This window comes from Bos javanicus, chromosome 11, assembly GCF_032452875.1.
Source record: "Bos javanicus breed banteng chromosome 11, ARS-OSU_banteng_1.0, whole genome shotgun sequence".
Taxonomy (NCBI): Eukaryota; Metazoa; Chordata; class Mammalia; order Artiodactyla; family Bovidae; genus Bos; species Bos javanicus.
The window spans coordinates 44,876,977-44,949,065 of record NC_083878.1 but is presented as its reverse complement, the minus strand read 5'-3'; the positions used below and the strand labels follow the sequence as shown (position 1 = coordinate 44,949,065).

The following is a 72,089-nucleotide window of genomic DNA, read 5'->3' as shown; positions in this document are numbered from 1 at the left end:
GAGAGCACAGAAAAACAAGTGTCTTAATTTACTTCATCATTAAATTTGGCATTTGATGCCAAGTTGTTTTTAGAAAGCTGTAGAACGCTGGCCTATGAGATACTGGGTTTTCTGTGATTTCTGGCTCAGCTTCTCTGAAACCTTTTCCGCTGTCTCCCTCTAGTGAGCCAACAGCAACAAAACAGAAAAAATACAAGTTACTGGTAAAACTTTAAATTGAGTGGAAAAAATGAAAACCAAGAGCCCCCTGGACTTGTATGCCAGAGGTCAAAGTATCTTGCAATTGAAGCTCGTATTTGTTTCAGTTTGGGCATTAACTGTATTTTTGTGGAGATTGTTTCAGAATACAAATAATCAGATCTTTAAAGAAATTAGAAATATTTATTACCAGGTCCGAATGTGCTGGTATGAACATCTCTGACCCAGAAAGTCAGGACTGGAAAGCTTTATAGGCAGAACCAGGTGAGTCACACAAAGAAAACACATGTTTCAAGGACCTGGGTGGATGTGTCAGAAGGGAGACAGGCTGTGGTCTAAATGATCTAAATGACAGCTACATAATCACAGCCCCCACTTTTTACCAAGCTCCTCGGAACCTAAGGGAACCTCTGAAAAAAAACCCACAGGAGGAGAGGAAGATGAATTTTGTGTCAATTAAGTTCAAGGAGCTCTTAGGAAGTGTTGTGCTTCCAGTTGAAAGAAAGGAAAAACAGAAGGAAAAAGCACTCGTGTTATGCACTTGTATCATACCTGTTGTTACTGAGATGTGTGAGTTGGGGAGGGAGTGAAAACTTACCTCTACTTTACCAAGTTTTTGAGGGCTTTACTAAATAATTTAACACACACTCAATAATAAGCACCTTAAGAGAGTGAATTTTTAAACACAGAATCATAGGGTACCAGAGTGACCTCTCAGAGATGAAGTTAGAAATACACAGCAATTTGGCAAAATTAATACAATTTGTAAAGTTTAAAAAAAAAAAAAAAAGAAATACACAGCAAAGTAAGATGCAAAGTCTAGCTCCAGAAAGAGCTGGTGGTGGCAGCAAATGCTAGTTCAGTATTAATTGTCAACTATCATATTGGGTTATTTTACACATTAGCTTTGTATATGAGTTTTAATGGCCCTTGAATTAAGAGGAAAACCCATGTTACATGTCTTGTCATACTATCATTGATAAAAACCATGGTTATGATTTGCAGTGAACTCTTCACTTTTACTTATACACCATTTATCTATCATACATATCATACTAGACACTTTTATAAGCTTTCAAAAACAAATAAGAAGTGACCTTTACACTCAAGAAATTCAGTATGGTACAGAAACCACAAATACAAGTCAGCAGTAGCAATGCCTTATAATGAGAGCAATATTAAGAAGTAAACAGTGGTTTTGACAAAACACAAACAGGACAGTGGAATTCATCCAATGTGAGGCACAAAAAGAAAGAATGAATTTTTTAAAAGAGCAGATAGCTTAAGGGACTTATGGGACAACATTAAGAATACCAAAATTCATGTTACAGGGATCCAGAGGGAGAAGAGAGAGAGCAAGGAACAATAAGCTTATTCAAAAAAATAATGGCTAAAAACATCCTTAATCTGGAGAAATAAACAGACATCCACATCCAGGAAGCTCAAGAAGTACCGGGAAAGATGAATCCAAAAAGACTTGTACCTCACACAGTATGGCTGAAGTAGCAAAAGTTAAAGACAAAGAAAGAATCTTAAAAGCAGCAAGAGAAATTCACCTTGTTACATACAAGGGAACCCCAGTGAGACAGTGAGAGAACATTTCAGCATAAGCCTTGTGAGCAGAAGTAGAATGACACGTTCACAGTGTTAAAAAGAAAAAACTGCCAACCAAGAATGCCCTATGCAGCAGAGCTGTCATTTAAAATTGAAGGAGAGAGAGAGAGTTTCCCAAAGAGAAACTGAAGGAGTTCACCACTATCCCAGCCTAGACATTAGAGAGTTCTTCAAGCTGAAACAAAAGGATACTTATTAGTAACCAGTAAACATATAAAATATAAAACTCATTATTAATGGTAAATATATAACTAAATTCAAAATATTCTAATACTGTAATGATGGGTAAATCACTTGTAAAGCTAGTATAAAATTTTAAAATACAAAAATATTAAAAATAACTAGAATAATTTTTAATGGATACATAATATAAAAAGATGTAAACTGTCGCATAAAAAACATAAAATGGAGGGAAGGATAAAAATGTAGAGATTTTGTTGCCTTTGAAATTAAGACAAGCTTAAAACAGACTATTATAAATATAAATTATTTTATGTAAGCTTCCTAATAACTACAAAGCAAAAACTTACAGTAGATAGACAAAAAGAAAGAGATCAAAGAGTACAACTGTAAGGCTTTCCAATCACAAATCATCAAATCACAAATTATAAAACAGTCAGAAAACAATTAACAAAATGGCAACAGTAAGTTCATATCCATCAATAATTACTTTAAATATAAATAAATCAAATTCTTCAAACAAAAGACATAAAATGGTTGAAGGGATAAAAAACAGGATTCAACTCTTTGCTGCCACAAGAGACTCACTTAAACTTTAAGGACACAAGTAGATTGAAAGGGAAGAAATGGAAAAAAAATGTCACACAAAGAGAAAACAAAACAAAGCAGTAGTAGCTGTACTTATACCATATAAAATATAAATTTAACGTAAAACCTGTAACAAGAGACAAAAAAGGTCATTATATAAGTATAAAGGGCTCAGTTCACCAAGAGGATATAATAATTACAAATATTCACACATCCAACAGTGGAGCACCTATATATATAAACTACATATAAACAGAACTGATTGATTAAGAAGCAATCCCATCTACAGTAGCACCTAAAATAACAAATTACTTAGAAATAAAGAGATGAAATATCTGTACACTGTAAACTATGATACATTGATGAAAGAAATTGAAGAAGACACCAAAAAATGGATTTTGTTCATACATTTGAAGAGCTAACATTGTTAAAATGCCCGCACTACCACTGGTGATCTACAGGTTCAATGCATTCTCTATCACAATTCCAATGGTATTTTTCACAGAAATAAAAATAATAAGCCTAAAATTCATATGGAACTACAAAAGACCGCAAATAGCTAAAGCAACCTTGAGGAAGAAGAGCAAAGATGGAATCATCACATGTCTTGATATAAAGCTATATTACAAAGTTATACAAAGTTACAGCTATCAAAACAATACCATACTCACATAAAAACAGACACAAAGATTAATGAGACAGAACAGAGAGCCCTGAAATTATCTCATGCTTATATGATCAATTATTTTTTCAAGCAAAGAGCCAAGATATACAAAATGGAAAGGATAATTTCTTTAATAAATGGTGTTGAGAAAACTGGATGCTGGGAAAGATTGAGGGCAGGAGGAGAAGGAGACGACAGAGGATGACATGGTTGGATGGCATCACTGACTCAGTGGACATGGGTTTGGGTGGATCCCAGGAATTGGTGATGGACAGGGAGGCCTGGCGTGCTGCGATTCATGGGGTCGCAAAGAGTCAGACACGACTGAGCGACTGAACTGGGCTGAATTGAAACAGGATGGGCTTCCTTGGTGGCTCAGAAAGTAAAGAATCTGCCTGCAATGCAAGAGACCCACGTTCAACCCCTGGGTTGGGAAGATTCCTTGGAGAAGGAAATGGCAACCCACTCCAGTATTCTTGCTTGGAGAATTTCATGGACAGAGGAGCCTGGTGGGCTATAGTCCCTGGGATCGCAAAGAGGTCAGACATGACTGAGCAACTAACACACACACACACACAAACTGGATAGACATGCAAAAGAATGAAACTGGATCACAGGACTATATTGTACCATACACAAAAATCAACTCAAAAGGATTAACGATTTGATAGTAATCCCTGAAATCATAAAACTCCTAGAAGAAAACATAGGGGCTCACCTCCCTGACATTGGTTGAAATTTAGAAGAGAAAAAGAAAACTCATAGAAACAGTTAAATGGTGCTTGCAGGGGGCTTGGAGTAGGGAAATAGAAGGAGACTAGTGAAAGCACAGAGGCTTTCAGTTATAAGATGAAAAAGGTGTGAGAATCTGATGTATAACATGGTTACCATAGCTGATAACACTGTTGTGTAATTGAAATTTGCCAAGAGAACAAAACTCGTGTTCTCACAAATGAAAAAAAAAGGTAAGTATATGAGGTGATAGATGTGTTAACAACTCTCTGGTAGAAATCATTCCACAATGTATAACTATATTAAATAATCATGTTGTGCCTTGGACAGCAAGGAGATCAAACCAGTCAGTTCTAAAGAAAATCAGCCCTGAATATTCATTGGAAGGACTGATGCTGAGGGTGAAGCTCCAGCACTTTGGCCAACTGATGTGAAGAGCCGACTCACTGGAAAAGACCTTGATGCTGGAAAAGATTGAGGGCAGGAGGAGAAGGGGACGACAGAGGATGAGACGGTTGGATGGCATCACCGATTCGATGGACATGAACTTGGTCAAACTCCGGGAGATGGTGAAGGACAGGGAGGCCTGGCGTGCTGCAGTCCATGTGGTCACAGAGTCGGACATGACTTGGTGACTGAACAACAACAACCATAAACACATTATAATTTTCTCTTATACCTCAATAAAGCTGAAAAAAGTCCCAGCTGTCAACCTCACTGTTTTAACAGCTGTGCCCTCCCACCCGAGTCTGTGTTCTACCTTTCAGACCCAAAGAACAATCCCTAGTGCCTCTGAGTTCCCATCCTGTAACTCTTTAAAGCACTGAGTGTGGAGAGCCCCAAACCTGCCATTACATGGGCTCACCGGCAGAGGGCCTCCAATACCTTTTCTCTTCTCCCCCAACAAAACCGTTTAAACAGTGGCCAGAAAGATCAGAATCCACTTGATTACATCATATTGATCATTTATCATCCTTAAAAGCAGTCAGAGGTGCTCTTAAGGTCACAGAGTACATGTGTGTATCCTTCTGGGTAAAGGAGACAGGCTGTGTGTTGTGTGGGACACAGAGGTGAAACGTATTACTACTTTGTAGGTGTTCCAAGGAATGCCAAAGTCTGACTTGAACAAGTATGTTAAAGTCACATTATTTATTATGAAAATTCTTGCAGAAGATGTTTCAGAATTAACATCAAAACGCTTTTTTTTTCTCTTTTCTATTGTTTAAATTATGAAAGTATGATGACACATTTACAGGAGACTTGGAAAAACAGAACCAAGTTACATATAGTTCCACTATATATCACAATTATTTTTTAAGTAGATAAATTAACGGAGTTTCAATATCAAACTGACAAAAATTAATACAATGAATATACAGAAAAGTAGAAGGATAGAATACACCTTGAAAGCAGTATGAATCAATTCAATATAATTAAGAAAATACTTGTTTTTTTTACAAAGGATCTGATTTCTTTGCAGGCTAAGTTAGCTGAGAATTTAGTTTTCAATCAAGTTGTAGAACCTAAGACCATTACTTTGTTTGACTTGTAGTCGAAGTTAATCAGTTAAATCATGTTATTTGCTTCCAGCCTACTTTTAATTAGTCAATTTGAACTTTATTAATGCAGAGTGTTTTCGTAGTGTCTCTTTTGGTAGTAAACTGTTTTAAATGGTTTTTGTTTCTCAAAGCATTTAATGGTGATTAAGGACTTTACTTGCCTAACTCTTTTTCTCTCGAAACCCTCGTGATCTGTAAATATTTATTTACTTAAAGTGAAGTCTTATGCTCTGTTTGGTATGTGACAGTGAATCAAAGGGTACATGACACTGTGGATTTGCCAAAACCCATGGAATAGTGCAACAGGTGGAGTGAGCCTTAGTGTGAATCATGAAACTCAGTTAACGTAGGTTTATTAGTTCTAATAAATATACTAAAATAAGGGAAGTGACAGTCACTCCGTGGTGTTCAACTCTGAAGCCCCATGGACTGTAGCTCTCCAGGACCCTCTGTCCATGGGATTTCCCAGGAAAGAATACTGAAGTGGGTTGCCATTTCCTTCTCCAGGGGATCTTCCCCACCCAGAGATCGAAGCCAGGTCTCCTGCATTGCAGGCAGATTCTTTACCATTTGAGCCACCAGGGAAGCCCAAAGTAAGGGAAGATAATAGGAAACTGAGTGATGGGAAGAGGCTATGTGGGAACTCTGTCGTCGCTGTTCATTTTTTCTATAAATCTACTCTGCTCTAAAAAAACGGAGTCTACTGATGGTGTGAGAGAAGAGAGAGAGGAGGAAGCATTGGTAGAATAAGATTCTAGCACACTGCCCTGCTCCAGGGGAAGGAAAGAGGATGCTTTGTTAATGCCTGCCCTTGTTCCATCCTGGGCAGAGCCTTGGAGAGAGGTGCCTCGAGAATACGTGGTCTGCTGCTGCTGCTAAGTCACTTCAGTCGTATCTGACTCTCTGCGACCCCATGGACTGCAGCCTACCAGGCTTCTCCGTCCATGGAATTCTCCAGGCAAGAACACTGGAGCAGGTTGCCATTTCTTTCTCCAATGCATGAAAGTGGAAAGTGAAAATGAAGTCGCTCAGTCATGTCTGACTCTTAGCGACCTCATGGACTGCAGCCTACCATGGTCCTCCATCCATGGGATTTTCTGGGCAACAGTACTGGAGTGGGGTGCCATTGCCTTCAGAGTTTCTGATGCAGAAATTAGGGCGGGGGAGAATTTGCATTTCTAAAGTGCTTTCTTGAGTTGATCATTAACTTCCAGGGGTTTCCCATCTTTTTATCTTTATTTGCCTAGTGGGATTAACTAATCACCTGCTTTGTCCCTTTACTCTATCACAAACACCTAGGTCAGGACCTGTGGGTATCAGGAGCCCATGAGTGTGTGCCCATCTTTGTCTCACTCTCCTTCTTTTCCTCTCTGCTGAATATCCTAGATAGTTCATCATCAAGGGTGTAAACTCTAGCATACCTTCCTCTGTTCTGACTCTGTGGTCTCCAGGGCTGATCCCTGTTGTTCTGACAACACTTGACTGCTGAGCAGGAGCAGAGAAGGTCAGGGACCTGGAGGCTGAGCCGCTTTCTGGGCATTTCCCAAACTCAGATGATGAATGAGTTTCCTTTCCCAGTGAGTGTTAGGGGAAGCACACTGATTGAAACCGCCCACCCTGGCCAGGCACCATAGCAACCATTTGCATAAGTTGTTTTATGACAGGAGATCCTGATAAGGAATAGGGAACTAATAAGCCACCACAAACCAGAAGAGTTCGGGAAAGGTCGGAAGGAGACACCGCGTGTCCGTCCACTTCCCAGAATCCCTCTCACTAGCATCCATCTTGGCTGAGCGATGCATACGCCACCAGGAAAGACTGAATTAGAATGATTGGCCAAAGACCGCCCAGAAACTAATCCCATCACCATAAAACCTGAGACCGCGAGCTACGCGGCAGAGCAGTTCTCCTGGGTTCCCTTACCCTACAGCTCTCCACCCGGGTGCTCTTTCCCAATAAAGTATCTTGCTTTGTCAGCACATGTGTCTCCTTGGACAATTCATTTCCGAGTGTTAGACAAGAGCCCAGTTTCGGGCCCTGGAAGGGGTCCGCTTTCCTGCAACATGAGGACATGAGAGGAAACAGTTGAAGGTAAGGAGTAGCATTTCATGGTATCACAATTCTATTATTTCTTATCCTTCTCTGCATCTCAATTATCACATACATTCTATTCTCCCCCATTTTTATTGAGTCTGGAAAATTGAAAACAAAAGCACTATATCAATTTCCTCTGATAATATTTCCATACTTCATTGAAATCAGATCTCTTCTCAGAAAAGATGGTTTCTGACTTGTGCTCAGGTTAATTTTGAAAAAAAAAAAAAAGAAAAATCCAATAATCATTATCTGTTTTCTTTTTTACTGTGTTTTCAACCTTCCAGCCATTCACTCAGTTGAGATTTTAGATGATATAAATTTCGTTGGCTTCCAACTGTAAGCTTTTCTTCTCAAAAAAATGAGTTGTAAGAAAACAAATTTAAAGTGATATTTGAAGAGGTCTCTAAAGCTTTGTGGTTTCTATAACAATAAACATTATTTCCCATTATGTATAAAACTCTATACTAAGAGCAATGCATTTAGCATCTCACTGAATCCTTAAAATATTATTTTGATGCAAGATGAAGAAAACGGGGCTCAAAGCAGTCACATAATTTATCCTAAGTCAAGGGATTAGTATGAGAAGTCCTGTGAAAGAATAGGATCTTTGCATTACATGTTAAATATCATTGATGCTGAAAAAATAATTAAGACCTGTCTTTTTTTTTTTTTTACTAAAAACAAGCTCACTTTCAGTCCAAGAGTTATTTTGTCTATTATACAATTAAACGTGAATATGGAAATGTTTAGCTGCAGCTTGGGAATCAATCAAAAAACCTCAGCTGCAGGTACAGATACAAAGCTCTTGTGACATTTCCCACTTAATGTAGAACCGGGGAGACCACAGACCAGGAGATATTGGTATAGTCTGACTGGTCTCTTAGTGGTTCTGCCCAAGCAGGCTTTCAGGGCCACTGATAATTCTGCCTGTTTGAGAATTACCTCCTACCTTGCAAATGAACCTCCTTCATAAGCTAATGATTTTTAACAGGAGAGGCTTGCAAAATCTTTAATCACCAAACAATGAAAACCTTCAAATGAATAAGCTAAAAGTTTTCCATAAGGCCCTAAAAACCAAAATTCACAATCTAAACACAAAATTATAAATCTCTTCTTCCCATTTTTTTCATTCACCACAGACATTGGGAGGAGAAGGAGATATGAGTTCTTCACTCTCTGCTCCTCTTTTAACCTCAATAAATTCTACAGAATGAAGTGTTCTAAGAACAGAAAGCAAAGTACCCAGGAACTAAAACATTGTAAATATAATACAAGTGAAGACTTTAAAAAGAAACAGGAAATACCCTAGAAGTGAGTGATAGCAATGTACATGGAGGTGGGGAACTCATCTGACATGTACTGTGTATGTTGTTTAAGACTTTAAGACATTCTGTTTCTTGGCTTTTCTATCTTAAAATAAGAAGCCATATCTACATATTTTTATATTTATTGAACAAATGTGTGTGTGTGTGTGTGTGTGTGTAAGAGATGTGCTTGGTGTGGTGAAGACCCAAAACTTAATAAATGCATGAGGTAATACTTACCTATATATCTATAATATATCTATAATAAGAGGTCTAAGGTAATTAAGTACAAAAGTTCAGTGACTGTCTTATGTTTTCTTCAATCCAGTATTCCTTCTCTTTTATTTCGTTAACTGAACACCCCATTTTCCACAGGAGAACTATGGGACTCCTTGTTATGCAGGCCACCCATCCTCAACACCCAAGGTGAGGGGCTTGATTTCAGCCATTTCAATCACACACTGTCTCCGGAGGTTTTAAGTTTTAATGGAGTGACACAAATTTGGGAAACGATCAGCCTTGAGTATTTCCAAGGAGGAACAACCCTGCAGACACTCCCACTATATCCTTATTCCCTGGGTATCCAGTCCACCTCTTCCTCTCTACTGACTATCAGTTCAGTTCAGTTCAGTCACTCAGTCATACCTGACTCTTTGCAACCCTGAGGACTGCAGCATACCAGGCTTCCCTGTCCATCACCAACTCCTTGAAATGGCCCAAACTCATGTCTATCAAGTTGGTGATGCCATCCAACCACCTCATCCTCTGGCATCCCCTTTATCCCCTGTCTTCAATCTTTCCCAGCATCAGAGCTTTTGCCAATGAGTCAGTTCTTTGCATCAGGTGGCCAAAGTATTGGAGTTTTAGCTTCAACATCAGTCCTTCTAGTGAATATTCAGGACTGATTTCCTTTAGGATTGACTGATTTGATCTCCTTGCTATCCAAGGGACTCTCAAGAGTCTTTTCCAACACCACAGTTCAAAAGCATCAATTCTTCGGCACCCAGCTTTCTTTATGGTCCAACTCTCGCATCCATACACGATTACTGGGAAAACCATAGCTTTGACTATATGGACTTCTGTAGGCCAAGTAATGTCTCTGCTTTTCAATATGCTTATCTATGTTGGTCATAGTTTTTCTTCCAAGGAGTAAGCATCTTTTAATTTCATGACTTCAGTCACCATCTGCAGTGATTTTAGAACCCAAGAAAATAAAGTCTGTCAGTATTTCCATTGTTTCCCCACCTATTTGCCATGAAGTGATGGGACGGGATGCCAGTTTTTTGAATGTTGAGTTTTAAGCCAGGTTTTTCACTCTCCTCTTTCACTTTCATCAAGAGGCTCTTTAGTTCCTCTTCACTTTCTGCCATAAGGGTGGTGTCATCTGCATTTCTGAGATTACTGATATTTCTCTCTGCAGTCTTGATTCTGGCTTGTGCTTCATCCAGCCCGGCACTTTGCATGATATACTCTGCATATAAGTTAAATAAACAGGGGGACAATACACAGCCTTGACATACTCCTTTCCCAGTTTGAAACCAGTCCATTGTCTTGTTCTAACTGTTGCTTCTTGATCTAAGAAATACAGATTTCTCAAGAAGCAGGTAAGGTGGTCTGGTATTCCCATCTCTTTAAGAGTTTTCCACAGTTTGTTGTGATCCACACAGTCAAAGGCTTTAGTGCGCTTAATGAAGCAGAAGTAGATGTTTGTCTGGAATTCTCTTACTTTTTCTATGATCCAACAGTTGTTGGCAATTTGATCTCTGATTCCTCTACCTAAATCTAGCTTGAACATCTGGAAGTTCTCAGTTCACATACTGTTGAAGATTAGCTTGGAGAATTTTGAGCATTGCTTCGCTAGTGTGTAAGAGGAATGCAATTAATCTTTCCTTTTTGACCTAATTGAGAAGCAGAATCTGTTGCCCATGACCAAAACATCCTACATGACATGATTAAAGAAGTGAGATTAAATGGTCTAAGAACACTGAAGAGAGTTATTTGTGGTTAAAAGGATTAGAAAAGACTCCATGGATAAGTTGGCATTTTAGTTAATCCCTGAAAAATAGCTAGGATTTGGATATGAAAAAAATAGAAGGAAAATGGTGTCTTAAGTAGAATAATCGTGTGACCAAAGATATGGAGGCAGGAAATTTTAAAGGATGGTAAAGGATATTTCAAAGAGTTTCTATGACAGATACAGAAACTATGTAAGAGGAATAAATAACAAGTCTGAAAGACAGAAAACCACATTGGGAAATGCCAGATTCTTAAAATATTCTAAAAAAAAGTAAAACCTAACATTACATTACAAGTTTAGAAGGTGACTTTTCACCATCATATTAGCATATCAAGAGCTCTCAGATGTCCTTCCTTAAAGAAACCACTTCAGATGTCTTGGACAAGCAATTCCCAAACTTACATGGCCACGGGACTATTTTTTCTCAGGGTGGTGACGCTCAGTCACTAAGTCATGTCCAGCTCTTTGCAACCCCATGGACTGTAGCCCGCAAGGCTACTCTGTCCATGTTATTTCCCAGGCAAAAATACTGGAGTGGATTGCCATTCCTTTCTCCAGGGCATCTTCTTGACCCAGGGATCAAACCAGCATCTCCTGCATTGGCAGGTGAGTTGTTTACCACTAAGCCACCTAGGAAGCCTGTTTTTTTCTCATAATACATAGCAATTTGAGGAAAACTGGCATAAGGTTTCACTTTCCTTCCATTCTTAAGTTTCATCAAATGGACATCCACTGAACTCTATTTTTACTGTACGTATATTTACTATTATTATTAATTAAATATTGGCCTGTCTGAGTCCTTGATGTAATTACATTCTACATCGTGTTCTTAACCTAAGTGACCTTGTGTTCCCCTGTGAGGCTGTCTGGAAAGTTCCATCTCTGTGATGTGACAATGAGATGAACGTGATGTCCACCTGGTGGTCAGTCAGCTAGAGAAGAAGCTGCTTGGATGTCAGACACCTTGCTGTTGGCACAGAGAGAGAAGAAGAAAGGATCCATCCTGGATATTCAGAGACTCTTCAGGGACAGAGAGAGTGTGGACTCTCCACAGAGTTGTGGAGGATCTGGTTCCACCAGTCACTTTACCAGCTCTGTGATCTCAGGCAAATTACCCTGGGGAGGCCTTCTCCTCTACAGAATGGGAGCAATGTTATGCCCCCATGGTGCTTTGCTGTTGTTGTTGTTCAGTCACTAACTTGTGTCCAACTCTGTGACCCCATGCATTTCTGCACACCAGGCTCTCCTGTCCTTCACCATCTCCCAGAGCTTGTTCAAACTCATGTCCATTGAGTCAGTGATGCCATCCAACCATCTCATCCTCTCCCCCTCCCTTCTCCTCCTTCCATCAATCTTTCCCAGCTTAAGGATCTTTTCCAATGAATTGGCTTTGCATCCAGTGGCCAAAGTGCTTTGGAAAGGTTAAAAGAATTCATGAACATAAAGCTACTGATACATACTAAGTTCTCATTTCTTTTGTCCTAGGGATGTGGAACAATGAGCAAGGATCAGAAAGTTCAATACATGGGCTAGTTTCTATCATTTGGGAGTCAGGCCACCACCCAATTCAGTATCAGTGATTACAGAATGATATACTTGGTTATTCAAGAAGATTCTGAGCCTTTAATAGGTTTTGTAATGTTACTCAGGGAGGAAAGAATGAATTTATTAAGGAATATTGTCTTTGAGCACTGGTTAAGCACTCAGCCTTTTCCATAGTATTTTACTCAGGTGAGACTTTTAGCTCATTGCCCAGACATCTAATAATAACTTAATTAATGCTACTATGAAATGAAAATAATTTATAGATGAAACTGAGTATAAAAGAAAATAACTTGCAAAGATCATTTTCTTGAAGAATAGAATCAAGAAACCAATTCCCAGTGTGGTTAGAGGCAGTTCGGGCAAAAGATTTTATACAATAAATTAAGAAATCTCTTCAAGATTTTTAATATTTGCCAATTTCAGACATGAGAAATGATATTTCAGTCATATTACTTTAGGAATTATTGGCGTGATCTGCATTCTAAGAAGGAAAAGGCCGTCGGTGGTAAAAACTAATCAAATTACAGTTCCTTCCAGAGGCACAAAGGACATCAGATTAAATGTTTGCTTTTCTTGCATGGTCCTAAATTATTACAACCATTTTGCTTTAGTCATTTTCCAACAGGAATGGGTTTTTTGTTTTTTACTTTTTTGTTGAAGTATAATTGATTTACAATGTTGTTTTAGTTTAAAGCGTACAGCACAAGTGATTTGGTTATACATACATATGCGTCTTTTCTTTTTCAGATTCTTTTCCCTTTTAGATTATTATGAAATATCTAGCTCCCTGTGCTATACAGTATGTCCTTATTGATTATCTGCTTTATATATAGTAGGTGCATATGTTTATCACAGAGTCCTAATCACTTATGAACTTATATACAAAGCAGAAACAGAGCCATAGACATAGGAAACAAATATATGATCACCAAAGGAGAAGGCTGTACTGTTCTGTGCTGCGCTTAGATGCTCAGTCATGTCCAACTCTTTCTGACGCCATGGACTGCAGCCCTCCAGGTTCCTCTCTCCATGGGGATTCTCCAGGCAAGATAACTGGAGTGGGTTGCCATGCTCTCCTCCAGGGGATCTTCCCAGGATCAAACCCAGTTCTTCCACATTGCAGGCAGATTCTTCACCATCTAAGCCACCAGGGAAGTGGGGAGAGATAAATTACAAGCAGGAATGGTGTTTTTTAAAATATTTACTTATTTGGCTGTCCCAGGTTTTAGTTGCAGCATATAGGGTATAGTTCCCTGATCAGAGATGGAACTCGTAGCCCCCTACATTCCAAACACAGATTTTTAACCACTAGACCACCAGGAAGTCCTAAATAGGAATAGTTTAAAAGGAAGAAAAAAAACAAGGCCACAGTTGTGTTGTAGGGAAGGTACATTTCTGAGAAATCCCTTGACGCTTTATTTGTCTAACTTCCCCCATTGTTACCTAACAGTGAGTCTCAGAGCTAAGCTGTGGGATTTCTCTTGATCCCCACTCTGTCTCTTGATCCCAGAGCACCTCTAGCCTCATCCTCAGTCCCCTCAACCTCAGTCTTGAGGATGCCCAAGCTCCCAATGGAGCAATTGCTCTTTTAGGGTTTGAATTATAAGAGCACCAGCCGAAGCTCCTGCCACTGTGACTTATGAACTGACGTCTCTCCTGTGAGATCTTCCAGGTGAGAGATTAAGAAAGAGAAACCGTCTTTCTGTGAATCCCCAGGGTGGATAATGAAACTGTTGAAAGTTGGTGATGGTAAAGCCTGCCTGGAATTATAGGTGTTTAACATTTTTCACTTTCTTTCCCAAACAATGTTATAAATTCATTCATGGATTTGACTGATGTTCAGGTAATGACAGATGAATTGATCATTTTTTCCTCTGATGAAATTTTTCCTTTTCTTTCAGTATTATCTTATAATTCTTGCCAGGGATTATGTTTTTCTCAATAGAAATAATCTCCTCCTCCTCAATAAAACAGTTTTTAAGTTTTTTTCACAGATATTATCAGTAAGTCCCAGAAAATTTGTTTGCCAACTTAAATGAAGAATATCTTTGAATGAGTTTAGATTTTTCCATCATCTAAAAATTAGTACATATTTGTGCTAACAGTTAATGACATTAATAACATTTAAAGAAGAACTCAGCTCCAGTTCAGGGGATTCTCATGCAACCAGAATAAAAAGAGGTACAAAATTAAAAAGAGGATGAAAAATGAATGAGGCAATAATTATGAAGGATTTCCAACAGAGTTGCCTGGACCACAAACTCCTTTATAATAATACCTATCATGTCTCATTCATTTCTGGGTCCTCAGTTCCTAAGAATGGGTAAACTCTAATTAATTCAAAGCCATTGCACTGAATTTAGCTAATAGAACCCACAACACACATATGCAAGTGCATATTTATTCAAAATAATGTTTGGATACACTGGAAGTCACCAGTGAAATATGCATAAAGTAGAATGAGTGAACAGGAAATAGTGAAACAATTGACCTCTGTCTATCTTCTGTTTTCCCACTTTTGATAGAGATTTTTTCAATACATAGAGCATTTTTCTCTTAACCATTACTCTAAAATGCAAAGTAAAGATGCAGAATTCAATGCAAAGTGACCCTTACCCTCGGTCTCAGGAAAGCAAGAGCTGTCAGTGAGCCCTAAAAGCCAACAGAGACCATTTAACCTGGCCTGTCATTTCCTGTGGAAAACTTACAACAGCCAGGCGAGCCTGTCAGCTCTTGGAGAAGGCTGAATGTTTTGCAGAATCTGATTTTAAGGTGTTTAGAGATGCCAAAATTCTGTGACTCAAACACAAGTGACCTGCAGGCTGACCCAGCTTATGAATCATCTCTCTGTTCCTGGGAGGGCTCTATCTAACTGGATGATGCTGGAGAGCTGAGTAAGGAGGGGCTGAAGGCTCACTGAAGATACATCACCAAACCAACCACTGTGTCTCTATTAGTGATGCAGACTTAGATGCACATGACTAGTATAAATTATTGCCTGGAAAGCAAAAAAAAAAAAAACGCAAAAAACACCCACATCCATCTGACCAGGATTTTATTCCCCAGGTAGAACAACCTACCTTGATGAGATAGAGAAAATAAAAGGCAAATGAGTAAAATGTCAGGACTGTCTCAGCCACAGCCCAATAGCCTCTAATAAGCAAAAGAATCAAGTTATTGAAATGTTTAGTCTTTTAAATAAAACACCATTCTTTCTGTAATAATGCTACATTTATTTTTATTTGAAATACCTATGAAGAAAAATGCTTTGCATTTTACCTTATTTATTGTATTGCATATAGCTCCAATACGCTGGTCACCTGATGCAAAGAGCCAACACATTGGAAAAGACCTTGATGCTGGGAAAGATTGGGGGCAGGAGGAGAAGGGGGAAACAGAGAATGAGATGGTTGGATGGCAACACGGACTCAATGGACATGGGTTTGAGCAAACTCTGGGAGATAGAGGAGAACAGGGATGCCTGGTGTGCTGCAGTTCATGGAGTCACAGAGAGTCAGACACAACTTAGCAACTGAACAACAACAACAAATGTAGAGAAACAAGAAGAAGAGTGCATTGCAAGTATTAGGCCAGGAATTAGGAATGCATGGCTACATATTACTTCTGTAATCTATATGTTACAATACCTAAAAGAGTAAGAAAATAGAAGACTTCTCCAATGGTCCAGTGGTTAAGACCTTACCTTCCAAAGCAGGGTGTATGGGTTTTATCCCCAGTTGGAGCTAAGATCCCACATGTTTCATGGCCAGAAAACCAAAACATAAAACAGAAACAATATTGCAACAAATTCATAAAGACTTTAAAAATGGTTCACATCAAAAACAATCTTAAAAAAAATAAATATAATAAAAAGAGTAAGGAGCTCTGGATCTGCAAGGAAAGAGAGAGATGAACAATAACACACATCTTGTTTTGCTCACAAACCAGCATAGTGTGAAAAAGTGCTTATTTCCAGAGGATCACAATTGTGTAATTACATGTATCTTTAAATAAAATTTGACTTTTCTTACTCAACTTTTATAACATGCAAAATAAAAATTGAAAAGCTATTACACACATAGGCCTGGCATATGGTGGGTAATCAATAATCATTGTTAAAAGAATGGATTATTTTCTTACCATGTTCAGCAAGAGAGCATATATGAGCCTTAGACATTTATAACTGAAATGAACAGAAACATATCATTGAGTCGTCTAATGTGTGTGGCTGGGTGTTTGTGTGTGTGTGCGTGTTTAGTCATGTCTGACTCTTTGTAACTCCGTGGGCTCTAGCCCACCAGGCTCCTCTGTTCATGGAATTTTCCAGACAAGAATGCTAGAATGGGTTACCATTCCCTTCTCCAGGATATATTCCTGACCCAGGGATTGAAACTGCATCTCTTGTGTCTTCTACAAGGGCAGGCAAATTCTTTACCACTGGACCACCTGGGAAGTCATTCATAAGGATCTTCTTATGTAGCAATCTAAAAGCCAGAGAAGAACTGACTCATTGGAAAAGGCCCTGATGCTGGGAAAGATTGAAGGCAGGAGGAAAAGGGCACAACAGAGGATAAGATAGTTGAATGACATCACCAACTCAATGGACATGAGCTTGTGCAAGTTCCAGGAGTTGGTGATGGACAGGGAAGCCTAGCATGCTGCAGTCCACGGGGTCACAAAGAGTCAGACCTGACTGAGCAACTGAACTGATATTGAAATCCATTAATTCTAGACCATTGCAGTTAATAAAACTTAATCTGAATAAAAACATAAAAATATCTACAATAAAGAAATGTATAGAAACTATGGGTTAGATTGCTTTACCATTATTTGGACCAAAGGTGAAATCTTTGCATATAGATTTCGTAGAAAAATCTTCTTTTAATAATACAGGATGTCTCTAAAACTATTCTGCATTAAGAGTATAGGTAGAATCTTTATCCTTAATAAAATTTGGAAATCTATTTGCTTATTTATTTTAAGGAGTTAATTGTAACATAAATAATTTCAGCATTAATTTCTGTTAACTTTTACATGAGCTATCTTCTGAACATCTACATCTATTAAGTTGTTGAGTCATGGGTTGAATAGTGGTAAATAGTGTTCGTTTTTATTTTCATCCAGTCAAGTCAGAAACAATACAACAGAATGTGTTTATATTCAGTCAAGTCAGAAACAACACAACAGAATGTGTTTATATCCAACAGGAACCGAATAAATAAATCACAACCATCAGGTACAATATACCAATCCAGAGGATGCTCCCTGTGACTAAGGGATGATTAACGTTTCACCTCTGTGAATTAGAACAGACCCACCAAATGGCCCATTACACAGGCTTACTGCAAAATCAAATTCAGTGCTTACAGTTACTCATCTTTAAAATAGCAAGATAATTATCAGAGAAAATTAGCAAGGAGACCTACCTATAGTTTCCAGTTTTTATGATATTTATACCCTAAAAACCTAAGATTCCACAATTTTAAGCATGCGTGCATGCATGCTAAGTCACTTTAGTTGTGTCAGACTCTTTGCGAACCTAAGAACTATAGCTCTCCAGGTTCCTTTCTCCATGGAATTCTCTAGGCAGGAATACTGGAATGGGTTGACATTTCTTCCTCCAGGGGATCTTCCTGACCCAGGGATTGAACCCACTCCTGTGTCTCCTGAATTGGCAGGCAGATTCTTCACCACTGCTCTAACTGAGAAGCCTTGTATGAATGCTGATCAGTTTTATGAACATATCTATAAATAGTCTACATGTGTCCCTCTGTTTTGATCCATGCATCTGCACCTGAACTGAAACACAAGTCCACACGGATGCCCCCATTCTAGTCCAGTTCCCAGCGACCATCCAAGCCTCCTCCCCTGCTTCTCTGCAACCTCCCCCTCCGACAGTGAGATGCCTGGTCTCCATCATTTCCAATCACTTGCTTAATTGTTCTATTCCAGCATTTGTGTAGTGGTTTCAGATTTTAACATTATATTTTAAGACAAAACAAAACTGTGGTAGCCAAGGCCATTCTTGAAGTCTGTTTATCTTTCCTTCTTAGGATAAAGGATTCTGTCCTAACTACTTATAAGAAATATTTTATGCACTTAAGGAAATTAAAATCCTGTTAAGAGGAGTAACTGGGAATGGACTTTAGTTTTCCCTTCTGTTCACATGAATTATTATTAATATTGCTACACAGAAGTGAAGAGGAAAATAGATAAGCCAACTTCTCATCCATGATTTTTGTGCCCAGAGAGAAATTATGCTCCCAGTTTACCTTAAGAGAAATTTAGTATTGAATGAAGAGTCCAGCCTTAATCCAGCAGACATGAAGACTCCTTAACTGCAGAAGACAGTTTATTTTTTTCTAATTTATTAAAATATAATTGATTTATAATATTTTGTAAGGCAGTTTCTTTTATTCCCAGCATCACTGAGCAGTCCTGATGTCATTTAATATATGTATGCTCTCTTCTGGGGACTGTTATGCATAAAATTGGCCTTTTGGCATTTAGGCCTTTAATCCATTTTTAATTCATCTTTGTGTATGGTGTTAAAAGTGTTCTAATTTCAATTTGTTACATGTAGCTGTCTAGCTTTCCCAGCACCATTTATTGAAGAGACTATCTTTCTTCCATTGTGTAGTCTTAACTCCTTTGTTGCAGATTAATTGACCACAGGTGTGTGGGTTTATTTCTGGGCTTTCTATCCTGTTCCATTGAGCTACATTTCTGTTTTTGTGCCTGTACCATACTGTGGTACATATATACAATGGAATACTACTCAACCATTAAAAAGAATTAAGTAATGCCATTTGCAGCGACACAGTTGGACATGGAGATTATCATATTGAGTGAAGTAAGACAAAGATAAACATTATATGACATCACTTATATGTGAACTCCAGGAGTTGGTAATGGACAGGGAGGCCTGGGGTGCTGCGATTCATGGGGTCGCAAAGAGTTGGACACAACTGAGCAACTGAACTGAACTGATATGTGGAATCTGAAAAAAATGATACAAATGAACTTATTAATAAACAGAAATAGACTCATTAACTTAGAGAATGAACTTATGGTTACCAGAGGGGAACAGTGGGGGGATGGATACATTGGGAATTTGGGATGGATATGTACACACTGCTATATTTAAAATAAATAACCAACAAGGACCTACTGTATAGCACAGGGATCTCTACTCATTATTCTGTGATGACCTAAATGGGGAGGAAATCCATAAAGGGAGAATATATGTACACATATAGCTGATTCACCTTTCTGTACAGCAAAAACTAACACAACATTGTAAAGCAACCATACTCCAATAAAATTAATTTAAAAATAAATAAAAAGCAAAAACTGGCTTGTGCTTCCAACCATTTCCCAGATCCTTACTGACGATACTTGAGATAAAATGAATCTCTATTCGGTTGTAAATGATACTTACAATGATAAGAAATGTGTTGGTTATCAATGTCAGCATCCAGTACAGACACATCTCAGAGTCCAGACCACTGTGATAAAGCAATATTGCAGTGAAACCAGTCACACACATCTTTGGTTTCCGAGTACGTACAAAAGTTATATTTACACTATACAGTAGCTACCAGGTGTTCAAAAAGTCAGCTAAGCATCTAAAAAACAATGTAGGTATCTTCATTAAAAACATTTTATTGCTGAAACATGCTAACCATCATCTGAGCCTTCAGTGAGTGAAGATGGTAACATCAAAGATCACCGATTACAGACCTCCACAGCATGTATAACAATAATTTTAAAATTTGAGATACTGTAAGAATTACCAAAATGTGACTCAAAGACATGAAATGAGCAAATGCCATTGGAAAAATTGGCCCAGTAGACTTATTTGATGCAGAGTTGTCAGAAACCTTTAATTTATTTAAAGAAAAAAAAAAGGAATATCTCCAAAGCCCAATAAAATGAAGTGCATCTGTGTTCCTACTGCCATCACAAACTGGTCAAGCCCAGATGTTCCCAAGCAGTCCATCCATTACATATCATATTCCTGTGTTCTCTGCAAATGGAAGCTTTTGCAATAAATAGAAATGCACATGTCAAACTATTCTCTCCAAAGAGTATAATTTAAATTTCATGAAGAAAGTTCTCAAAAGGATGAAAGAAAAATGTTACTCTAGTTTTGAAAAATAAAGCCTTTCTACCTTTAAAGTAACATATGGTACAATCAGAGAGCTTCACTTTTACACAGAGGACAAGAAAATCAATATTATTATTAAGTATAACAAGTGCTTATTTTCTGTTTGATAGTTTAACTGAAAAAGAAAAAAAGCCTACCCTTTCATAGCAAAGAACCAAGCAACTATAAAGTGAAGAAATGAAATGTAATTATAATTTGCTAACAGTGAGTAGCATTGAAACTCATTAAAATTACCTTTCTGGAAGACTAGAAAAGGTCAATGAAAGAAAAGTCAGGTATTTAGCTAAGCATTATGAAATGCAAGCATACAATTTTGGCTAACTCTCATGTTTTTCTCTATATTACAACCAATTACCTTAATAGATCTTTTTGTACTGGGCTATGATTTTTAAAGGAAATTAAAGCATTAAACAATTGTCCCCAAAACTGTTTATTCCAGATATCACACTTGTCTTCAATTCAATTCTATAAACCAGGGTCCCTGATGCAGAAAACTAGGATCAACGAGAAGACTTTGAAATTTTATCTGCAGACCTCTTGGCCACTTGCTGATACCACAGCCATCTTTGCTTCCGTGGTTTATTTGGAATCCCAACTGGAAGTATCAATAAAGATGGGAAGAAGCAATGTTGATCCTTCTTACAGACTGAAGCACCAGCAGTGCACAGACCTCTGAGTGTTAACAAGGATTCTGTAGATATACAAAGTGGTTATTTCTCAATAAAAATGGGAGGATTTCTACACTGGCCAAATACAACATGGAATGAGTTGGTCTTATATATAACTGGCTTTAAAACTTTACCAAATTGTACTATTGGAAGCAATACCTGTTGAGCAATTTTCCCCCAGCATTTTATTATAAGAGTGTTCAAATTTACTGATAAATTTAAAAAATACCATAGAGCTTTTTGTCTGTTTCTGTTGCTTGTGGCTGGCCAGTTGTTTCAGAAATCCATTGAAAAGGCTATTCTTCCTCCTTTGAACTGCTTCTACAACTTTATCAAAGAATCAGTTGGACAAATTTGTGTGGATCTGTTTCTGGGTTCTGTGTTCTGAGCCACTGATCTGTGTCTGTCCTTCCACAATCCCACATATTCTTGACTACAGTAGCTCTACAGTTAAGTCTTAATATCAAGTAAAGTGATTTAACCCACCTTATTTTTATAAAGGTTGTTTTAAATATTCTAAGGCTTTTGTTTTTCATATAAATTTAAGAATAAGCTTGCATAAATTTCAAAAAAGAGTTTTCTGTGATTTTTTAAAAGAATTGTTCTATAACTTTGGGGAGAGTGTACATATTTATTCTGTTGCGTCTTCCAGTCTGTAAATATGACATGTCTCTCCATCAGGTCTTTGATTCTTTTCATTAGTATTTTGCAATTTATCTTATATCCTGTTACCTTGCTGAATTCATTTATTTGTTCTTATAGTGTTTTGATAAAATCCTTGCAGTTATCATTTCTATTAAATTTTATTGACGAATAGTTGCTTTACAATGTTGTATTAGTTTCTGCTGTACAGCAAAGTGAATCAGCTATAGGTAGTATACATATATTTCCTTACTTTTGGATTTCTTTCCCATTTTGGTCACTAAAGAACATTGACTCAAGCTTACTGTGTTGTACAGTAGGTTCTCATTAGTTATCTATTTTATACACAGTATCAATAGTGCATATGTGTCAACCCCAATCTCCCCCTTCATCCCACCCCGCTCCCATCCCCCTTGACACCTTTGTTCTCTACATTTGTGCTCTATTTCTGCTTTGCAAATAAGATCATCTATACCACTTTTCTAGATTCCACATATAGGCGTTAAGGAACATTTCATGCAAAGATGGGCTCGATAAAGGACAGAAATGGTATGGACCTAACAGAAGCAGAAGATATTAAGAAGAGATGGCAAGAATACACAGAAGAACTGTACAAAAAAGATCTTCACGACCCAGATAATCATGATGGTGTGATCACTGACCTAGAGCCAGACATCCTGAAATGTGAAGTAAAGTGAGCCTTAGAAAGCATCACTACAAACAAAGCTAGTGGAGGTGATAGAATTCCAGTTGAGCTATTCCAAATCCTGAAAGGTGATGCTGTGAAAGTGCTGCACTCAATATGCCAGCAAATTTGGAAAACTCAGCAGTGGCCACAGGACTGGAAAAGGTCAGTTTTCATTCCAATCCCAAAGAAAGGCAATGCCAAACAATGCTCAAACTACCACACAATTGCACTCATCTCACATGCTAGTAAAGTAATGCTCAAAATTCTCCAAGCCAGGCTTCAGCAATATGTGAACCGTGAACTTCCTGATGTTCAAGCTGGTTTTGGAAAAGGCAGAGGAACCAGAGATCAAATTGCCAACATCCGCTGGATCATGGAAAAAGCAAGAGAGTTCCAGAAAAACATCTACTTCTGCTTTACTGACTATGCCAAAGCCTTTGACTGTGTGGATCACAATAAACTGTGGAAAATTCTGAAAGAGATGGGAATACCAGACCACCTGATCTGCCTCTTGAGAAATTTGTATGCAGATCAGGAAGCAACAGTTAGAACTGGACATGGAACAACAGACTGGTTCCAAATAAGAAAAGGAGTTCGTCAAGGCTGTATATTGTCACCCTGCTTATTTAACTTACATGCAGAGTACATCATGAGAAACACTGGACTAGAAGAAACACAAGCTGGAATCAAGACTGCCGGGAGAAATATCAATAACCTCAGATATGCAGACGACACCAGCCTTATGGCAGAAAGTGAAGAGGAACTAAAAAGCCTCTTGATGAAGGTGAAAGAGGAGAGTGAAAAAGTTGGCTTAAAGCTCAACATTCAGAAAATGAAGATAATGGCATCCGGTCCCATCACTTCATGGGAAAGACGGGGAAACAGTGGAAACAGTGTCAGACTTGATTTTTGGGGGCTCCAAAATCACTGCAGATGGTGACTGCAGCCATGAAATTAAAAGACGCTTACTCCTTGGAAGGAAAGTTATGACCAACCTAGATAGCATATTCAAAAGCAGAAACATTACTTTGCCAACAAAGGTTCGTCTAGTCAAGGCTATGGTTTTTCCTGTGGTCATGTATGGATGTGAGAGTTGGACTATGAAGAAGGCTGAGCGCTGAAGAATTGATGCTTTTTTTTTTTTTTCCATTTCTGTACAGCTGTTAGACAGAGGAGCCAACTACACTTCATCCCACACAACTTTCATTTGTACAAGAAAGAGCCTTGAAACATAGTGATAGTGCTCTGGCCTTCTCTCCACCTCACTAAACTCCACCCACATCAGCTGACTTGCTGGCCCTTAAATATTACATGAATACTCGTACTTCCTTGACCAGCATTTTCTGTTCCAGAGAATTGATGCTTTTGAAGTGTGGTGTTGGAGAAGACTCTTGAGAGTCCCTTGGACTGCAAGGAGATCCAACCAGTCCATTCTGAAGGAGATCAGTCCTGGGATTTCTTTAGAAGGAATGATGCTAAAGCTGAAACTCCAGTCCTTTGGCCACTTCATGCGAAGAGTTGACTCACTGGAAAAGACTCTGATGCTGGGAGGGACTGGGGGCAAGAGGAGAAGGGGACGACAGAGGATGAGATGGCTGGATGGCATCACTGACTCGATGGACGTGAGTCTCAGTGAACTCCGGGAGTTGGTGATGGACAGGGAGGCCTGGCATGCTGCGATTCATGGGGTCGCAAAGAGTCAGACATGACTGAGCGACTGATCTGATCTGATACTATATTTGTTTTCCTCTTTCTGACTTACTTCACTCTGTATGACAGGCTATAGGTCCACCCACATCTTTGCAAATGATCTGATCTCAAACCATGAAAAGTCATGGAGAAGCCTTAAATTCACATGACTGAAAGAATAAAGTCCTTCTGAAAAGTTTGCACACATTTTGATTCCAACAACTGTGTGTCTCCCCTTATCTGGGACAGGGCCAGGAGGTAAAGTCAAGACACCCAGTGGATGCCTGCAACCATGGCAAGTACAGAAGCTTAAGTGCACTATGTTCTATCCTATAAATACATGCATATGATAAAGTTTAATTTATAAATTATGCACTATAGGAGCTTAACAATACAATAATAAAATAGAATAATAAAATTATGTGAATGTAGTTTCTCTCTTCCTCTTAATACCTTATTGTGCAAATTTACTGCCTTTTCCATCTTAACCAAGCACTTATCATACACTGTGGGCTTCCCTTGTAGCTCAGTCGGTAAAGAATCTGCCTGCAGTGCAGAAGACCAGGGTTCAATCCCTGGGTTGGAAAGATCCCCTGGAGAAGGAAATGGCAACCCACTCCAGTATCGTTGCCTGGAAAATCTCATGGACAGAGAAGCCTGGTGGCTTGCAGTCCTAGGGGTCTCAAAGAATCGAGCATGACTGAGTGACTAACACTTACTTATCATACACTGTGACAGTAACTTTTGCAGTTCAAGATGCAACTGTAAAACCAGCACAAATTTCTTTTTCTTTCTTTATAATCACATAGATAGAAAATTAATTCTTACCATAGTTCTTAGTAACCCCGGCATATAATTTTTTTTCTTTCCCCATGAAGTCAAGAACTTTCACCTTCTCATTAAAGGAAGTACTTTATGTCTTCCCTCTGGGATATTCAAATTATCAGCATCACTACTTTTATGCTTTGGGGCTGTTATTAAGTAAAATAAGGGTGACTTGAAGACAAGCCCTGCGATACCTTGACAGAGGATCTAAGAATCCAGATGCCTACTAAGTGGCTAATGTGCAGATCTGCTGGACAAAGGGATGATTCATGTCCAGAGTGGAATGGAGCAAGAATTCATCACACTGATCAGAACAGCACCCAATTTGAAACTTATAAATTATTTCTGGCATTTTTTCTTTTAATATTTTCAGATGAGGGTTACCATAGGAAATGAAACTGTTGATAAGGGAAGTTATGGAAAAGGTGAAAGTATGGAGACAGTAAAAAAATCAGTATTGCCACAGCTTAGTAGAGAAGAAGAGATGAATCAGTGGGATACAGAGGAGTTTTCAGGCAGTGAAACACAATAATAGTGGACACATGTCTTCATACATGGGATCAAACCCACAGCCTGTACAACAAGAGTGAGCCCTAAGGTAAACTATAGGCTCTGGATGATGACATGTCAGGGTAGATTCATCCTTTGTAACAAACCTACCCTTTGGTGGGAATGTTGATGATGGTGGAGATTATGCATGTGTGGCCTTCATAGAAACGGCAAGGGTATCAAAGCAGTCAATCCTAAAGGAAATCAACCCTGAATATTCATTGGAAGGACTGATGCTGAAGCTCCCAGACTTTGGCCACCTGATGCAAAGAGTTGACCCATTGGAAAAGACTCTGATGCTGGGAAAGATTGAAGGTAGGAGGAAAAGGGGATGACAGAGGATGAGACGGTTAGGTGGCATCATTGATGCAGTGGACATGAGTTTGAGCAAGCTCCGGGAGACAGTGAAGGACAGGGAAGCCTGGTGTGCTACAGTCCACGGGATCACAAAAGTCGGACACGACTGAGCAACTAAACAACAACAATGTATATGGAGGGCAGGGAGGATTTCAGATACTCTCTTCTCCTTTGCTTTGAAACTAAAACTACTTTAAAGAAAAAGGAAAAAAAAAAAAGAAAGTCTATTTAAAAAAGATTTCAACTCTTACCCAAGATTTCTCAAACCAGAATTCTTATTGTGGAGCCCTAAGGCCTGAAATTCTTAAAGCACTGTGATTCTGATCATCATCCTGGTTTGGAAATGACAGGACAATGATGCCATTGAAGATGAAAGTAATCAACTAAAAATTGTGAAAGGCTCAAGCAGAAATTGTAATGAGGAAACTAGGGCAAGATAAAGGGCAATGGTTTAAGGAAAATGGATCCCCAAAAATCTCACTGTGCATTTTCATCCATATCTGAGTCATGTTCAGAATGTGTATGCCAAGTGACCTTTCTCAAAGTTATTAAGAGAAAAGATGGTACCAGTGCTATTGCTCCAAGGACCACACTTTACGTAGCAAGGCTTCAGACTGTAAGCCTGTTGTTGTTGTTGTTCAGTCACTCAGTCATGTCCAACTCTTTGCAGCCCCATGGACTGTAGCCTGCCAGGCCCCTCTGTCCATAGGATTTTCCAGGCAAGAATATTGGAGTGGGTTGCCATTTCCTCATCCAGGGGATCTTCCGACCCAGAAGTCTAACCACGTCTCCTGCACTGCAGGCAGGTTCTCTACCACTGAGCCACCTGGAAAGCTCAAGCCCATTGAGTACGGGTCTTCTCTCTCAAATCACTTGTCTATATACCTACCACCAATCACAATTCTTGATGCACAGTGGGTGTTCACATAGTGAGTTTGTTGAATGATTGCTCTCCCTTCTCCAGGAAGAAAACCCTCTTCTGTTTAAGGCCTTTTGTTTCTGTTTTCCCTAAAATCCATGTTCACAGATATGATACATTCTTCCCAGCATTTATAAGTACGTACAGGAGGACAGCTTTTGCTAGTTTTTTTGCTTTCCTTTCACTAATAATAAACTGCACAAGAGCAGGAGCTGTATCATTGTCTGCACATTTCTCTGTACTCAGGACCATGTTCCGAACATAGAAGACACTCTGGAAAAGTCTGTTAAGTGAATGATTTGGAAAGGCAATCACTGCTTTTTTATCCAACAAAGCTATAATCAATCTTCCCTTGACACGAATTTCTCTAACCGTGTGTGTGATCATGCATTCCCAGGTGGGCGGAGAGCGAGAGGCACGTTGATGACAACAGAGGAGCGAGTGTCAGAGGGAACACATCCTGGAGCAGAAATTCGCAGCAGCGTCATCCTGGGATCAGACACTGGAGCTCCAAGGACCCGGCAGATGAGCAAATGTCTCCCCAGAAGTGGACTCAACACGTCAGCGGTTGTTATTTTCAGCTGGCATTCTTCGTCATGAAGGACAGACAGCTCCTCTGCCAGGCCAGAATCTGTCTGGCCATCTTCAAGGTCATTGTACCTCCCAGATCTGGCTCCAATTCTGGAGTCTGGCAAGTCCCGCATCTTAAAGTGGATTAGGTGGGCCCCGAGGAGAGCTCACCCTGGCTGCATTCTGACACTTGTCCCTTAAGCCCTGGTGATGTTTCTTTGAGGACAGCCTCTTTTTCATCCCTCCTTGGATCTGAGACTGACCTTAGCCGTGGACACCAATTCACACACAGCCACTATCCATACCTGTCCTGCTATACTGCTACAGTCACATGCTTTCCGCCATCATCACCTGAAGTACATTCTGGTATGGAAGACGTTAACCTGTGGCCAAAGCCCAGAAGCAGAAATTGAGTTATAACTGTCAAAAACAAAATGAATGAATGAATGAATCTCCACTAAGAGCATTTCAGTAATTATATGAAATCTCATCTCTGTCTTCCCTCCATGAGTTTCTTAAAATTGCTTAAATTTATAACCCTTACCTGTTTAAAAATGGAGTCATATTGACAGGCTATGCGATCATTTTCCAGGAAAGCTGTGAGTTAATCATACAAATCAGACAAGATAACTACTCACAGGTCCTTCTCTATCTGAAGACTTTGACCTCCCCAGGCTTTATCTCAAACAAGGTGGTTGGATGCTATCATTGTTTATAGAGAACAAAGAAAAGCAGTAGTGATGGGAATGTGAAAGTTCATTTCCAAATCCAGTGTACAAAAACGGGGGATGTGCTGAAATTTTGCATCAAGAGAGGTGGACAGTCGTTAACAAACATGATTACTTATTCCATTAATTATTAGATTTTCATATTTCACTGCTTAATTCAGTGGCATGGATGGTGGAATACGGAGCTGAGTGAGAGAGTAGCCAGAGAGGCTGTCTTTCTCTCTGTGTGTCTCCCCTCTCCCTCCTCTCTCCCCTACACTCACACACTTATAGAAATACACACAGTTAACTGTATCTATCTCCATAGATTGAGATCTATCGAAAGATAGATCTATCTAGAGATCTATCTCCATAGATGCAGAAATATAGCTAGATGTAAATACAGCTATAGACATGCAACTATACCCATGGATATATAATCTAGGTATCAGATATAATGTCTAGGTGTAGATAGATATTTAAAACTTTATAGCAGCAGCAAAATTTTACAGCACTGGAAAATGTACATTGGTGGGCAAGCAACCAGTTCAGCTCAACCTTGGCTGGCTGACATGACACCCCCATTGTTTCAGACCACTCCAAAGTGTAGAAAGGGTATGGATTTAAAATTGATTCTCGAAACCTTTGTGAGATGTCTTCTTCAAAGAACCAGAGAAGCAAGGATCAGCCTCCACCGGGGCCCGGGGAGGGGTCCTCACGCACCAGCGAGTGGCGCCTCAAGAAACCAAAGTCTGGGGGAGGCGAGACTCCCTAGACCCCTCCCCTCTGCGGGACCTCCAGAGACTCCACCTGAAAACAATTTCTTGAGACCCTCCCCATCTCCCCATTCCCAGCTTCCAACCAGAGTCGTGGAAAGTAGGAATTGGCAATGACTCCGGGGAATCGAGCCCCGCTTCCTGGAGGAGGGAGCGGGAGTGGCCGCGCCTCGCCCGCGTCGTCAGGCCGGGACCCCGCGGCGGCGCTGGCCCCGCGCCCAGAGCGCAGCCCGGCCCGCGGCTCCGGCGCGTCCCCTGCGCCCCACGCCCGCCGGCTCGCGGGGCACTTTGCTCTGACGTTCGCCTCCCCGGCTCTGACGACCGGCCGCCCTTATAAAGGGGACTGTGGCCAATACTGGATCGATCGCCTCTTGGCCGCGCCGAGCGCCCCGAGCCGCGCCCACACCTGTCAACTTCGCGCGCGCAACGATTCTGGAGATTCCGGGTGCGAAGCTTCGGGAGCGGACCCTCCTGGCCTGCCGCCCTGCGCCCCGACCACACGCCAGTGTCCCGTGCAGTCTCGGCCGAGAGGAGCCTGGACCCGCGGAGCGCTTCCCTGCGCGGCGGCCACTCCAGGTAGGAGCGCGTCGGGGCCACCCCTCCGACGCGGCTCTGTGCCTCCCTCCCGCGGGGACGCCCAGCGGGCCAGGTCTCGCAGCCTGGGTCCTTGGGTGCGAGCGGCTGTGAAGTCGGGGTGCAGTGGGGGCGCCGGGGACGCCGCGGGCTCAGGAGGGACCCTGGGGCGCAGAAGGATCCGCCCGGAGCAGGATAGGGGGAGACCTGCGGGTGGGGAGGGGAACACGGGGTGCTAAGGCTGCAAAGGCAAAGCTCACCCCTCACTCGCCACTCGCGCTCCTTTTGACTTCTCTGAGCCCAAGGGACGGAGGCTGGTTCTTTAGCCCAAGATCTGTCGCCCATCTGCATGCACGGAGGTCTGGCTTGCCCAAAAACTTGTCCGTGCCAATTGAGGAGAATGGATAGCCACGGGCACGAGAGGAAGATACGAGAGAACAAGAATTCTAGAAATTAAAGGCGTTAGAACTTGACGCGTCTCTTCTAAGGGTCTTGTTTTTAGTGCTTGTGACGCTCCGCTTTGTTTCAAGCATTTCTGTATTATTAAGTCGTTTCCCTGTGTGTGCCACTGAGGGAGCAGGGGAGAGGGAAGACACTGGGTGGGAAGGGTTGAAGGAGGGAGACCCTCTAAATAGCACAAGCCTTTAGTGGCTGCCATAACTTAATCCTCCTGCACTTGTTGAAAATTGGAGGTCCATGTTGTTTTGAAGTTGATCTTCCTAAATTTTTTCCCCAGATATTTGCATGGCAGGTTACTTTTGGAACCACTCCCTGAAGATGTTTGAAAGGAGGGATGGGATGATGATTGAATGAATGAATGATTATGCATGGGTTCTCAGAGTGATCCTTTATGATGCATCTACACTCCTGAACAATTCTGGATTGAACAGTATAGTGGTTCCAAAGTAAATACAGACTTGCTGATTGTGAGTGACTTCTTGCCCAAGTTACCGGGTTAAAACACGACAAGGTTAATTTTACATTGCAAGAATTTAATACAAAATGAGCACATTCCTTAAACAGCAAAACCCCCATTTTCTCTGTTTCTTGCAAACCCAAGACAAGGTTCAGTTGTTGAACAGAAAGAGAGTGATGGAATGAAGGCTTGTTGGTAGCCACAGGTAAACTTGGGATTTCAATGCACTTCTTCTTTAAGTGGCCACCGCTCAGGAGCCAGCTGATGTACCCGGGCTGCCTGTATTTGCTTGGCTGGCTTGTAAGGCATCTGTGTTTTCGCAGAAGTCTTAATGAAGTAGCTGCCGCGGCAGAGCCCAGAGCCCTCAGTGACAATGGATTTCCAGGTGGAAGGGCTGGTAGCCATCGTGGTGTTCTACCTTCTCATCTTGCTGGTCGGCATCTGGGCCGCCTGGAGGACCAAGAACAGTGGCAGTGCGGAGGAGCGTAGCGAGGCCATCATCGTGGGCGGCCGCGACATCGGGCTGCTGGTGGGTGGATTCACCATGACAGGTGGGTCCCCTCACGCCCACCTTTGTGCCATCCCTGCCATAGCTCTTCAGGGGAACAAAGCAAACCTCATTCTTTGTCCTTGAGTAAGTCTCTGTGTTCACTACTTATATATTTTTCAAATATTTTCAACCCAGTAGCACTGGACCAAATGATGTTATTATCAGTTACTGGACAGAATATCAGTGAGAGAAATCTGGGCTCTGGGCTGCTGGGTGGGTGGAAGCAGTGAAAACAAAGAGGCGGGGGAATGTGCAGAAGTGCCTGAGTCTCACAAGTTGTGTTTCTGTTCATCGATGTGATGTAGGCAGCACCTCCTTTTACTCCTTACTACAGGCATCAAGTTGTGACCGAGCTGTCTTAATGGATGCTAACTAGTTGATGAACACTAACCAGTGATGGTTTTAAAACTAAATAAGTCACTTTGGAGGCAGCCCAATTCCAAACTGATTGATGTCCTGTCTTGAAACCTTATTCTCCCATGTAGTGAAGTAATTTTACTCACAGGAAGACGATCACGTGTTATGAATCCACGGGTCTGAGGAAAAGGTTTCAGGAATACTGATACAAAAGGGAAACACCAGGGTGTGTCTTAGTAAGAATCCTTCAGCCACCAACTGCAGCTATCACCCATTCAAACCTCTCCATGCCAGAAGCCCCCAGAGTCTGTCCTCCTTTGCCCAAAGGTGGTTCTGATTAAGTGGTGGCTTGTTTTTCTTTTCTATTCTTCTCGGTTGTTAATATCTTCAAATAATACTGAAAAACAACAATTTAAAATTATATCCATACTACCTCTTGATACATATTCACTAACATCACACATTTCATTTTAGAGTTATATTAGGTTTTTAAATATTATCAATATAATCCATACCAACAGAATTACTATGAGTGCCCAGTGGAGAAATATCCCACTGGAAACCATATCAGAATGATAACCAAATTTCAGTCCTGAAGTGCTAGTTAAAAATCATTAACCCTGTATTTCAAAAAGTTTTCCAAACCAATCTGGGCAGACTGCATCCCTGTTTGGCCATTTGAAACCTACAGTGTCATAGAATAATTTATTGATGATCGATTCTGCCTCTCAGATAGTCACATTTTGTTTGTTTTACTCTTTGCCAACCATACATGGTTTTGTTCAGTCTTCATGACAGCACTCGGAAGGGCTCTGGGCTACTCAGGACCCAGACTCATGTGGTTAGTAAGGACCAGAGCCAGGTCTGGCGGCCACACAGTGAACCACACCCAACCTCTCCCCACTTCTCCATAAAGGTACCCAGGGTGAAAAGAGCTCTCTTTTACCCTCTGTTTCTCATTTTTTGTACATAAACACACATACAGAAAAAAAAATGTATTTTACAAAATATTTTCTATGATGCATAATAAACAAAACCAGAAAAAACACAAAAACATGAAGAATAAGAATCACCCACTTACCTACCACCTGCAGATGTTTACTGAAACGTTGGTGCAGATTTTCTTGTTTTGTTTTCTTATTATCCAGCTGTTGATGAACAATACAGGCACCTTTGTATCTTCATCTTCAGTTTTCATTAGAGCACAAACAAAGACCCACATGGAATACTGGTATCTGAAGTGAATTAAAGCATTGTAATTATATCTCCCTCAGATTTCTCTTTTGACAAAGAAAATAAGAAGAAAAGCAAAATAAAATGACAGTTCTTTATTTCCCTCAAATGGTTGAAAAGAATAAATAAACTGTTGCATACAAAAGTATTTTATTAATTGTAAATTATAATAACTTTCTAATACTCTAGTTAAATAATACATTAATTATGTTCATAAAGATAATATCTCAGAATTTGTTCTTTTATCATTTAGAGTGATTTTAATCTAATAGGCTATTAAACTATATTGAAAAAATTTGAATTATGATATTTCTTATAACGTGTCCTGCTCGAACTTAGCTTTTAAAGATTTTTTCTCAGAACCAACAGAGCCTTGATCAATATCATAGTTCAATTAAAATCTGAACCATATTATCTAAACTTGTCAGATTCATTGATTGTGTTATTTGATAAGGAATAAAAATTGAAAATAAAAATGCATATGATTTAAAAGAATCCTTGTTCTCAAGAATCTGACGTGAAAATATACGAACATGCAAATGACCATATTGATAACAATAGAGGGACTTTAATTACAAAAAGTACCCAAGTCTGCCTGTCTATATTATAATACTTTAATACAGTAGTTTGTAATTATGATATTTTAACTCAAGCACCAGTTTTCTTTCTGGAAATGGAGAGGAGACCTACACAATGAAAACTGATCACTAATAAATGTTGTGCTACTAAGACCCAATAAGATCACTAATAAGACCAACAGGCATTTACTTAACGTGGCAAAACATTTCCTGTGTGGTGTTCGGAGTCACAGATGACTGACAGGAAGGTGAGGTCTCAGGGGCTGTGCTGTGAGAAGTCATTGCTCTAGGTCCTGGTTACTTGCCATTTGTGGGAGGTTGGGAAGGAAAGTCTTTAAAATTTCACCAGGTTTAGGATAAGAAAAGCACATCATAGCATTTGTTATTGATCACCACCATGGAAAAGCTGCTGTGAAGATGGGGTAGCTGCTAAATATCATTTGTCCACTTGAGGATTTTGTGTATAAACTCTCCATTTGTGTATGTAAAGTTCCTTTGCAGGCAGGTCTTTTCATATTGACCTTTTAAAAATTGGATCAACCACTGAAGGCTCTCTCTCCTTTGCTTTGGGTTTGGATTAAATGCCAGATAAATTTTGGCAAGAAACACTTGTCTTTGGCAGTTTCATAAACAAGTTATTTGTTTTATGAACATTCTAACTGTGAAATTTCAGAGAATTTTTCAGAGTCAAATTTTATTCCCCATTGCAGCCCAGAATTCAGTCTCATATTTGGTAAGCTTCATGCCAGCCTCTATTCCTCATAATTTTACAGCAATTATACCTAGGGATTATTGTAAATAGTTTGACAATACTTTTCAAAGGGTATAAACTGCCAAGATTAGAGTGTTCCATTAACTTTAGCATTTCAGCAAAAATCAACTACTACAGTTCTTCTCAGAGAAAATGATAGAGTTTATAGATCATTTTGGACCCAAAGTTGTTTAATCAAAACATGCTTTCTTTGATTCTATGGCCTCCCTTCTTCAGCTGTTATGCTACAATAATGTTATTAAATAATATCTGAAGAAGACATAGTTCTTATTATTCTTTATGAAATATCAAATGTCTGCCTGAAAGACCCAGATTAGAACAAAGACTTGCAAATGAGCATGCATGCAGTCAACATTTTAATTCTCCTGAAGGCTGACCCAAACCCTAAGTGTAGGTCAGGTGTAGGTCAGACCTACACCTAAGTGTAGGTCTCTATCCAGAGACAGAGAAGGAAAAAGCAATTTAAGCTCAATTACATCACCTGGCACCCTCCTCCCTCCACTTCCTTAACAGTGTAAGGTAGTAAGTACAACTACATTATCATTTAAAATAGATTTGCCAAAACCCTATGCACCCAGCATGTTTATGAAGTGACTCTATTAATGGAAAGCACCCACACCCACAACCACACATGCAAACATGCACACACACACACACACACACACACACATACACACTTCACTCCTTGAAGACAATAGTCATTATCAATGAGGAAAGATCAATACAATTAAAATAAAAGGCCCTTGAAATCAAGACACTTGACTCCATGTTATGGAAGCAAGGGGAAGAATCGTAGCATTATTAAGAATGGAGGCAGTCGTGAAATATATCACATATGATCTCAGACTTTGTGATATTATAATATCATTTCAAAATGTTCATGACTCGGTGGATTTAGAAAATATCCAGGGCAACACTGTTCAGTGGAAATATGATGTAAGCCACAAATGTAATCTTCAATTTTCTACATATCACTTTTTAAAAAGCACAAAAAAAATAGGTGAATTAATGTAAATAATAGAATTACTTAACTCAGTATGTTGAGAATGTTTTAATTTTGTTGTGTAACCAGTACAAAAAAGATTAAGAAGTCTTAACACTTATTTTTCTATGATGAGTCTTAGAAATCCAAAGTGCAGTTTTCACTCTTCGATCACTTCCACCCAGACCAGCCATGTGTCTGGTGGCAGTCCCACAGGCCTCTCGGGGCTCAGGGGCACCCTGTGGGGCCAAGCGGGTCTCAGGGACAACAGGCATGATACATCTCCCCTTCGCTCCTCATCCTGTTTCAGCCACCTGGGTTGGAGGAGGCTACATCAACGGGACAGCGGAGGCCGTGTATGTTCCAGATTACGGCTTGGCGTGGGCTCAGGCACCCATTGGATATTCTCTTAGTCTGATTTTAGGTAAGAAAAGCTTTATACCCAAGTGACTCAGTCAGTAAAGCATAAAGATTAGGAGTATAAATAGCAACCGAAAGAATAAGTCAAACAGTATAACTATTGTGGGAAATGCCACCAGAAATCCCACCGAAGTCACTGTTATCAGGAAGTGGTAACACGAATGTGTAGCTGACTGGATCTCTTGATTATGGAATATGTAGAAAAAATTCCCTTGATCATTTTGCAATCAGCACAGTGAATTTCTTAGTGTAATGATGTTTTTTATTTCCAAAATAGTGTGGACATATCATTAAAAATGAATCAATTTGAATGGTACCTGAATATCTTGTTGTAAATCAAACTAATAAAAGATCAAGAATATTATTTAACACAGTTCCTATTTTTGTTTTATTATTTTGCTCTTAGAATACTTTTGTTGGATCTTGTGCTTAATCAAATAATACAGGTGCATAGACATTTAAGGGAGTGCTGAGCTGGTCCACGTTTTTCAGCCCAAATGATTTGGCCATGCTATGTACAGCCTTGGATGCCTACAACGGTCATTGTGTTAAGGAATTTCCACTTTATTGCTAAATATTTCTTGGTCCTGTACTCACAGGATTTTGCAGACTGATTCCTCAACACATAGAAGTATTCTAAAAAATTCATTTCCTTTGAGAAATTATACACAGTAAAAGGTTAGCAAAGACTTTTATATTGCAGATTTTCAATTTTCTCTTTAACGCTTGTTTGAATTTCCTTTAGGTGGTCTGTTCTTCGCAAAACCCATGCGTTCCAAGGGCTACGTGACCATGCTAGACCCCTTCCAGCAGATCTATGGGAAGCGCATGGGTGGGCTGCTGTTCATCCCTGCGCTGATGGGAGAGATGTTCTGGGCAGCAGCCATCTTCTCAGCCTTAGGTGAGAACCAACGAAACATCCTTCTGCATGCAGGGAGCTTCCCAGGTGGTGCTAGTGGTAGAGAACCGACCTGCCAATGCAGGAGACATGGGTTCGATCCCTGGGTCAGGAAGATGCCTTGGAGGAGGAAATGGCAACCCACTCTAGTATTCTTGCCTGGAAAATCCCATGCACAGAGGAGTCTGGCGGGCTATGGTCCATAGGGTTGCAAAGAGTTAAACACAATTGAAGTGACTTAGCATGCCCATGCACTCTGGTTTAACAAGTATTAGATACACAGCTTTACTATCTTCAGCCACAGGCCCCAGTGTCGCTTACCTAGATTAACACCACCACCCTGCTGCTTACAAGGCCACCCTTCTCCCATGATCTTCACACAGTATATTAGATTGAATCCAACCACACCCCTTTACTGATTAAAACCAGACCTTTAAACTGGGCTGGAAAAGCTTCTTTTGGACTCTTCCTTCTCCCTTCCTCCAGAACTTTGCAAGCCCAGTGACCCCTCCTTAGGATGCACAGCCCCCGCTTTCCTTTCAAACCAGCCAGGAAGAGCCTTCAAATCTTCTACAGATGTCACCTCCTCCAGGCAGTCATCCTGAACTTTCCAGATGCCTTTCCTCTGGGATTCTGTAAGAACCAGAAAGTTTGTTTTCAGTGGATTTACTACTTTGTATTTATATGGCTATTTATCTATTTCTCAGTTTCCAAATGGTCACAAAAGGAATTATGAATTTCTTGAAGGCAGGGCCTGCATCTTATTAACACTTATTGTCCCATTACACATGAATGAATGAATGAATCACCCATAGGTACACTTTCTTCAAAGGAGAAAAGGAAAACAACAGTCTTTCCTTTCTCAATGAATCCCATTTCATCCAGAGTGTTGGAGTGTAGACATATTCAGGGATTTGAAAACTGAACTTAGACTCTTTGGGGTCTAACTTACTTCCAAGATCCATCCATGCTAAGGACAACCTGTCCTTGAGTTCTCAGCCCACTCATAAAACCTAGGAAGTGAGAGAGTTCAGTGGGATTGTGGGCAAGCTTCAGGCTCAGCACCCTCCCTTTTCATCCAGAATAAGTCTAAGCCATCCCACTGAATGTTGAGCTCCTTCCTGAAGACTCGCAGGGTTAGGCCTTCCTTGTCCTCCCTTTATGAGCTGTGTCTTTGTGTGACATCCAGGACACTGTCATCTCCATCTCCTCTTACAAATGGAAGCAATGGGCTTACATCTACAGTCAGGCTTTAAGTGGCCCAAAGAAAAGTCAGATGACATGAAGCTCCTGTGTTATGCATTAGACTACAGGCTACTCTTCTGCTTTCAGGGTTGTCATCAGATTTGGTCTCTGTAACATCAGATAATACTTTACACCACTCTGCACTCCTTTCTCTCTAGACTCCTGTATAATTGTATCTTATTTTGTTGGTCTCCAACTGTCAGATGAAGGAATGATTTACTGTAGAAAAGAAGTGAATTTAATAGGTAAATAATTTTCACTGTAATATTCAGTGAAAATATTGCACTTTCCTGGCACTGAGTGGTCATGCTCTACAACCATCCCTGCCGTATCCTCATGAAGTTTTACATAAACACACAGCTCCCTTCCCACCTTGCTCTCAGTAGCAATGGTAGTTTATTTGTCATTGGTTTCAAAGCCAGAAAATTTTGGTTTTAAGAACAAACTGCCTGCTGAGATATCAAAAAAGGAGTGGGCTGAATATCTAACAGAATACAAAATGTTCACTCTCGCTGAGTAAGGATCAATTCATATAACAGAGCCCTAAAGGGAGAATAGAATGAAAACCTATTATTTCTAAAGTACTTTGGAAATATAAATCATAATAGCTAAACTCTGAACTTTGCTGCAATTAGTTATTTTAGCAATTACGTGTCTACATCTGTGTGTATGTCATCATACATGTAAAATATGTTAATCTCTCTCTCTTTACATACACATGTATCAAAGAACATTTATGAAAACATGACTGCTATTCTTGAAATATATGCTCTAGTAAAAAAAAAAGTATATTTCAATTTAACAACAGCTCTGTTTTCTTCAAAAATAATAGTTGGATATACTTCAAAATTAGTGTTTATTAGAAATAGCTCGGGACAAGATATTTTACCACCTTACTATGAATGTGCATAGCTCACCTGTAAAACTTAGGAGTATCTCAAACTGTCTTCTCGATATATATAAACATCCTTACAGCTTCTTAAAGAAATGTGTATTTACATAACAGATCAAATTCAGAGAATTTTTATAACTTTATTTTCAGTATATTTATTTTTCTGGCTGCATGAGTAAATTAATATTTCACAGCAGCTCTGGAAGTCTAGGTTTGGTTTTACTCACTACAAATGATGGAATGACTTAGAAAATATTTTAGAGAAAACAATTCATTCCAAGCTTAATAGTGAAATGAAAGTCAGTGGCTTCTTTAAAGCCACTGAGTTACTGCCAAATGACAGCTTTTACTAGAATGGCAACCCACTCCAGTGTTCTTGCCTGCAGAATCCCACGGACAGAGGAGCCTGGTGGGCTACAGTCTATGGGGTCTCAAAGAGTTGGATATGACTGAAGTGACTTGAAAGTGAAAACTGAAAGTGAAGTCTCTCAGTCGTGTCCGACTCTTTGCAACCCCATGGACTGTAGCCCACTAGGCTCCTCCATCCATGGAATTTTCCAGGTAAGAATACTGGAGTGGGTTGCCATATCCTTCTCCAGGGGATCTTCCTAACCCAGGGATCGAACCCGGTCTCCTGCATTGCAGGCAGACACTTTTACCGTCTGAGCCACCACACACTAAACCCTACATCTTTAGACTCCTCATCCAGTGACCTTTCTTCTGTAACATGCAGCCTCCCTACCTTTGGAGGTGTAGGATTAATAGAAATTGCACTAAAGGGTGGAAAATTAAACAGTATTCAAAAGAAGTAGAGTAATAATTGAACTTTTCGTAATTCATGGGATGTAACTTTAAAATATTGTTATTACAGTAGAGAGCTAGACCAAAGGTGAATGGCAAAGAATTGCAACTAAAGTTTCAACATGAAGTGAATAGTCTCAGGAGAAAAAAAATAACTTGTTAAACATCCATACAATAAGTCAGTTGTCCAAAGTCACTTGTAAATAACCAACCTCTTTCCTATGTCTTCTGCTCCCAGTTATTTACTAAGATTTTCCTTTTCTCAACTGGTTTTTACTAAAGAAAGTAATTTAATTTTGATACTAAACCATGGGCTTCCCTTGTGGCTCAGCTGGTAAAGAATCCGCCTGCAATGCAGGAGACCTGAGTTCGATTCCTGGGTTGGGAAGATCCCATAGAGAAGGGAAAGGTTACCCACTACAGTATTCTGGCGTAGAGAATTCCATGGACTGTATAGTCCATGGGGTTGCAAAGAGTCAGACATGACTGAGTGACTTACACTTTCACTAAACCAAAGCACTAAGCAGAAAATTCTTTTGAAAAATATTTTGCATTGTTATCTCAGATAACAGTATCTGAGATATCTCATACTGCTCTTTAGATAATGGATTTTCGTCTCAGATGGGCTGCATATGCTATTAGCATGCAATTGAGAAGTGAGGATAGAATGTAAGATTGCAGTTAATGACTCAAATCACACGTGTTGCATGTACATTAGTGTGAGAGGAATATCATTGCTACATTTAATAATACAAGATATAAACTATACCACTCTTGAGAACAACAGGAAAGGGTGTGTAGAACAACAAGTGAATGCTGAACCGGCAGCCCAAAACTCCACAATGGTCCAGCTATCTATACCATGATATTAATATTCTATTAGAAATGTAGACATCAGCAAACACAATAAACAAAATCATAAAGTTAGAAAAGCATAGACTGACTTCTAAAGTGGCTTTACAATTTTGATGAATTTATAGTGATGAAAATCACTATAAAACATAATGCTTGCTGATATTGAGTTGCATGAGCTGTTGGTATATTCTGGATATTAATCCATTGTCAGTTGGTTTGTTTTCAAATATTTTCTCCCATTCTGGGGTTGTCTTGTCTTGTTTGTGGTCTCCTTTGCTGTGCAAAGACTTTTAAGGTCAATAGATCCCATTTATTTATTTTTGTTCTTATTCTCATTACTTTAGGAGGTGAGTCAAAAGGATCTTGCTGCAATTTATGCCAGAGAGTGTTCTGCTTATATTTTCCTCTAGGAGTTTATAGTGTCCGGCCTGGGTAGCCAATAAGAACTTACTACAGAGCACAGGGAACTCTACTCCATGCTCTGTGGTGACCTAAATGGGAAGGAAATCCAAAAAGAGGGGATGTTTGTGTACACATAGCTGATTCACTTTGCTGCAGAGCAGAAACTAACACAACATTGTAAAGCAACTATACTCCAATAAAAAAAATTTTTAAGGGAATATAAAAACCCTTAAAAATGATGCTAAATCTATGACTCTTCAGTACATTTGTATCCTAGGAACAAGATTGGAATGCTGCAGGAAAAGGAAATAAAATAAAAGTAATCTTTCATAAAGTTGAAAAAGTTGGAAAGTGCAATTTTATTACCAGTTTTATTATTTTTTCCTGTGAATTTATTTCAAACCCTGATACCTTAGACCATGTGTCATCTAATAAAAGCCCACAGAGGTCAGAGTTAATGCAAGAGAGCAAATCAATGCTAATTGTAAAATGAGAAGCTGGGTGGTTATGCTCATCATAAAGGCTTGTTTTTCTCATGGATGTGAGTAAATACACTGCATGTGTTCAACGAAGTCAGAGTTTTAGGCAGTCGGTGAAATGATTGCAAGACCTTATAGTAGTGTTCAGTTCAGTTTATGTCATGGAATTCTGTAATCAAGTCATGAGTTTCAGGTTTCCTCATAAATAAGTGAGCAAAGCACTAATTTCAGAAAGAACATTTTAGACTGTATGTGTATATGTGTATATAAACACAGATGTGCACAGGCACACTCAGGTTAGGAGTGAGAAGGAAGAGCTGGACTGTGGAACTTCAGCTGGGCTCTTCCCATCCCATCTCTGCAGGAGCCACCATCAGCGTGATCATCAGGGCCAGTGTGCACATGTCTGTCATCGTCTCTGCGCTCATCGCCACCCTGTACACCCTGGTGGGCGGGCTGTACTCTGTGGCCTACACGGATGTCGTTCAGCTCTTTTGCATTTTCGTGGGCCTGGTGAGTAGGGCCATTCACAGACTTCCTTCTTCCTTTCATCCTCCCTCCCGCCTTCCTTCATTTCTCCTTTTGTAAGAGATGACATGGTATTTCATACTAACTCGGCAAAAACTAATAGAAGTCCTATTTCCCCATCATGACTAACACACATTAAGTCATACAGTATTGGAAATTTTGCTTTTCTGTATCGATTACTTGGATGAAAAACTCTAATCACATTGTGAGATTTTGACAGAAAAGTGCCCTCAGTTAGCTCTTAGAAAGCTCTGGGGGCTCCTTTCCTTCACGCCTACATTTGATGGAAACATGTGTGATCTTCCTTCAAAGACTTCTGTCAGAGTTAAAATTTAAACCGTGACCCTGATCTGTGTTTGTCTCTTAACCTTTCTCTACATTAGTTTTGGTTATGCCATGAGACTGCTCCTAGAGATTATTTTCATTCAAATCTTCCCAGTCACTTTAAGGAATGGATATCTTCTAATTCTAAGAAAATACATGTTTTATATATATATATGCTAACAAATACTCATGTTTTGTATAAACATATGTAAAGTTCTCGAATTCAGTGTTTTCTTCCCGAAGGTTTTGCAGTCAATGTGATATGGCATAATTAGCTCAGAAGCTGACAACGTGTTACTCTAACTTTTCTAAATCAGTGTTCCATGGTGTCCATAGAGAACATGCTTCTAGGTCCTCCCCTGAACAAGAGGAATGACCAAGCTGTGCCATCTATGAGAAGGAAAAAAAAAACTAATACATGAAATCTTGCATGTCCCAGATAGCCACACTAATGCTTTCACGAACTCTGGTTGCAGTGGATCAGCGTGCCGTTCGCGCTGTCCAATTCTGCAGTTGCTGACATTGGCTTCACTGCCCTGCACACCAAGTACCAGAAGCCCTGGCTGGGGACCATCGAGCCATTTGAAATCTACACGTGGCTTGACAGCTTTTTGTTGTTGGTAAGTGACACACATGTCCATCCTCATCTCAGTGCTCATCACCACCCCTGGACACCCTGGTGAGTGGGCTCCCACTCCTTGCTCCACCTTCCCATCAGAGCTTCTGTTCATCAGCGGAGGCCAGATTGTACCTGACTTACAAACCTTGATGACCTATGTGTCCAGAGACATAGGTATGTAAATTATGTATATCAGCTCATACAGTCATTGAAACTATTGATGAAATATTTTTCAACATGGAAGATGTTAATGATAGATTGATTTACAGGTTGCAAAACAAAGGGAAAAGTTTTGGAAGCATATAGAGTGAGGCATGGGATTATGAATTTTAGAATTTCTCCTTGTTTTATTTTATTTTGTTTATTTTTGCTTTTGAGCTTGTTCAGTTTAGTTCAGTCACTCAGTCGTATCCGACTCTTTGTGATCCCATGAACTGCAGCACATCAGGCCTCCCTATCCATCACCAACTCCCGGAGTTTACCCAAACTCATGTCCATTGAGTTGGTGATGCCATCTAACCATCTCATCCTCTGTCATCCCCTTCTCCTCCTGCCTTCAATCTTTCCCAACATCAGGGTCTTTTCAAATGAGTCAGCTCTTCACATCAGGTGGCCAAAATATTGGAGTTTCAGCTTCAACATCAGTCCTTCCAATGAACACCCAGTACTGATTTCCTTTAGGATGGACTGGTTGGATCTCCTTGCAGTCCAAGGGACTTTCAAGAGTCTTTTCCAACACCAACACACTTCAAAAGCATCAATTCTTCTGTGCTCAGCTTTCTTTATAGCTCAACTCTCATATCCATACATGACTACTAGAAAAACCATAGCCTTAACTAGACAGACCTTTGTTGACAAAATAATGTCTCTGCTTTTTCATATGCTGTCTAGGTTGGTCATAACTTTCCTTCCAAGGAGTAAGAGTCTTTTAATTTCATGGCTGCAATGACCATCTGCAGTGATTTTGGAGCCCCCAAAAATAGAGTCAGCCACTGCTTCCACTGTTTCCCCATCTATTTGCCATGAAGTGATGGGACCAGATGCCATGATCTTCGTTTTCTGAATGTTGAGCTTTAAGCCAACTTTTTGAGCTTGTATGGCTTTTATAAGACAGAAATTTTTCTGGAGCCAATATGTGAGATACTGATAAACAAGCAGATATCCCAGGATTTGGAGCCAATGAGAGAAACAGTCAAAGAAGCAACTTCAGTACATTGTGATCTGGGAAGTTCCCTCATCAATTCACTCACTCACATGATAAATATTTACTGAACACTGACTCTATGTCAGTTAGAGAATTGTCCAGTCTCCTCTCTAGCCACCCCCACACACCCTGACCTCTGCTTATACCAAATACATGGTGGTCTTATGGCTGCCTCTTGGTTTCTTTCTTTTTCATGTTGGATTATTTCCTAAGGACTTTCCTCCTTCCATCTCCACCCACTGACACCCCTTGATGTCCAAAGAAAGTGAAGTCGCTCAGTCGTGCCCGACTCTTTGCGACCCCATGGATAGTAGCCTGCACCAAGCTCCTTCACCCATGGGATTTTCAAGGCAAGAGTACTGGAGTGGGTTGCCATTTCCTTCTCCATGGAATCTTCCCAATGCAGGGATCAAACCCAGGTCTCTCACATTGTAGACAGACACTTTACCGTCTGGGCCACCAGGGAAGTGCTTTGATGTTCATTATTGTTCCCATAGTGCCTCTTTAGAGCATCAACAAATTATATTCCAGTTCAATGTCTCCAATTTTTTTATAATATATTCTCAATAAGAATGTTAAGCACAACCCCAATGTAGGCATAGATTGCTTATATGTACTGTACTACACATTGTGTAGATCACTTAATAAAACAACAATCTCACAGTTAGGTACAAGGTAGAAATGAGTATAAAGAGAAATTCTATATTAAGAGAATTTTCTAAGAGAATCTTCTCTATATTAGAAAATACCTCAATGCTCTAGTTCTCCCAGCAGACAGTGATCTCAAGAGTAGAAACCACTTTTCACTCATCTTTGGGCTTCAAAACCATTCCATTGCCTGGCACATGACTGGGATCAAGAAATATTCATTGGGTTGTTTTGACTCAAATTACACTTCATGGTTTCAGAATATTAATGTTTTTGAGACAATTTTGTGGTGGTTGGAACTTCCAGATAAGAACAAATTGAAGGTTTCTGGATAGTTTTAACACAGCTTAAAGTGGGTAAGTTAAGGAAAAGAAAATCTTGTGCTATGTAATTATGAAAGAAAAGAACTTGAAGAAATCTGCACAGTTGAAACTGTGACAATGACAGCAGTGAAGACGAGTGGCATGTAGAACCATTTTCTATACTTCAGAGTCTTGCTTGTCACTATTCTGAATGTGATTATTAAAAAAAAAATCTCATTTTAAAAATACCCAGTAAACATATATACACTCCCATGTGTAAAATAGACAGCTAGTGGGGAGCTGCTATACAGCACAGGGAGTCCAGCCTTGCGCTCTGTGATGACCTAGAGGGGTGGGATGTCAAGGAGAGGAAGGCTTAGGAGGGAGGGGATATATGTATGCATATAGCTAATTCATGTTTTTGTAGAGCAGAAACCAACCTAACATGGAAAAGCAATTATCCCCCAATTTAAAAAAATTTTAATAAAAATAAAACAGGAAATTAAAAAAAAATAAAAACAACTAATAGATGCTATTTGCCTCCATTTATCCTGGGTCCCCATGGCTCCCATGCAGATGCTGGGTGGAATCCCGTGGCAAGCCTACTTCCAGAGGGTCCTGTCTTCATCCTCCGCCACCTACGCTCAGGTGCTGTCTTTCCTGGCAGCTTTCGGGTGCCTGGTAATGGCTCTGCCAGCCGTGCTCATTGGAGCCATTGGCGCATCGACAGGTAAACCTCTGGCAGCTTCACTGATTGACTCACTCAGGCTTCACCCAAGTTACCAGCGAGCACCCAGCTGCCCTCTCTCCCCCACTTTCCCCATTACCCCCATTGTGTATCTGCCTTTGTTATATAAGACGTCAACAGATCGTCTTATAGTTCAGACATTGTGTGACTGCTCACCTCACCAATAAGACATTTGTGAGCAGCCCCCAGCCCCACTGTTGGGATATTTATCAGCTGTGTATCTGGGATCTTGTCAGCCATGGTTCTCAACCAACATGCACACCGTCATCATCCAGGGAAGTGGAGGGACTAAAAAATACTCGTTTCTATCCTACTCCACAGGGATTTTCTGTTAGTGCCCTAAGACAGAGTCAGAGATCGGTGTTTTTAAAAGTTCCCTTGGTAAGTCAAACCTGAAAACCAGTCAGTAAGTGGGAAGCTTCTATGCAGCACAAGGAGCTCAGCTCTGTGCTCTGTGATGACCTAGAAGCGTGGGATGCAGGGGCGAGGGGATGTAGTTTGAGAGGGAGTCTCAAGAGAGGGTGGGGATATATATATATGTATGTAGGGTTGATTCATGCTGTTGTGCAGCATAAACTAACACAACATTGTCAAGCAGTTATACTCCAATTTTTTTAATGGGGGAAAAAAAGTAGAAGTTGACCTGCCATCACCATAACCACCCAAGGATCACTTTGAACTTGAGGCTTCAGTTTACAGTTTCAATAGTTTGTTAATTAAAGGTTTTCTTTCTTGGAGAAATCAATCAATAAGTTTGTAAGTACAGATAAACTAAAACACTAAGAGAAGATCTTTCTCAAAATTGGTAAAAAGAGTTTTATGACTTGCTTACCTCCCATCTGCTGCTCTATCCTGAACATTTTTTAAGTTTTGTCCTTAATTTGATTGCACTTACTAATTACTCCTGACCCTTGGGTATTATTTCTAGTCCCATAATATTCCAGTTAATGCTATAAAACTGGCCACATAAAAGCATGGCTTTGAACAATTGTAATAGAAAATGAGGGAAGGAAAAATGGTAGGATCCAAGGAAAACCACCCCTATATGGTCCTATAATCATGACATTAACATTCAACAAATATAAAAGGAGCTATACTAAACAACTGTTAAAGCTTCTGCTGTATTCTTCTTACATACTAGTATAACTAAACAGTAAAGATTTATATCCAAAGATAAGCTTATATTTCAAGTCCTTCTACCACAGAGTCCAAAAACTGCCTGAAAATTTCAACCCCGTACTTGCACTTTTTATTCAATAAAAAGGGACTGTCTTTGATCCATTCATGTTTATTTCTAATAAGTGAAATTCAGTGCAAGAAGGAATTTACTTGAGAGAAAAATAATGCCAAGGAAGCTCCTACCACAAGGCTTTATCCAGGAAGAGAGTGGGTGAGAAGAGGCCCACTGTTGCCTTTATCCACTTATGAGTATAACTGAGCAATGAAACACTAAGTGTTCTCTCACATCTCCGTGTGGTTGGGGGAACCCTCTAGGCTTCAACTTGAGAACACTTAATTTCAATGAGTCTGCACCAGATAACACCATTGTAACACTGCAGAAGAGAAATTTGTATTAAAAAATCTCACACCACCATATCCTGTGCAGGTCCTGTAGATAAGACTAAGTGTAACCAAAACCCATTAGACACCAGAATGTAGGAGACAATGTCACTGGACCAATACATGGACTTGCCACCTAATTAAACTAACATACCCCACTGGACTAATTAGATTTCCCACAGATTAGACTAGGTCACATGTTCTGAATTTATTTCGAAAGCTACCTAGTGAATAGAAGGACTCCAGATGGATGGATAGATGGCTCTTTGGCTGTGTTTGTTGTTTCTGTCAACAGCCTGGAACCAGACTGCATACGGGCCTCTTGCTCCCAGGGAGAAACAGGAGGCAGACATGATCTTGCCGATTGTCCTCAAGTATCTCTGCCCCGTGTACATTTCTTACTTTGGTCTTGGAGCCGTTTCTGCTGCTGTCATGTCCTCAGCAGATTCTTCCATCTTGTCAGCAAGTTCGATGTTTGCTCGCAACATCTACCAGCTTTCATTCAGACAAAATGTAAGAATAGTTATATTTTCTTTAACATTACATTGTTGTTATTGTTCTCATCCTTGCACTTACTGTGTAGGTGTTATTCTATATTATTAATAGTCTTTGTGAAAATCTGACCCTACTTTGATTCAGCACACAAGGTTAAATGATGATGCATTTTATTTACGTTGTATGTGAAGGTCCTTCATATATGTTGTATATGAAGGCTTCCCTGGTGGCTCAGACAGTAAAGAATCTGCCTGCAATGCAGAAGACCGGACTCTATCCCTGGGTCGAGCAAATCCTCTGGAGAAGGAAATGGCCACCCACTTCAGCATTCTTGCCTGGACAAGTCCATGGACAAAGAGACCTGGTGACTATAGTCCATAGGGTGGCAAAGAGTTGAACATAACTGAGTGACTAATACATACATAAAGGTTTTTAATGCATGCTATTATTCAGTCTAATACTGAAGGACATGCATCAGTATAACTATTTCCCAAGAGGTGCAGTCATATTGCAATAATTTAAATGTCTTCTCTTTCTAATGAAGGAGTAACAAAACCTAAAATATCTTAGAAAAACTTCCAGTTTAAATACAGTAAGAAACTCAGGAAACCCTGGTGTAGGCAGAACATAGTGAGTCATTATTTCATAGATACCAGTGTCATGCTTGTTTTGCTCTTCACTTGAACCCCAAGTCCTCCTTTGTCAGGAAATAGCCTCTCAATTTGATTTTCCTCATTGAATCTGAGGGCATAGAGCAGCACACTCATGGTCACCAAGGGGCCCGTAGCCCTCTACACCTTCTTCCCTCACTCAGGCTTGGCTTTCCGTAAGTTTTCTAGGTCATAGTTCACACAGTGGTCTCACTTCTTGTTTTGTGTGTGAAAATCTTTGTTATTACCAACACAATGATCTTTCTAAATTGAAGGCAAAAAAAATAAATTTTACAAACACAAACAATAATTTATTGATTATGTATGGTTTTTTAATTGCAGATGAATAAGGTTGTGCTTAACAGTGAAATGAGATACATAAGGAATTAATCCTCCAGAGTACCCCTTTGTGTTGCTATTAGCAATGCTTTGCTTTATTTTTTTTTTTTTTAACAGTTCCATCGTTTCATATTTATTACTGAGTCTCAGACTGATAGTGAGGAAATAACATCAGGAGCCAAGCATTACAGTAGTGATGTTCTCACTGTGGTTTGGCTGCTTAAAAAGGTGGTCTTAACATGTGTGCCACACATGTTATAAACCCAGCTTGCTTCTTATAGACCCAGCTTGGTTCTTCTCCAATGTCTTCTCTTGGAGCTGTACCTGATTTTATTGCCAGTTTTCACTTGAATCCATTGAGGAACGGGACAATTCTGCTTTTGTTTCTTGGCCAGGAATCGCTTGATCCTGAAAGTCCTGTGAGAAGACATGCTGAGGAGAGAACTCAACCGCACATAGGATGGCGGAGAAGAGATAAGAGCAATGCTTTGCTTTAGATTCTAATCTGCATTCAATTCCTAATTTTTCAATTTTCAAATTTCCTTTCTCAGCCTTCACTTAAATACACAATGTATAATACTTTTTTGAAAGTGAAACTGAAAATCCTCAGTCATGTCCGACTCTTTGCGACCCCATGGACTATCCAGTCCATGAAATTCTCCAGACCAGAATACTGGAGTGGGTAGCCTTTCCCTTCTCTAGGAGATTTTCCCAACCCAGGGATGGAACCCAGGTCTCCCGCATTGCAGACAGATTCTTTACCAGCTGAGCCACAAGGGAAGCCCAAGAATACTGGAGTGGGTAGCCTATCGCTTCTCCAGCGGATCTTTCCGACCCAGGAATGGAACCGGTGTCTCCTGCATTGCAGGCACATCCTATACCAACTGAGCTATCAGGGAAGCCCATAATACTTTTTTAGTTTCATGATTTTTTAAAAGCTTATAAACTATTCTTTGAAAACAATATTTATACGATGTTTTACAAGTATTGCCACATAGCATCTAAGTGGTCCCATTTGTTTTGTAAGGCGGTTATTAGAGGAAGCCAGACAGGCCACGCCCCCTCACTGCCGCATTGCAGCATCTTGGGTCTCTTTCTGACATTCAGCGAGCAGCGCAAAGGTGCGCTCTGGTTCCTCCATACCGGTCACTGAAACTCCTCCCCAGGTCCACCATGGAGGCCACCTAGATTGCTCTGTTCCTTGCTGCTGGTTTTACCTGTAGGCTGTGCCATTTGAACCAGAGTTGTTCTTTAGGGCAGCTTTAAAGCACAGGAAGGCATCTCATTCTCCTCCTGGAGAAGCCCGCACTTTCTGAGAAAAACTGACTCGATGGCAATTTCTTACAGGCTTCTGACAAGGAGATCGTCTGGGTCATGCGCATCACGGTATTCGTGTTTGGAGCTTCTGCGATGACCATGGCCTTGCTAACGAAGACGGTGTATGGGCTCTGGTACCTCAGCTCTGACCTGGTCTACATCATCATCTTCCCGCAGTTGCTCTGCGTGCTCTTCATCAAGGGTACCAACACGTATGGAGCCGCGGCAGGTTACGTCTCGGGCCTTTTCCTGCGAGTCACTGGCGGGGAGCCCTACCTGAACCTGCAGCCTTTGATCTTTTACCCTGGCTATTACATTGATAAAGGTGGCATATATAACCAGAGATTCCCATTTAAAACCCTCGCCATGATGACATCATTTTTATCCAACATTTGCATCTCCTATATAGCCAAATACCTGTTTGAAAGTGGAACCTTACCACCAAAATTGGATGTATTCGATGCTGTTGTCGCAAGGCACAGTGAAGAAAACATGGACAAGACGATTCTGGTTAGAAATGAAAACATTAAACTAGATGAACTCGCACCTGTGAAGCCACGGCAGAGCATAACTCTCAGCTCGACCTTCACCCATCAGGAGGCCCTCCTGGAAATGGATTCAAGTCCAGAGGGCTCTGGGACTGAGGATAATTTACAGTAACCACATCTGCATAAAACTCTGCTTTCTCAGATGAGACACTAGAGCAGACTAGTCCTGGAAGTGTGGTTTGCAGCATATACAGTATATTAAAAATAATAATAATAATGAGCAGGACAAAAATCCATAGAGTAGTTAGCTTGCACAGATCCAAGACAAGTCAGAAGGAAGCACCCTTGAAGCAGCACCTCTCTCTCCTTCATGGACACGTCTCATCTTCATTTAATTTTGACTCTTGGCAGTTTTGTTAAGTATCTGAACATGACTAAAATCCCACTCAAAAAACAGAAAGCCAAATAGAGTATTCACCTTAATTATGGAAAAAGGAAGTTTAGATATGAGAAAGCCAAGGAGTTTGAGTAGCCTTGATCCTGACCTTGTTGGAGAATGCCCCGAGAGTCTGATTTAACTATCACACTGAAGTTATAAGAATAATTCCTGTCACTCCACTGGATGATACAATGAATTTGTCAGCTGATTTCTCTGGTGTGATGAGTAATTTCTTCTTTCCTGTTAACTATAACATATGCTGAATATGCAGTTTGTTTCTCTTTTACTGGTGATGTGTGTTATCCTGAGAGCAGGCAAAGCAAACAAAAAAATATTGTGTAGCAGCATGTCTTGACATGCAAGGTAATAGTAAGGTAGAGTGCATCTTGGTAGAGTATTCCTGGCTCCTTTGGGTGTATCTAAAACTACCATACAACTACCATATGCATTGGGGAAAGTACGTACAGTGAGAAAGTCGTGATCATTAGGCAATCTGGCAGTGATAAATCAAGAAGGCCATTAAGTAGAAAGTGCCAGGAACAGCAGTGAATTTTACCTTCATCTGAGGTTTGGAACATTTTGCTTCATGACAAAAATGTCATCTCTTGACCGTCTGTTTGTACTAGAAGTGAAATTGAGCCACTTATAAGGTGAGATAGTTACAGGGCCTATCAAAGTGAGAGACAAACCACACTACTGAAAGTAGTAAAACTAGAAAAGTAAAACCATTCAATTTTGAGTGTTTGTTAATGAGGCTGGTTTGTTAATGAGTGTCAGGAGAGCTACTCTGCAGCACGTTTTTGCAGAAGCCAGTCTTAGGTACTAGACAAATCACTACTACAAGTGGTATACAGTGGATTTTAAAATGCAGAAGAAAGGAGAAAGTAAAAATACATCCTAAAGGAAAGAAGCCATCAATTTTAACATTTGGTATCTACATAACTTTCATGAGGTTGGTCATTGAATACTGTTTTACTTCTTTTCTGGAGTTAAAAAAAATGTGTATATTTATACATTATGGTTTGTATCCATTTTAGAATTTTAAATGTTTTTCCACCAGTCACACAATAGAAATAACTGGAGCTACTTCTACAAAAACAGAATGAACTAATCAGCTGAAAAGTTATCTGAACATTTGATCCAATAAAGGAAAACAGTCTGAGTCATTCAAACTAACACAATTATTCCAAAAAAAAAAAAATTCTTTTTTTGGCAATTCATAGACAAAGTGAAGTGAATTCAGTGTCAACTTTAAGTCCACAAGTTGTATTTAGGAAGCTAGAATTCCTTGTTTATTGTAATTGTCTAAAGGCAACAAATAATAATTTCCTTTGTTATTAAGTGAAGTGAAAGTCGTTCAGTCATGTCCAACTCTGTGATCCCATGAACTATAGCCCACCAGGCTCCTCTATCCATGGGATTTCCCAAGCAAGAATACTGGAACGGGTTGCTGTTCCTTCTCCATGTTATTAAACATGAATTTAATTTACAGGGTAATTCTTAAATATGAAAATAAGTAATTTTACTTGTTATTCCCATATTTTAATTGTCATTCCCATATTTCCAGTCCATGGGGTCACAAAGAATTGGACATGACTGAGTGATTAACACTTTGACTTTCACCCATATTTTTAATGATTTATCCAAACATGATGGTGAATAAGACATTGCATTCAGAACTTTTACAAAACATCAAATATAACCTAAATGAAAAGAGAATTGTTGTTACTCATCTATTTGCTCAGCATCTGCTCTATGTCCACTGTTCTATGGAGTGCTTGAAAAGAAGCACATTTTGGGGACCAGTAAGTATGGGAGTCCCAAAGTTCTTGTACATGGGTTGAGAGAAGAACCAGGTAGAGGCCACACATTTTTTTAAAAAACTACAAAGGTGGGAATTTCTGACATGTAAAGGTAGTTAACTGATGAACTGCAGCTCCTAGCAAGTATGCTACTTCTCTTTCCAGCACTCTGTGTAAATAATTATTTTCACCCACTTCATCACTGTAAATTTTTGTTTCAACCCCTTTAGGCAGTCTTCCGTAAAAACACATTACCCATGTTATAGTAGCATGAAATAGAGAAGTAGTGTCTCTACTGATATTATATTTTACAATTTTGTTGGGTAACAGTTGTCTAATGACCATATTTAAATCCAGTGAAAAAGAATAAATACGAATAGTGAAATTTTCTCCCATTCTGTTCATTTTGTAATAGTAGAAAGATAAAGTGGGAAGAGCATTCACCTTGTCCCAAATGTTAAAAACCGGAAAGCTTAAATGCTTTAAGCTAATAAATAATATTCAGTTTTTATTTAACTTACTATTTCTTTCCTACTCTCAAACCAGATATACATAAAAACTAGATTAGTGTAAAACACACCTGTAAATGCTTAAACATTAGCAAGATGATTCTTTTAAAAGGACAAAAAAAGTTGAGTATCCAAAGGAATGAAATAGCAATTATAATGTCTTTATTTAGGCTCATTTACACACAAACTCCCCAATTTCCAAGGGAAAAACCAAGTTGTGAGATGCGGTAGACAATGCTTTGTGCTCATCACTTGCTCTGTCTTGACATCATGGGAAGCATTCACGGCTTTGCAAACTTCTGTTTTTCCTTGGTGGACCTAATTTTCAAAAACCCATTCTCAATGAAAGTGAAACAGCAGCATCTCAAACACCACTGTATCAGTCTTTGGAGGTGGTATCTGTGGACAAAGCATAGGAATAAAACACAGATTTTATTTTCATACTTTTACAAAGAGTGTAACGTGTTTCTTGTGTCATTTTCATGTTTCTTTTCATACATAATTTTCAAAATTACAAGCTCATAGCTGAACTGAAATGTCAGGAACAAACTTCCAAACAGTGTTAAAAGCCAACTTCATCGCCAATCTTATAAGTAATGAATTTGATGTGAATATCAAATGAATGTAAGCTTGAAATGAGTGAATCTTATGTAATGGCTGTTAGTTTTTTTTTTTTTTTAAATAATGAGCTAGCATTGTATTTTAAACAGAAATGTGGCTTTTTCTTTTTAGCCTTTAAGAAAATGTACTCTGGTATAATGTATAATTTATTGTAAGTTTGCTACGGAGCAGATAGATACATATAATAGTTCTAAATGTATATTTTTGTTTGTCAAAGTATTATATAAACTGTGCTTAAAATAAGTAGATTTGCAACTGTTGTAAATGTTTTAGGTGTAATGGCATCATATTAAATTGTGCTGGTGCAATTCAGGCTACTACCGCCTAGGTTTGGCTTTTGGGGGCCCCTCTTAAAAGGAATATAGAGGGTGCGTCCTTGCAGCAACATGGATGGACGTGGAGATTATTGTACTGTGTGAAGAAAGTCAGAGAAACAGAAAGATAAAAGTAAACTTATTTACAAAACAGAACAGACTCACAGACATAGTGAACCTACACATGGTTACCAGAGTGGAAGAATGGGGGGATGAGATAATTAGGGCATCTGGGATCGACTTGTGCATATTGTTCTATTTAAAATGGACCTACTGTATAGCCCAGGGATCTCTGCTCAATGTTACGTGGCAGCCTGGAGGGAGAGAGGTTTGAGGGAGAATGGATATATGTATATGTATGGCTGAGTCCCTTTGCTGTTCATCTGAAACTATCAATTGGCAATACTCCAATATAAAATAAAAAGTTTTAAGAAAAGACAGTTATGCACTGAAACTGAAATAAACCATCTTGTTACCAGAACACATGAAAACACTAAATGGAAATATAACACCAGGCATAAATCTTGGGGCAATACATGATATCATAGCTCAAAAAAACAAATGAGAATTAATTTTCTTGGAAAAGAAGTTCTATCACTGTACACAGCTCTTTCTTTAAACCAAAGAAATCAATAGACATTATATCTATTCCATTAATATCAAGAAGATCTGCTTTTAAAAACCATGATAACATTCTGCTCATTGGTGATTTAGGATACACCCCCAATCGTTAGATGATGAATTGGTTCTCTTTGTGTTGCAAGGATATACTTCATATTTCTTATCTCAGGGGCTCCTCAGGGGTCTTTGTTGTTGTTGTTTAGCCACTCAGTCATGTCCAACTCTTTGCAAACCCATAAACTACAGCCCACCAGGCTCCTCTGTCCATGGGATTCTCCAGGCAAGAATACTGGAGTGGGTAGCCATTTCCTCCTCCAGGGGATCTTCTCAGCCCAGGAATCTAACCAGCTTGTCCTGCATTGCAGACAGATTCTTTACCACTGAGCCACCAGGGAAGCTTCCTCAGGGAAGGTTCCTCAGAGGAACCTAAGTCCTTTCCACCTTAGTCACTAGCCTACATATGTATACAGGGAGTAGGGGGCTTGGTTAGCTTGAGGATGAAGGAAGAAAGAGATAAGTAGTTTGGGCAGGAAATATCACATCAGTTTGCCTGCCATATGCACACATTTCTGGAGAACACATATATTTGCTTTACACAAATCTATAATATCAGGGAAATTATTAAGAGCTAGAAAGGAGAATTGAGAATATGATATTGGAGCTGGTATATGCCTTCTTCCAGAGAAGGCAATGGCAACCCACTCCAGTGTTCTTGCCTGGAGACTCCCATGGACGGAGGAGCCTGTTGGGCTGCCATCTATGGGGTTGCACAGAGTCGGACCCGACTGACGCGACTTAGCAGCAGCAGCAGCATTTTCCCAAGACAGATACTGTGAGAGAGATCCAGGGACCTACAGGGACCTGATAAATGATTATTTCTTCCTTTTTTATACAATCATCTAAAGAAAATCTCCAGGGACTTCCCTGGAGTTCAGTGGTTAAGACTCCATGCCTCCACTGCAGGGGTGTGTGTTCCATCCTTGACCAGGGTACTGAGATCCTGCATGCCCATGTTGAAGCTAAATTCTTTTTTTAATTTTTAAATTCAAGAGAAACTCCAAAACAGTGAAAACATTCTTCTCTTATTAAATTCTCTGAAGTCTAAGAGTATGTGGAAATTTTATGTTGATTTTTAGTTGGAAAACTATGGTTCACTATTTCAAAGAAGTACTGTATTATGCATTTTGAAACCAAAATGCTGTTTTGGTTCACTAATTTTTGATCTAGAAGTAGTTAAAAATTAGTTAGGACTGAAAACCTAATGATAGAGTTAGAGCAGTGGGGTTTAATGAAAGGAATAATTGAAACTACCCCATCACAAAGCTGTGAGTGCAGCAGAAGTGAGCCTAGCACAAGAAGGGTTTCAGGAACCAGACTTCTGGTTTCTAGCCTGAAAATGGATGTACGTGTGCCTCTGCTCAGTTGCTCAGTCATGTCTGACTCTTTGTGACCCCATGGACTGCAGCCTCCCAAGGCTCTTCTGTCCATGGGATTCTCCAGGCAAGAATACTGGCATGGGTAATCACTTCCTTCTCCAAGGGATCTTCCCAACCCAAGGATTGATCCCGGGTCTCCTGCACTGCAGGCAGATTCTTTACCATCTGAGTCACCAGGGAAGTAAAATGGTAGTAAAACTTATAGGTGATGGAAAAAGCAAATTTTGTTCTTCAAATACCAATCAACACTGACCTTCAAAGCCCATAAATGTATATGCCCGGGTAGGCATGGGAAACAGTGCTGATGGAAACCAGTAAAAATTAACAAGAAATTTAAAGGCATCAAGGTCAAGAAAGTACTGCAAACCATAGTACTCTATATAGGTTAAAATGTCCCAGCATGAATGGCCATGGGCATAACACATAAGCTATGAGTTAAGTGCAGGGAGCAATTGGGTTGAATTCACAGGAGACAATTACAGTTCCACCACGTTTGTTTGTGTTCATGGAGCTTGAAGACATACAATGGACACTGTATCCTCTATTTTCTGCTAATCAACAGTAAGTCAAAATTAAGCCTTCGGAAAAAATCTAACCTACATAGGCTTCCGTTTTACAGCAACTCCCTTTTCACTTACTTTAGTTTTTATAGTAAAATTTCTATTAAATGATGCTATATTTGGTAAATATTACCCACATCTCATTTTTCAGAGCTAACTAGAGATTTTAAAAACTTACTATAACATTAAAACATCAGTTTCTGACCCCACTCACATTTAATTCAGTCTTCTATTCTTTTTGAACTATTATCTACAAAACAATTCTAAAATCACTGGTATTTAGAAATATGACTAAAAATCTTTAAAATTAACTTTTGTTTACTCTATCTTCTAACTTAAGAAAAAAGTTAGAGACTTTTTAAAAAATGATGCATGAAGTAAAAGCAAGTTTTCAACATTTGTTTGATGACCCAGTAGGGCTTATATCATCCAGCATTTATCACTTCTGCCAAGGAATTAGAAGATGCAACACTTCATTCTTGGTTTTGCTCCTGCTTGACCTTAAATGACCTCATTGACCTCTCTTGGTCTCAAATCATTTTCTATAAATGATGATCTTTCAAACACCTCTCTGGCATCTCTGGTATGAAATTTAATAGCCACATGAATCTACAGCTACCCTCCATATCAGTCCAGTTGTAAATCATTACTCATCCTGCTGCTGCTGCTGCTAAGTCGCTTCAGTCGTGTCTGACTCTGTGCGACCCCATAGACAGCAGCCCACCAGGCTCCCCGTCCCTGGGATTCTCCAGGCAAGAACACTGGAGTGGGTTGCCATTTCCTTCTCCAATGCATGAAAGTGAAAAATGAAAGTGAAGTCGTTCAGTCGTGTCCGACTCTTAGCAACCCCATGGACTGCAGCCTACCAGGCTCCTCCGTCCATGGGATTTTCCAGGCAAGAGTACTGGAGTGGGGTGTCATCCTAGAACTATTCAAATTATTTAGTTTCTAGTATCTCAAATTCAGTGCCTTATGTGAAGTGAAGAATTATGCAAGCGGGAAGAGTACCTTGTGGTGATGGATCTGTTCTGTATCTTGATTTGGATGAAGGGGATTTAGAATGACTGGCAGAGAAGGGGGACTGCCGGGGCCCAGCCCCGGTGGATCCAGGGAATTCGAAGCGGGGACGGCGTCGGCGAGGATCAGGAAACAACTGCTTAATTAAATGTTAATTAAGGATACAAAGAGTAATAGAATAAGGATAGCTCAGTGAGGAAATTCAGGGGAGAAAAGAGGCTGAATAATTCAGCCAGAAGGTGAGAGAAAGAACATGGGGAGACCAAGTTTCCGTGAACAAGACCCGCACTTTATTTTCCAAAGTAGCTTTTATACCTTAAGTCATGCATAGAGGATAATGGGGGAAGGGGTAGAGTCATGCAGTAAGCCAGGCTTTCTTCCTGCAAACTTATCATATGCGAAAATTTAGGTGATTTGCATCATCTTCTGGCCCAGAGGCCTGTTAACATTTTAAGACCCTTTCTTCAGAAAACTTAATTTCCTCTAAAGGTGACTAGTCAGGCTCCACCCTCCAAAAGCATTAAAGTTGCATTCCTATAGGGCAAAGGTGTGGTGGGCTGTAACAAGAAAAAGAATTAACTCAAGGGTCCAAGATTACAAACATTAAAGCTACTACTTACACCAATTATATTAATCAATACACTGCCAGGGACACAGCAGGTAAGTGATATGGAAACTTAGCAGCAAACATCGGCCCAACAAGTGAAAATCCCTTCACCAATACAATTTCTAATCAATCTTTTAACTGCTCAAAGGAATCTGTATTCAGACAGTTTAGAACATCTCATGCCTCTCACAGTTGGGAGGCTCTGAACAATCACATGTGGCCGGAAAAACCTATTCAGGCAGACTAGAGGACTTCCAAAGGAGTTTGTAGGTTGAAACACTGTCACTCCCAGGAATTATCAACTGGAGCTGTAAGTTAACTTTTTTCAGAGAGAGGTAGTGGGGGACAGCCCCCCGTAAAGTCAGAGGTGTAGGTGAGAGCACAAAGCAGAAAGTAGGCAGACTCTGGTTTTGGGGGCAGATGCTAGAGAATTTCCAGGGGGACTCCTGAGGCTTGATCCCACCTTTGCGTATGCCGAGCCTCCTTCCTCATGACCTTTGCCAGGGGCAGAGCTCCTGCTCCCGGCAGGGGACAATGAGCATGACCTGTGACCCTGAAGCTAGGTGTGTTGGTGGTGCTGGAGTCAGTATCATTGACTTTCCTCTTTCAAATTTCCCCCAGGAAAAGAGACCCACTGGTATCCTGAAAGATGCACTTAAAACTTCTGGACTCTGCTTAATGCTTACCCACTGCCTCTTTCCAAGTGTTCTTCTGAGCACATTGAAAGATATAAGTGAGGGGTCCTCGCTGACTCCTGAGTCAGCTTACTCAAAAATTAGAAATTCCTACTATTCCACAAAGGCCCGCATAGTCAAAGCTATGGCTTTTCCAGTAATCATGTACAGATGTGAGAGTTAGACCATAAACAAAGCTGAGTGCCAAAGAATTGATGCTTTCTATGTGTGGTGTTGAAGAAGACTCTTGAGAGTCCCTTTGACATCAAGTTTGATTGGACTAATCAAACCAGTCAGTCCTAAAGGAAATCAACCCTGAATATTCATTGGAAGGACTGATGCTGAAGCTGAAGCTCCAATACTTTGGCCACCTGATGCAAAGACCTGACTCATTAACCCTGAAGCTGGGAATGATTGAGAGCAGGAGGAGAAGGGGGCGTCAAAAGATGAATTGGTTGGATGGCATCACTGATTCCATGGACATGAATTTGAGCAAACTCCAGGTGTTACTGAAGGACAGGGAAACCTGGTGTGCTGCAGTCCATGGGGTCGCAGAGAGTTGGACATGACTGAGCAACTGAACAGCAATAGCTATTCACCTAAAACTAACACAGCATTGTAAATCAACTGCATTTCAATTTTAAAACATAGTAAAAACTTAATATAAGATTAAAAATTAAGACTATTCACAACCAAAGTGGTTTTATGTAAAAAGAAAAGAAAAAATAAAATAATTATGATGGGGATAAAGATTATGTGATCAATTACCATTTGATGAATAGAAGTTGCAAGTTTCTTTTTAATTCTACCAACTACTTTGATTGTGACTAGTCTTAATTTTTGAGACTAGTTAAAAATCTAGTTGGATGGCATCACCAACTCAATGGACATGAGTTTGAGTAAACTCCAAGAGTTAGTGATGGACAGGGAAGCCTGGCTGCAGTCCATGGGGTCCCAAAGAGTCCGACACAACTGAGTGACTGAACTGAGTCTTAATTTTTAAAATCTCACTCTTTCATTAACTGTAATTTGCTCTAAGAATTATACATAAAAGCTTTTACTACTATAATCCCAACTAGAAGCCATAGAAATATATAACTGTAAATATATTAATGCTATTCCCTGGTGGCTTAGACGGTAAAGAATCTGCCTGCAATGCAGGAGACCTGGGTTGGATCCCTGGGTCAGGAAGATCCCCTGGAGAAGGGGATTCTTGCCTAGAGAATCCCATGGACAGAGAAGCCTGGCAGGCTACGTCCATGGGGTCTCAAAGAGTTGGACATACCTGAGAGCTAACACCATAAATATAGTAATACTTCATTATATACAATGAACCTGCTGTATATTCTTGTTATCTAAATAACACAAAAAGATAAAGCTATAGGGATATGCTTATAGTGAAAGTGAAGTTGCTCAGTTGTGTCCGACTCTTTGAGACCCCATGGACTGTAGTTCACCAGGCTCCTCTGTCCATGGGATTTTCCAGGCAAGAATACTGGAGTGGGTTGCCATTTCCTTCTCCAGGAGATCTTCCCAACTCAGGGATTGAACCTGGGTCTCCTGCATTGTAGGCAGACACTTTACCATCTGAGCCACCAGGGAAGATGATATGCTTATACTTATTTGTAAGTCTTAGACTGTCATCTTATTGACAGTAAATAAAAATGTGGATTGTGACATTATCTTCTCTTTCATCCAGGTAATTTACTGCAACATTGAAACATTAACCTAAAAGGAGAGGGTATTAGGGACTTAGCTGCCTCTGTGGCCAATTTTGCCATTATGTTAATATTGGATGTATTTTTTTTTTACTCTTCAGTTCAGTTTAGTCACTCAGTCGTGTCGGACTCTTTGCGACCCCATGAATTGCAGCACGCCAGGCCTCCCTGTCCATCACCAACTCCCGGAGTTCACTCAGACTCACATCCATCGAGTCAGTGATGCCATCCAGCCATCTCATCCTCTGTCCTCCCCTTCTCCTCCTGCCCCCAATCCCTCCCAGCATCAGAGTCTTTTCCAATGAGTCAACTCTTCGCATGAGGTGGCCAAAGGACTGGAGCTTCAGCTTTAGCATCATTCCTTCCAATGAACACCCAGGGCTGATCTCCTTCAGAATGGACTAGTTAGATTTCCTTGCAGTCCAAGGGACTCTCAAGAGTCTTCTCCAACACGACAGTTCAAAAGCATCAATTCTTTGGCGCTCAGCCTTCTTCACAGTCCAACTCTCACATCCATACATGACCACAGGAAAAACCATAGCCTTGACTAGATGGACCTTTGTTGGCAAAGTAATGTCTCTGCTTTTGAATATGCTATCTAGGTTGGTCATAACTTTCCTTCCAAAGAGTAAGCGTCTTTTAATTTCATGGCTGCAGTCACCATCTGCAGTGATTTTGGAGCCCAGAAAAATAAAGTCTGACACTGTTTCCACTGTTTCCCCATCTATTTCCCATGAAGTAATGGGGCCAGATGCCATGATCTTCATTTTCTGAATGCTGAGCTTTAAGCCAACCTTTTCACTCTCCTCTTTCACTTTCATCAAGAGGCTTTTTAGTTCCTCTTCACTTTCTGCCATAAGGCTGGTGTCATCTGCATATCTGAGGTTATTGATATTTCTCCCGGCAATCTTGATTCCAGCTTGTGTTTCTTCCAGTCCAGCGTTTCTCATGATGTACTCTGCATATAAGTTAAATAAGCAGGGTGACAATATACAGCCTTGACGTACTCCTTTTCTTATTTGGAACCAGTCTGTTGTTCCATGTCCAGTTCTAACTGTTGCTTCCTGACCTCTTGACTCATTTCAAAAAGTGTGAAGCAATATTTCTGCTAAAACTCATATGCTTATGGCTTTATGAGGTTCTCATAACAATACACCCACTGTGATTCCTAGAAATTTACCAGAGCACTGAGCAGTGACCCCAGAAAGGACAGGGGATATTAAGACCAAAAATCCCCAAAGAGCCCCAAACTAATTTGACTTGGTAAGTTCAATGTCTCTACTTCTAAGCATTTCACCAAACTGTACTGCTTTACAATTTCTTAAATTTGACTTTTTTTCTGTTCACTGTAAAGTCACCCGGCCCCAGGAAGAGGGACTTGCCTCAATTAGATGCTGCACCAACAGCCTCCATCTCTGACTTCCCCCAGCAGACCTGGTGTGTGTGTGCTAGTGCATGCATGCTCAGTTGTGTCTGACTCTTTGTGACCTTATGGGTAGTAGCCCACCATGCTCTTCTATTCATGGGATTATCCCAGGCAAGAATTCTGGAGTGGGTTGCCATTTCCTACTCCAAGGAACCTTTCTGATCCAGAATGGAACCTGCCTCTCCTGCATCTCCTGCTTTGCAGGTGGATTCTTTACCACTGAGGCATCTGAGAAGCCCTGACCTGGTGTGTAGGCAGAAGTGATGGATACAGCTGGCACAGCCAGAAGCTTGGCTGAGTGGGAGGAAGGGAAGGCGGGGGAGCTGTCTGTCACATTCTGAGCAGAGATAGCAGAGAGACAGAGCTGTCCCTGGGGGCCCTTTGAAAGAGCAAACCCTTAATAAGCTCATCACTTACAGAGGCTGAATGCCTGCCTGGGGACAGACACATAAGTGGCAGTACCATCACATGGACTTACTTCTCCTCCTGTGTAGCTTCCCAGGATGGAGGCCAAACCCCTGGGTGAGAACTGCCCATGGCAGGGCAGTAGGGCAGGACAGAGCGAAACTAGGGCTGCATTAACCCAGAGCAGCAGCTCATCTCTGGGGAGTCCAGAGCAGAGAAGCTGAGCTCTCAGGGAAAGAGCCCGCTGCTTCCCTGGGTTACATCCTGAATTCTGCTTTCCCAGGGCAGCAAAAAAAAAAAGTGGGGGGGGGGACTCTCTTCAAAAGGGAGTTTCTACTACAGGGCATATTTTGTAGAGACAGTCTACAAGATAATCACCTTTCAGCATATACTAGCTATCTTTGACACTTGCTGACCCCAAATGTACTAGGCAGACTGAGGGGAAAGACACTTGGTTGTGTTGCTGTTTCCATTTTCTACTCTATGGACTAGAAAACTAGCATACAAAACAGAAAGTGAAATTATGGGATGAGTTTTCTCTGGGAGCTACCTGTAAAAATAAGCCTATTTTTTTAATGAGAAAATATTACGTACATCTACAGATAAAATGTGGAATTAATTATTTTGGAGGTGTGATTTTATTTCATGTAAGTTTGCATAGTGTTTGCAATCTCCAAGTAGGAGAGTGGTTCCCAGACAGATGGAGGGAAAGGTTGGCATTTGGATAAACAATTTGGCCATGTGCTGTTTCAGCATGAAGGCCAAGGCTAAAAAGTTGTGCCAAAATTCTGGGCCTTTAAAAATTCAAATGTGGCTTTGGAAATGGAAGAGCTGAGCTGCAGCAGCAGAGTAAGGCTGGGGGCCCTGGGCTAAGAACTCAGACAGAAAGCTCTGTCTGTTATTGATGATCCAAAGAGAAGAGGGATGATGAGAGGAAGGTCTTGGCTTCAAAGAGTTACCCTCAGATGCTGCTGCTGCTAAGTTGCTTCAGTCGTGTCTGACTCTTCTCGACCCCATGGACTGCAGCCTACCAGGCTCCTCCATCCATGGGATTTTCCAGGCAACAGTACTGGAGTGGGTTGCCATTGCCTTCTCTGTACTCTCAGATAATTGTGTATAATAAATAATCATATTAATAAAAGTTGTTCACTGTCTCTAGATTCACTAAGAACCTGTGCTCTTCCCAAGCCCCCTCTCAACACCAGCACACTGGCCATTATGGCCTCAACCTGTGAGTTTGGGGACCCTGGTAAGAACCAGGAAATCGTGAACGTGGGTCCACAGTCACATGTCAATATTGCCCACTGCATTCCCTGGAGCATGTCTATGAACACGGACTCCGTTCCTCCAGAATGAGTGGTTCCAACAGAGAAGGAATCAGAGACACAACTGAAATGTGAGTCTGTCTACAAAGGGCACTGGATTGGGGTCTAACACTGTAACTGAGCAGGATGCCACAAGGGCCTTCCCCTACATCCCACATCCTCTGCTGCAGCTCCTCTCTGAAGCACCTGGATGACAGTATTTGATGCTCATTTCCTGAGCTGTTTTGCAGATAAGAAACCCCTCTCTCTCCTACAAATGGAAGATGTTAACTACTTGACCTGAGCACACAGCCCCAGGCCTCCTGGAACCTAAGGACTGTTGATGTTCACCCTGTAACACCACCTGCTGCCTCCCCATCAGCCAATCAGAGGGTTATGCATGAGCTGATCACCCACCCTGAGACCCCTCCCCTGACCTGCTTTTAAAAATGCTTTGCAGAAACCCTTCAGGTACTTCAGGGCTTTTTAGGGCTTGAGCCACTAGTCTCCTCGCATGCAACCAATCTTTCTCTGCTCCATGCACCCAACATTTCAGTGTTGGGTTTGGCCGCAGTTTGGCCCCACGGTGTATAGGGCGCACAGACTTGCTGTGGTAACCCAAGGAAGAAAGAGCAGATAAAACCAAGGAGGGTCTTGGAATGCAGGAAAGGAAAAACCAAACCCTTATCGTCCTTCCCTCCCCCATGTTGTAACTATTAATGGAACAGTATAACCTGTCTCCCCTCCTACCCCATAGGGAGAAGGTATTTGCTGTACTCTTCCCCCACCCAGTATACATGCCTCATCCAATCAGCAAATGACTTGCAAGACCCCTATCCCACTCCTTGTACCCTGGGTATAAAAGTGGACTAAGGACCCCTGTTCAATGTCAGCTCTCCCTTGAGCTGGCCGGCTGTTCTAACAGTGTCTCCCACTCTAATAAACTTTATTGCCCTCTCATTCTGTCTCACGTCTGGAAATTCTTTTCCAACCCGCACCTGGACTATGACACTTGCTTTAACAATATGTCCAGAAGCCCTGAGCTAACCCTTGTCCCTTTTCTCCCTTTTCTGTTCCACTCCCTCCTGAGCTCCAGCATCTGACTTTTTTTTTTTTAATTTTTATATCTTTTGTTGATAAACAACCAGGAGTCATCATTATTTCTGTAGCATGATGGATGAGAATACATGGTTATCTTTGATTTATGACATTTATCTTGATGTTTTTTTATTTGCTGTTCCCTTGGTAGAATCTTCTTTGTTGATGGTTGTATGAAAAGTGAAAGTGATAGGCACTTCATCGTGTCCACCTCTTTGTGATCCCAGGGACTAGCCCAGGTAGCTGGTTGCATGCTGCACACATGTTTCCACCTGTCACCTCCACCTGTCCACCTCCCACTGCAATGATCTTTGGGAAGATCCGAAATCACCAGTCACTGAATCTGTGAGCTTCAGTGATGGCTGAAAACCGAAATCCCTGTAAATGTCAACATAGAAACATCTGCCAATAAATAAAACGTATTTTCTCATTACCTGGTTGTAGTTCTTTCAGTTTATTTTCAAGAGAACAAAGCTGGCATCTAAAATCACAGGGAACTGAAATTCTTCTGGCATTCTGTTACACGGGGCTCCTCCACCCCAGAAATCAGGCCGCAGGTGCAGTAATAAAACAGAGCCAAGCGTACAGGAACAAGGGCGCAGGAGCATGAGTCCACCCCCGCCGTGCCTGGTTGTATTTTCCATTTTATTTGTATGAAAACTATTCAGATGATAGAAAACATTCACAAGGCAGCAGCTTTCTTTTTGTCGCTCCAACAGGAGAAAAGATAAAATGCTAACTCACAAACTAGGTCACTCCCTTCCTAATGGAGCTTCATCGCTGGAGAAATGAGTATCAAGTTTTTTAATGATTCGTAAGAAATCAAAAAAAAAAAAAAAATCCAACATCGGTGCTTTGATTACAATAAACCTGTGATTAACCTTTCAAGAGAGGGAATCCACAGCCTGTGCTAGAGATAGGGGCTCCAGATAGAAACCATATTCTTCACCCAGCAGGATGCTTTCCATTAAAATAAAATGTTCGATATTTCTGCACACATTAGCTTTACTAATTGAGACTAATCTAATGGAGAATCACAGCTATTTGCGGGCTTTTACTGACTGATTAGCAGCGTGTTTCTGTAAACAGGTGGCCCCGTGGTTGGCCCACCTGCAGGCATGCTGTAAGACTCTGATGAAAAATGTTCATTTTCATTTGCATTAATGGCCATTGACATCAGCGTTTCACACACTGCTGCCAGCCCACTCAGTGCGGGCACGAATGCCAGCCGCCCTAGGGATGGCTTGCCATTTGCATTAAGGGTTCATCACAAAGGTAAATAGTCAGGACCTGGCACCACACACTCTGTGCATTTGGAGAAATTTGAGCAAGGCCCTGGGGGTGCCGAGGAGCAGAATGTGGAGTGTTTGCTTCCAGGAGATCAGGAGTCTCTGCAAAGCCTCAGGGTCCTCATTTCAGATGGCCAAGTGCAGACGGGCCACACCTGTCTCCATACAGCTGTAAAATAGACCCTGACAGTCTACACAAACATTTGGTGTCTCTTCACTTATTCCACAAATATTCTTCAGTTTCTATACATATTAGGTGCACTTCAAGAAACAGCTCACATGTAGTTTCTAATGCCAGTGGTAAGCGTGGGTGTGTACTCAGTCGCTTCAGTCATGCCCAATCCTTTGTGACTGTATGGACTATAGCCCACCAGGCTCCCCTGTCCTTGGGGTTCTCCAGGCAATAATACTGGAGTGGGTTGCCATTCCATCCTCCAGAGGATCATCCTGACCCAGGGATCAAACCTGCCTTTCTTACATCTCCTGCATTGGCAGGCAGGTTCTTTATCATTAGCAGTACCTGTGAAGCCAGTGGCAAGAACCAGATGATAAACAGCTCAATCTTAGTGTAAGGTCAGGGAGAAAACCCCTGTCTCCTCACTGGAAGCAAGAGACTTAGGCTCCATCCTAAGCACATCAGAGTGTCCCCTGATGGCTGAGCTATGGGTGGGTTTTCAGGAGAGGGGGAAGCCCCAGGACCTGAGAGCAGACCTGAAAGTAAAAGGAAAGGGAGAAGGAATAGAAAAAAGAAGAAAGGGAGGTCAAAATGAAGGAAGAGGGGAACATGCACATGAGAAGGAAAATGACAAAAACAAGTGAGAAGAAAGGAGGGGGAAGTAATCCCATAATGGGACAGGAACAGGATACCCTTGACTGGGGCAGGGGAAGACTCCGGTCACCAAGACCCTTGTCAGGTGCTTGACCTTGGTACATGCATACACAGTGCTGAATATGAAGTGCACCTTTCACATCACACAATGAAACTGCCTTTCACCTGTGCCTTCAGGCATTGTTGTACAAACATCGTTTGTATACAACAGTGTGCATAATATCAAATATGATACCCACTAACTTCCTAGGAAGTGCGCCAATGGACCTGCTTACACATGAAGGGCAGAATGTCTCTTGTTGTCTTTAGCATCATTTAGGATCTGGCTTCCCTGGTGGCTCAGATGGTAAAGAATCTGCCTGCAATGCAGGAGACCTAGGTTCGATCCCTGGGTTGGGAAGATCCCCTGGAGAAGGACATGGCAACCCACTCCAGTATTCTTGCCTGCAGAATCCCCATGGACAGAGGAGCCTGGTGGGCTATAGTCCATGGGGTCGTAGAACTGGATACAACTGAGCAACTGAACACAACATCAACACGGATAAATAACCTACAAATCAGTTTATCTGTACCGTTTTTCTAGATTCCATATATATGCTTGTTTGTTATTTGCTAATAGTTCTTTTTACTGCATTTCACAAAAGGTATCAGCCTGCAGTGAAATGGAAACTTGGTCCTCCTCCACCATCAATTTGAGAACTCCCTCTCCCTCAAACAATTCTGTTTGTTCAACATGACTTAGAAAAATATTAATACCTACGTCCCTCCAGCTGTCTCCTCTCCCTGCACAGGAACAAAGCTCTCAGCTTGTTTCCCATGGCGGTCTGCCTGAAAGATGACCGTGGCTTGTGCTCCCCAGAAGCACACTCGTCATGTTGATCGCTGATCCATCCTCCTCCAAGGACACTTGCTAGGACCATTCCGTCACCAGATTTTTAAAAACTGTCATGAGGGTTCTTGTTTTTTCCTTTCTGCTCATTTCAAACTAAATCAGGGCAGATGATGACTACAATAAAACCCTGCCCTGGTGACTGGAGCTCCCTGAAACCTGGCTGCCTTTGGAAGCTCACCCCACAGCTGGAGTCCTTTGTCCCTCATTTGCCTCCTGGAATATCTGCCTCCTAGAATGCTACTCCAGGTGGCAGGGAGGTTACCAGCTGATGGGCATACTGAACAGCCAGAACCTCTGACTACATAATTTTTTTAAATGCAAACATCTCCTGCAAGTGCCCAGACAGGAAGCTGCTTTGTTTTGTTTTCTCAAGTGTATTCCAGTCACCACTGGAAGCAAATGCCCCAAACTTTGCCTGTGGTGATAAAAGGGTTCGAGTCTGACACCTGAGGGGAGGACCATATGGATGGCTTCTCTGAAGGAAGCAAGGAATAAAGTCACATTCCAGGGAATTTCAAAGAACATTCCAGCAGGAAAAGTTGTGAGGGATTATCTAAGAGAAGCTGAGTGATTGTATAAAACTAGTTTGAAAATAAATCTTCCCTTCTCTCTTCTTAAACATACTATGAAATCAGCATATTGAGCCTGGAATTTATAGTTTAATAGCCAGTTCTTTATTGTCAGGATTAAATTGCCAGTGAGAGAGGGGTGCCAGGTAGAAAATGAACAATGGGAGATGGAAACATTTTTGACCTACTGTAAAAGTAGAGGGGAACCTCTGCTGCTGCTAAGTCACGTCAGTCGTGTCCGACTCTAGACGGCAGCCCACCAGGCTCCCCTGTCCCTGGGATTCTCCAGGCAAGAACACTGGAGTGGGTTGCCATTTCCTTCTCCAATGCATGAAAGTGAAAAGTGAAAGTGAAGTCACTCAGTTGTGTCCGACTCTTAGCGACCCCATGGACAGCAGCCTACCAGGCTCCTCCGTCCATGGGATTCTCCAGGCAAGAGTACTGGAGTGGGTCACCACACCATCTAATAAGAAGACTTTCTTCCAGGTCGGTTTTGACCTTGACTTGCTTCCTCTCACGTCACACCAGTTTATGGGATTTCTTTCTGCTTCTGAATATCTCATTTCAAAGATGTTTAAATCTAAGACTACTGCCTACCTAGCTAAGGTTAAAAAGTTAACTGATTTAAATAAATTAGTATTATTTCACCTTATTTTCCAGATTTTTGCTTAAAAATTTTTTTTCTTTTGCTTCAAAAAATCTGGTATACTTGGGTTGCTTAGTTGTGTTGACTAAAAAGTTAAATGCACATTTGCATGGTATATAATCTCAAGCAGAGAGAAGAATCAAATTGTTAGGGGAAGCACACTGATTGAAACCGCCCACCCTGGCCAGGCACCATAGTAACCATTTGCATGAGTTGTTTTATGACAGGAGATCCTGATAAGGAATACGGAACTAAGAAGCCACCACCAACCAGAAGAGTTCAGGAAAGGTTGAAAAGAGACACCGCGTGTCCGTCAACTTCCCAGAATCCCTCTCGCCAGCATCCATCTTGGCTGAGTGATGCGTGCACCATCAGGAAAGACCCTGAATTAGAATGATTGGCCAAAGACCACCTGGAAACTAATCCCATCACCATAAAACCCGAGACTGCGAGCCATGCAGCAGAACAGTTCTCCTGGGTTCCCTTGCCCTACTGCTCTCCACCCGGGTGCTATTTCCCAATAAAATCTCTTGCTTTGTCAGCACATGTGTCTCCTCAGACAGTTCATTTCCAAGTGTTAGACAAGAGCCCAGTTTCAGGCCCTGGAAGGGGTCCACCTTCCTGCAACAAAATCAACAAAATTAGAAATGAAAAAGGAGAGGTTACAACAGACAGTGCAGAAATACAAAGGATTGTAAGAGAATATTATGAACAACTATATCGTAATAAAATTGATAACCTGAAAGAAATGGACAGATTCTTAGGAAAGCTCAATCTTCCAAGACTGAATCAGGAAGAAATATAAATTATAAACAACCCAATTACAAGTAATGAAATTGAAGCTGTAATCCCAAATCTCCCAAAAAACAAAAGCCCAGGACCAGATGGCTTCACAGGAGAATTCTATCAAACATTTAGAGAAGAGTTAATGCCTATCCTTCTAAAACTCTTTCAAAAAATTGCAGAGGAAGTAACAGTTCCAAACTCATTCTACAAGGCCACCATCATCACCCTGATACCAAAACCAGACAAAGACAACACACAAAAAAAACAGGCCAATATCACTAATGAACATAGATGCAAAAATCCTCAACAAAATTTTAGCAAAAAGAATTCAGCAAAACATCAAAAAGCTCACACACCATGATCAAGTTGGATTTATTCCAGGGATGCAAGGATTCTTCAATATATGCAAATTAATCAATGTGATATACCATATTAACAAATTTAAAGATTAAAGCCATATAATAATCTCAATAGATGTAGAAAAAGCCTTTGACAAAATACAGCCCCATTTATGATTAAAACTCTTCAAAAAATGGGCATAGAAGGAACCTACGTCAACACAGTAAAGGCCATATGTGATAAGCCTACAGCAAACATTATTCTCAATGGTGAAAAACTGAAAGCATTCACCCTAAGATCAGGAACAAGACAAGGGTGTCCACTTTCACCACTATTATTCAACATAGTTCTGGAAGTCCTAGCTATAGCAATCAGAGAAGAAAAAGAAATAAAAAGAATCCAGATTGGAAAAGAGAAAATAAAGCTCTCACTGTTTGCAGATGACATGATACTGTACATAGAAAACCCTAAAGATAGTATCAGAAATTTACTAGAGCTAATCAGTGAATTTAGCAAAGTTGCAGGATACAAAATCAATACACAGAAATCACTTGCATTTCTATATAATAACAATGAAAAATCAGAAAGAGAAATAAAGGAATCAATCCCATTCACCATTGCAACAAAAAGAATTAAATATCTAGGAATAAACTTACCTAAGGAGACAAAAGAACTGTACACAGAAAATTACAAGACACTAATGAAAGAAATCAAAGACAACATAAACAGATGGAGAGAGAGTCCACATTCCTGGGTAGGAAGAATCAGTATTGTGAAAATAACTATACTACCAAACGCAATCTATAGATTCAATGCAATCCCTATCAAATTACCAATGGCATTTTTCAAATAACTAGAACAAAAAATTTCACAGTTCATATGGAAACACAAAAGACCCTGAATAGCCAAAGCAGTCTTGAGAAAGAAGAATGAAGCTGGTCAAATCAACCTTCCTGACTTCAGATTATACAACAAAGCTACAGTCAATAAGACAGTACAGTACTGGCACAAAAACAGAAATACAGACCAATGGAACAAGATAGAAAGACCAGAAATAAACCCATGCACCTATGGGTACCTTATTTTTGACAAAGGAGGCAATATACAATGGGGCAAAAACAGCCTCTTCAATAAATGGTGCTGGGAAAACTGGACAACTATATGTAAAAGAATGAAATTAGAACACTTCCTAACACCATACACAAAGATAAACTCAAATTGGATTAAAGACCTAAATGTAAGACCATAATTATAAAACTCTTAGAGGAAAGCATAGGCAGAACACTCAATGACATAAATCAAAGCAAGATCCTCTATGACCCACTTCCTAGAGTAATGGAAACAAAAACAAAAGTAAACAAGTGGGACCTGATTAAACTTAAAAGCTTTTGCATAGCAAAGGAAACTATAAGCAAGGTGAAAAGACAACCCTCAGAATGGGAGAAAATAATAGCAAAGGAAACAACTGACAAAAGATTAATTTCCAAAATATACAAGCAGCTCATACAACTCAATGCCAGAAAAACAAACAACCCAATCAAAAAGTGGAAAAAAGACTTAAACAGACATTTCTCCAAAGAAGACATACAGATGGATAACAAACACATGAAAAGATGCTCAGCATCACTCATTATTCAGTTCAATTCAGTTGCTCACCAACTCCCGGAGTCTACTCAAATTCATCTCCATTGAGTTGGTGATGCCATCCAAATATCTCATCCACTGTTGTCCCCTTCTCCTCCTGCCTTCAATCTTTCCCAGCATCAGGGTCTTTTCAAATAAGTCAGCTCTTCACATCAGGTGGCCAAAATATTGGAGCTTCAGCATCAGTCCTTCCAATGAACACCCAGGACTGATCTCCTTTAGGATGGACTGGTTGGATCTCCTTGTAGTCCAAGGGACTCTCAAGAGTCTTCTCTAACACCACAGTTCAAAAGCATCAATTCTTCAGTGCT

The 72,089-nt window shown here is 40.5% G+C and overlaps 2 protein-coding genes and 1 long non-coding RNA gene across 3 annotated transcripts; 2 read left to right on the top strand and 1 right to left on the bottom strand.

Annotated features, from left to right (window-relative positions):
• The first annotated feature begins 13,797 nt into the window (after positions 1-13,797).
• Positions 13,798-21,407, top strand: LOC133256527 (uncharacterized). The gene is made up of 2 exons (XR_009739240.1): positions 13,798-14,170; positions 21,145-21,407. It is a non-coding gene; the product is annotated as an uncharacterized LOC133256527 (long non-coding RNA).
• A 9,436-nt stretch (positions 21,408-30,843) lies between these two features.
• SLC5A7 (solute carrier family 5 member 7) lies at positions 30,844-53,652 on the top strand. The gene is made up of 8 exons (XM_061432546.1): positions 30,844-31,098; positions 35,330-35,443; positions 36,185-36,340; positions 41,376-41,524; positions 42,340-42,483; positions 45,213-45,366; positions 47,240-47,457; positions 49,776-53,652. Exons 1-8 carry the CDS (start codon positions 30,921-30,923, stop codon positions 50,403-50,405), a joined length of 1,743 nt encoding a protein of 580 aa, XP_061288530.1. The 5' UTR covers positions 30,844-30,920; the 3' UTR covers positions 50,406-53,652.
• Positions 48,559-48,965, bottom strand: LOC133256526 (large ribosomal subunit protein eL39-like). The gene has a single exon (XM_061431335.1). The coding sequence runs from the start codon at positions 48,857-48,859 to the stop codon at positions 48,704-48,706; it is 156 nt and encodes a 51-aa protein (XP_061287319.1). The 5' UTR covers positions 48,860-48,965; the 3' UTR covers positions 48,559-48,703.
• Positions 53,653-72,089: the final 18,437 nt, after the last annotated feature.

Bases quoted from the DNA above. Each gene is read 5' to 3' on its own strand.
- SLC5A7 (XM_061432546.1), top strand. From the start codon at position 30,921: ATGGATTTCCAGGTGGAAGGGCTGGTAGCCATCGTGGTGTTCTACCTT. The intron at 36,341-41,375 runs GTGAGAACCAAC...CCATCTCTGCAG, and splicing joins AGCCATCTTCTCAGCCTTAG to GAGCCACCATCAGCGTGATC. The intron at 41,525-42,339 runs GTGAGTAGGGCC...CTCTGGTTGCAG, and splicing joins TTTGCATTTTCGTGGGCCTG to TGGATCAGCGTGCCGTTCGC.
- LOC133256526 (XM_061431335.1), bottom strand. From the start codon at position 48,859: ATGTCTTCTCACAGGACTTTCAGGATCAAGCGATTCCTGGCCAAGAAA.